Source organism: Pinus tabuliformis, chromosome 8, assembly GCF_031772625.1.
Source record: "Pinus tabuliformis cultivar Carrire ecotype Pingquan chromosome 8, CPIR1, whole genome shotgun sequence".
Classification (NCBI taxonomy): domain Eukaryota; kingdom Viridiplantae; phylum Streptophyta; class Pinopsida; order Pinales; family Pinaceae; genus Pinus; species Pinus tabuliformis.
In genome coordinates this window covers 944,734,131-944,806,219 of record NC_142294.1, presented here as the reverse complement: position 1 = coordinate 944,806,219, position 72,089 = coordinate 944,734,131, and positions in this window count along the sequence as shown.

Genomic DNA, 72,089 nt, shown 5'->3' with positions numbered 1-72,089 from the left:
TGGATCCCTCTCATTGAGAGTTGTAGGATTGATCTAAAGATCATCCGATTCCAATAAGTATTTATGAAGCTATGAATTTATTTATGTTATGGACAAATTGTTAAGTCAGCCCACAACTTATGTAGGCTCAAAAGCCCAACATTCATGTCTATTCAACCTCTATCTTTTAGTATAAATAGAAGCGACATCTTGTGTCCTCTTGTCTTGGCTTGTCTTCTACGATTTACATTTATGTTCTATCTGTTGTTTACTTTATGCTAATGTGATTGCTAATGTGGAAAAGAAATTGAAAAAAAAATCTCTAGCATAGAACATACCTAAAATTAATAACTATCCTGCATATTAAACCTCTGCAATATTGTCTCAACATACTTCCTCTGCATTAACCAGAGCTTCCTCTTTGCATGGTCTCTTTTAGTTTCCATGCCCAAAATATAGTTTGCAGCACCAAGATCTTTCATGTTGAATTTGGAGGACAATTAGGTCTTCAAATCCTGGATAATTTCTTTGTCATTTCCAACCAGCAACATATCATCCACATACAAGACCAGATAAATAAAATAGTCACCAATTAATTTAAAATACACACAGTGATCTTCTTTGCTTCTAGTGAAGCCAAATCCCCGTATAAATGTATCAAATTTCTGATACCACATCCTTGGGGATTGTTTTAACCCATATAGAGACTTCTTTAACTTGCATACCATTTCTTTCTTACCCTTCACTGCAAAACCTTCAGGTTGCTTCATGTAGATATCGTCTTCTAGATCCCCATAAAGAAATGTTGTCTTCACATCCATCTGTTCTACCTCAAAATCAAAAGCAGCAACAACAAATAAAAGTAATCTAATAGAAGCTACCTTGGTAACAGGAGAAAAAATATCACAAAAATCAATTCCCGGCACCTAGGAATAACCTTTTTCTACCAATCGATATTTTTATTTCTCCATCTTTCCTTCTGCATTTGTCTTCTTTTTGAACACCCATTTGCTGCCAATGGGTTTCCTTCCAGCTCAAAACTCCACCAAATCCCAAGCCTCATTTTTGTGTAGAGAAGCCATTTCATCAACCATGGCCTCTTTCCAAAGTTTTCCATCCTCTGAATCTACTGCTTCCTTCACAGTTCTGGGATCATCATCAGTAATAGATAAAGAAAAATCTGAATAGAAAGAAGATTGACTATACCTTTCCGACTACCTTCTTTCTCAAACTGATCTTCTCACACCCGGAGTTTTTGGCTCTTCATCTTTTGATTCCTCCTCTGCTGTAGAGTCTGATTCTTCTTCCTTAAGCACAAACTCTATCTTCTCAAGCTCTTTTGGTTGGAATTTGTGTTTAATAACATCTTTAACCTCTCTGGAAACCACATCCTAGCTATACACAACCTTCCTTGTTACTGGGTTCCAAAGCTTATAACCCTTTAAGTCATCCTTATACCCAATAAAGATGCACTTTTTAGATTTACTATCCAACTTGGTTCTTTTCTCCTTTGGAACATGTACATATGCATCACATCGAAATACCTTCAGATGTGAAAGAGAGGGTTTCTTACCAGTCCATACCTCTTGTGGAGTCTTATCCTCCAATGCTGATGAAGGTGATCTGTTGACCAGGTAACATGTTGTCTCTACCGCCTTTGCCTAGAATTCTTGTCCTAACCTGGCACCACTGAGCATGCTTCTTTCCATTTCCATCATTGTCTTGTTCATTCTTTCTGCAACTCCATTTTTCACAGGTGTGTATGGAGTAGTCTTTTGCCGTGCTACACCACACTTCTTACAGAATTCTTCAAATTCCTTGCTACAAAACTCTCCATCTTTATCTGTCCTCAACACCTTTATCTTCTTCTATGTTTGGTTTTCCACTAGAGCATTAAATTATTTAAACCTTTCAAAGACTTCAGATTTCTTCTTAAGGAAATATATCCATGTATTCCTTGAGAAGTCATCTATAAATGATACATAGTACACAGACTTACCCAGTGATATAACCTTCACAGGTCCAAACACATCACTGTGCACAAGTTCTAATATATGTTTTGCCCTCTTACCACCAGAGGGGAAACTCACCTGATTCTACTTCCCATATACACAATTTTCATAGAAATCAAAATCTAGAAAGCTATTGCTCATACCTTATACTATCCCTTTACCATGAAGTATTCAAAGGCCCTTCTCTCCAATATGTCCAAGCCTTTGATGCCACAACATGGTCTTCTCTCTATAGACCACTAGATTTTCTACTCCACTTTTAGTAACCACAGAACTGTTGCACCCATAAATAACAGTGCTACCTTGCAACCTGTACAAAGTTCCAATCTGAACTCCCCACATCAATACCAGTGCTCCCCAAACCATTTTTAAGGAATCCTTCTCAAACACTGTTTTTACACCTACATCATCCAACTTGTTTATGAAAATCAGATTTCTCGCCAATGCAGGAATATGCAGAACACCCGAAGTGTTCTAACCCTTCCACCTTGCAACTTCAACTTTACTTTTCTGCGACCAATGATTCTAGCCTTCTTGACATCCCCCGAGAAGACATCACCACCATAATATTTCTCATACTCGCAAAACCACTCTCTATAGGGAGTGAAGTGAAAGGATGCACCTGAGTCAATCAACCATGCCTCATGATATACTTGTGTACTTGAAGAAGCCAAGTACACATCCCCACCTTCATCTGAGGTGGTTTTCGCCTTTGTAGAAGGAGCATCATCAGATCCCTTTCCTTTGTCAAGAGCTTTAGATTTACAATCCCTTTTGTAGTGCCCTTCCTTTCCTCATTTCCAGCACACCACCTTTATAGGTTTTCCTGGAGATTTAGATCTCCCACTCGATGAATTATTTTTATTTCTATTCTGGGACCATCCTCGTATAGACAAGGCATCACCATTCTAGCTCTCCATATTTTTCCATCTCATCTCCTCTATCAGCATGGATGAGACTATTTCATCAAACTGCAAGGTAGTTGTATTGCTACCTATTGCAATAACCAGACTATCCCATGAATCTGGTAGAGAACACAACAAACTGATGCACTTATCCTCATCTGAAATTTTAATATCAACAATAAATAACTAACTTACCATAGTATTAAATGTGTTCAGATGTTTTGTCAGCAAGTCTCCATCTTTCATCCTTAGGTTATACAACCTTTTCCGTAGGAACAGTTTATTCACCAGAGACTTAGATTGGTACAAAGTCCCTAACTTGTCCCACAAAGCCTTCACCGTAGCTTCCCCTGATACATTCAATAATACTGAATTTGAGACACACAATCATATTGTGCTCTTTGCCTTCCAATCCAACTTCTTCCATTCTTCATCAGACACTCTCGTTGGTTTAGTACCCGGATCTACCACGATCCACTGATCTTTATCCACCAACAGATCCTCCATCTTGAGTTTCCACAACTCAAAACTATGACCATTAAATTTCTTGATCTCTATCTTTCCACTACTCGCCATCTTCTTTCACCACCAGAATTGGTCTCACAGATCTCCCACTGAACAAGGTCTACCACAAGCTCGAGTGAAACCCCTCAGCAACAAAGGCATCCCCTTAAAGCCAAAATAACTCTGATACCAAATGTATGTTTTAACCCCATAAAAAAATTACCTGCATACGAATTCTAAAACATAGAAAATAAACAATGCGAGAGCATAACACATAAAACACATATACACAGAGATTTTCCCCTCGATCCCAAAACCAGGACTACCAGCTTGATTCTTCATTATGTTCCTTTCAATGTTACAATACATATTTATACATGTCGAAGCATCCAATACCATGGACCAAAAACCATCGCGTCTAAAACCATGTGCGAAAATCATGCACAAAACCATAGATAGGTCCGCCCAACCTAATATTGGGTCCAGAAACAAAATTTTCCAGGGAGCTGCCCCGGACCCCATAGAGGGGGGTTACCTACACCCCTCAAACCCCCTGTGATGCCCCACTATGCAATCGCCACAAAAAAAGGGGGCACTCCGCCTCCCCTCTAACCCCTCGGTTAACTATGTGGGCTAGTTGTGGAAAGAATATAACACAACCCAACAAGTGGATGAAGTATTGGCAGAGGTCCTTAAATCCCCAAGAACGTTGAGACCGAAGCCAACTCCAACCAAGGAAACCATGAAGGACAAGAAGGGAAAGCAGCATGCCATAACAATGCGTGCCAAACCAAGGCAAAAATCACCAAAGCCTACTGCACAAGAGAAAAGCAAGGCTATAAACCTAGAAGCCGAGGAGGAAGATATCAAAGACATCCCGATGGACGATGATGATCTAGTAATGGAAGTAGAGGAGGTTAAAATATAGGGTGCAGACCCTATCACACTGTTTTTGGAGTATGTCCCTCCACACAAGCCTAAGTCCAAGGTCCCAAAGGACATTGATGAGAGTAAGAATCCCCTAAAAACCCCTCTGCTACCGGATGAAATTGCTTTCGACGATCCACGTTTGCCTCAGGTGCCGATGCTGAATCTTGAAGACTGGGACTTGAAAGACCATGAAAATTTCCTGCACCTAGCGACCGAGCAGTTGATGCGTCACATTATAGACACAAATACGAGAATGACTGCATTGGAGCCACGAAGGTGGCCCAAAGGAGTAAAGAAGGCAGGATTTCTCAACCTACTCTGGGTGTTGCACTATAACCGCACCTCGGTGACAATTTTGGTCATCAAGTAGCTATTGTTCTTGGTGCATGATGGTTGTTTGTAGCTGGAGGAGTCGATACCCATCAAAAATATGTTAATTCACTAAATAAGGCGCTTTCCATATACATCTGAGAACCTGTTATCACTCAGATTGTTCTCCAAAAGGTGTAAGAAAAGGGAATACAACCGAGGTAACCATAGACCAATATTTTAGATGCAGGTTCTAGCCAATCTGCATCTAGAGAGGGCTCTCTCTTTTTTATTTAGCTTTGTTTTAACGTATATTAGGCTAGTTATGAAGTACAGGGGTTTGTTTGATTTTTGGATGGTGACATTCAATAGAATAGGGTGTAAATATGAGAAGTTCAGTCCATTGGGCTAATGGAGTCTATGAAGATGAATTGCTGGATACAGTCTCTTTGACAGAGGGAGGTACTACAGAGTAAGGTAATCAACCATGAAACAAATTCTAAGATGGAATCAGGTGAGATGGGGTCAGGGGGTGAAGGGCAACTAAGAATCCTTTATCATGCTAAGAGGGAAAGTGGATGAATATTACCAGGGAGCAGTTAAGAATTCCTTAGCTATATTCAAGGTGTAAGAATCAAGGGAAACATGAGTAGTTAAGAATTCCTGCTTATGCTAATTCTGAATAAAACATAAAAAATAACAGATATTGAATACAGAGTACAGTTAAGCATGTTCCGGGTTATTCTTTTTCCCTGTTATTCAGATCATGAACATAGATGATATATAAAAACACAGAAACTGTAAAACGTGAGTTAAAAAAGACTTATTGATCCATGAAATAATTCAAGAATTCTGCAACATAGTCTTCTGCAATTAATTCCACAACTAGAGAGTTCAGCAACAATGCATTCCATCAACCTTTTATTCAGAAGAGTTTTCAGAGTTACAGCGCAGTTCCAGAAATGTATCACCAACCCCTAATACTTTTCTTAGGGAGGTATTTGTACAAAAATGTTTACAAAATATCTCAATGAGATAATATCTAGCAATAACTTCTTCTACCTACTCTACAAGAGAAGTAAATGATCTTGAAAACTGGAAGAAATGAATGCAGAAGTAAATGCTGTTGTGCTGGCCCCTGAATTAATAAGGTGCATTGACTGTTCGCTTGGTGAGTCGGCTCATGGATGCTTCACTACTATTCTGCACTGCTAGCTTTGCCTTTTTCGGGTGCTTTTAATTTTGCTTTAATAGACCGCTGCCCAGCGCGATTCTCATCTGCTCCTTTCTTCACTTTATGATATGCGTTACGTTCTGGAAAAACAAACAAAAGTTTGAAACTTGTTTACAATATTTCCAACATGCTTTTCCACCACTGCTCTTCTAGAAATTGATGTCTTTGCAGTTTTATCAAAGTCTCATCAGCTTCTGTATACTTGTAGAAGTTAGGCTGGACTATAAAAAGATGTTGTACTTCATGTTCAATATAAAACAAATTTTCCAAGTTGTTGTAAAGAGATTGGCCAGATGGAAGGGACTTTTCTGCTGGAGTACTTGATGATGTTGCATTTTCTTGATTAGCAGCATATTTATTCAATCTGATCTGGTACTCAGCTTGTCTCAACGGGCATTGATTACTTCCCACTAGGCTGGGCAAGCCCCTTTCCTGCAAAACTCCAAATTTTTCTACAAAAGAATTTACCTCTACTTGCATGTCTTGGCTCTTTCTCTCTAAATTTTGCATCAGGGTTCTCATGGTCAGGACTCTTTTGATTGTTAGGATGGTGCCTGTCCTATCTCTAATGTCCAATGCTGCTAGTTCTTCCTTGGTTTTAGTGTTAAAAAAATGGATTAGTCTGTTGGCCTGTTCGGGTTTATGTCCCAATAAACTTCTGGCCCTTTGAATTTCCACCTGGGTTACTGCTAGCAAATCAATCTACTCATATATAATTTGAATGGATCTCCATATATTACTAATGGATTCAATGATATTAGCCCACAAAATGCTTCTGATTTCTTCCAGAGGCTTATCTAAAGAGAGGTATTTTTCCAACGCCCTTACTTTATTCTCTAATGCCTTCACCTCTCTTGTTTTTTCTACCACAGTCATCTTAGATTTGTCATAGCTTATTTCTAACTTTGCCAATTTATCTTTGGCTTATTTCAATTCTGATACTTGGAGTTTTAAATCCTCCATAGCCTTTATCAATTCTTCAGTGGTCATAGTAGTGCTGCTCTCTGGTGCTGTTGTTGCTGAAGTACCTGTTGTTGATGCTGGGCCAGTGGGAGGGACTGCTGTTGTAACTGTGGTAGGAGAAGTTGTAACTGTTGGAGCTGCTTGAGATGGCTGGGAGATCGACACTCCCTGATTTTCTTGTAATGCCTTCTCCAATTCCTGCTCTGTCTCATTTAATCTTTGATTCATTTTCATTAGCCAATCCATCATATCTTCTTCTGCTTTTTCTTGCACAAGCTCTGTAGCTTGTGGATGCATTGTAATTGGCAGCTTTAGTTGTTTCTTGAGGGCAGCTATGTCATCCTCCTTTTTCTTAATTAATGCCTTTATTCCCTTGGCATCCTTGTGATCATGTCCCAACTCAATGATAATTTCTTCCAAGGACTTTATCATATTTTCCTTGGCTAAAGAAGATGCCTTTTCCAAATCTACTTGGGTAGATGTGTTGTTCAATGAATTCTGAAATTGTTGAGCTAATATTGCCTTGTCTACCAATGTGGAGTAGACCATTTCTCCAATTTTCTTGTGCAACTCAATCTGGTCCATAGGATGAATGTATTTGGCAAGAGCCTCTAGATTTGTTCTAATATAATCAGCTACTGACTATGGTTGTTGCACTTTAGGCTTGAAGTGGCTCAAGATCATCTTTCCTTCCTTAATGTCATCTACAAACATTAACCTTTGCTGTTTGGCAGGGGTCATCTTAAGAAATTGATCATAAAGTTGTAGTCTTATTGGCTCATTCTGGGTTTTGATGTCCGTGAATGTTCTCTTAATATCAGAACCTTGCTTTCTTTGTGGCATTGAGGAGGAAACTTCCACACTATGTTGTTTCTCCAATTGCTGCCTATGAGAACTGGTGGATGCTTCCACCACTGGAGATGTTTGTGGGCTGGTTGCCCTCTCACTTCTTGGACTTTCTATGATCTCCTCTATAATTTCCTCTTCAGGTAGAGGATCCACCCTTTTCCTTTTTGCCCCTGGTTGCTCTGCTGGCCCACTTACAGGTGTGGCCTCTTCTCGGTCCCTTTTTCTGCCTTTCTCCTGATTTAGAGGAGTATGCAATGCTGGTAGCTCTGGTGCTTTGGTCTGGGTAGGAGAAATTTTCCCTTGGCCTTGCTGTTTTGATGATGCTGGTTGATCTGTGATTATGTGATGTTCTGAATCCATCACTTCTTTGCCCTTAGATGTCCCTGCAGCTAGTGTAGTACTTCCTTGGGTAGGTTTCTGTGAAGTTGCAACAATTGATGTGCCCTCTCTGGTTTGCTGAGACAATTTGAAAGAGACCTGTCCAAAAGAGTCCAGGTCAAGAGTCTTTTCAAGATTTTTCATTGCTTGTTCCATTCTTTCTTCCTCAGTGAGTTCTTCTATCAATGTGCCCTCTACCCACTCATCTTGGTTAGCATACTGCTCTATTTCGGGGATCCTACAATGATTATAGGTTGATAGCCTATTTTTTACCTTTCTATCACAGATGAATCCATTTGGGTCATAGGGTACCCACCAAAAGCTCCTTTTTAATTTGAATTTTTGACCCAATATCTTTTCAGCATCTTGCCATCCTTCCTTTTTGTTAATGATGAGAGGGCCTAATTGGTTTCTTAATTTCAGCTGAGCCTTTTTCATGGCAGCATAAAAATAAGTCAAATATGAGCTAATAAATTGCCTGAAGTATTCAAGAGCAAAGTGTCTCATAGGCACATATTTTGGCAGTTTATAGGGGCACAACTCACAGCCATATATCCCGATCTCAGTGTGATTCTGGTAAAAGTACCAGTCACCTATTTTGTAGCATTTGAAGAGCTGTAAAATTTTCCGCATGTCACCAGAGAGTCTGGGAGGAGGAGTTCTCATCAGCAGAGAGGAGACTGTATGTATAAAAAGATCAATGAATTAACAGTAAGTGTAGGGAGAGCTATGGACTTGATGGAAGACTGAGGTCCAAAATATGACAGATCTCCTTTCTCCTTTAATATCCAACTTTCTGATAGGAAACTGAAAACTATCTGTTTGATAGTATAATAACAGATGATAGATATAAGAGGTATACTTGAAGACTCCTTCTCTGTCCAACTTTATGAATTGGTCATGGATCTTGTTGCTAATGAAGGTAGCAAAGTCAAATTTGATAGTAGGAGGATGTCTTGGCACAAACATGGTCATCAGAGCTAGAATGGTCTCATAAAAATACTCACTTGTTTTAAATCCCAAGACATAGGATATCATATCAATAATGAATCTTCCAACTTCAATGAATAGACATGATGAAAAGGAGGTGACTCTCTGGGCTGGCAATCTGGTCTCCTAATCAACTTGGCAAGCCGGCCTATTTCGGCAGTGGATAATTTAGAGCCTTGATCCAACAAATCTCCCATAGAAAGAGGATTCAGAGGCTGAGTAGGTTTGAAGTGCAACATCTCATCGATTGAGTCAGGAGTTATGTGAAAAAGGATAGTTCCAATTGGAGACATTGCTCTTTGAGTAGGTTCATAATTGGCACAGCACAGGCGAATGACATCTGGGAACACATTTACTGAGGGGAGATAGTATCTCGGCAGATTGGATTCCCATATCCCATAGAGATCAGTTTTGTTTAGGTGACTATTTCTTATTTCACAGTATGCTTGGAGGTGGTTTTTGTCACCAATTAAGTTCTGTATTTGAAAATCCCTATCAGCTAAGGGCAACCATTCCAAGTCCTTTTGAGGTGCATTAAGGGGAGCAATGTTCAGGGCCACTAGAGCTTCCATTGCTCAATTTCTTGTGATTTTCAACTTGGAATTTGGATTTTTTGCAACAAAATAAGTAAAATAACAGCTTCTGGGGGATTTCTCAAAGAATTGCAGGCCGAAGTCTATTGGAATTTAGCTCTTAGGGAAAAATGTGTAGAGGAAAACGAGGTCTGCAGGGTTTTTTGGTAAAAAATGGGCAAAAACAGTGGTTCTGGTGCGTATGTTTGAAGATGGTATGGTGAAATGTATTCGAATTTACCTTATTTGGACAATTTTACAGTGGAAAGCTTAAAAACACGGGGTTTGGGAACGAAATTCAGGTAAATACCTGTTTTGACAGTGAACTGTGTGATTTGCAGGTCGCGGGACAAGCTGGAAGGCTGAACCGTTGACACAATTTAGCTGGGTGGCAGACTGTGTGGTCGAACAACTGATTTGGATGAAAATCGTGAGCACCGGTCTCATGAAAGCAACCAATGGAAATGAATGAAAATGACACATTCATGGGTTTTTGACGAAAAATTGACTTTGGTGGGCTTTTGGCGCTTTTTAGTTGGATGACGTCAGCATGACAAGGTATTTTGTCATGTAGTGGGGTGACGTGGTGCTGACGTGGTCGTGATGTCAGTGGATGACGCAAGGATGATGTCAGCAGGGAGGGAGCATGGGCGGTAAGCGGTTTGGCCCCCGCACTGCTTTTGGGCAATGGTGGTATGAGAGCGGAGGGTAGCGAGCACCGTGGGAGATTGCCACCTGTCCCAGGGTACGGCAGCAAAACCACCATTCCCCGGGCGCTAATCATCGGACAAAGGAGGGCTCGCGATATTCATGTGGACCATTGGATGGTGAGGGCCAGATCCAACGGTTGGCGGTGACTGGGATATGGTGGAGGCAACGGCGCGGGACCCGCGCCATAAAACAATGAATTTATATGTTTTGCGGTGTATTTTCTTGGGTAGTCGGGCAGGTTTGGTTATTCATTTAGCCAATGTTAAATAAATTCCATGGTTTGTGTATGCGGAGGGTTGTTAATGGCCCCGAATGAACCGTTAACTCCCATAAAACATTAATATGTGGCTATATTTAGCCGGGGGTCGGGATAGTTACATTCTTTTGGGGTCTTTCATGTATTTTATATAGTACAGGCATGAGGAAAATATGAGGGTTTATATAATAAATTTAATATGTTGAAATGGGTTTATGAGAGGTACGCACCAAGTTTACATGGTCGTATCAACTTAGGCTTTGGGGAAATGAAAGGGATCAAAGCAATGAACTTGGAGAACTTAGCATAATGGAAGAAAAGCATTTTTACACAAGAAATGTGGCTTTATTGTCCTAAGTAAAAATAGAGTTTTACTTAATCTTTTTTATGAAATGAAGTGATCTAGGAGCACTGAGCAGATCCCAATGTCCTTGTGGGGAGGTTAGTAAATGTCTCTTGGAGAAATATGGAAGGAAATTAGTCATGCTTCATTTGACCTTGTAGCCACACCTTGCCATGGCACTTATGATATCCATGAGATGAATCACCTTAAAAGAGAAAATTGCTCATAAACATGTTTCTGTAACATCAAAACTGCCTACCCAGCTTAATACACCTAACATTTTTTCTTCCTTTTCCTTGCGTGCATTTGAACTAGCAAACCCTTACTCTCTTCTTTTCTTTAACTACCATCCTATCTAAGTCTACCCTTATCTCTTCCAGGGGCTCAGATTTAGCTGTTGAGCTCCTTTGCTTCTCTACCTAACTACTCATCTGCCAAGCTTAAACTGTTTGGATAGATTTCATTCTCTACTTCTAAAACAAGAAATTTAAACATGGACTGGCCAAGATTAAGTTGTTTGGCCATCCATCAAGTGTGGCAAGAACCAACTGATTGCACATATTGAACCTCTTTGCAAAAAATAGGATAGTAGTGGCATTTTGGACTAGCACACTTTCTTGGTCTTTTCTTCATTTGGGGTTCATTTTCTTTGTTTTTGACCAATTCATTCTTTTTTCCCTTTGATTTTTCTTTTAGGGCATACCCTCTTCTCATTTTTTATTTTTTTGTTTTTTTCAAAATATGGAACCTTTGCAGCATGGAAAGGATGAACATATTTGGCATTTCAACAGTCAATCATGAAATATGACACCTATTGGTATAGGGGCATAACAGAATCCAATGATGATCTTCGGTGACAAGGGTGGCAAGCAAGCTCTCGCAGAGTCAATGAAGCAGAAATTCAAGATGGTGAAGAAGTCGCATGAGTACGCTATCTTCAGCATCTGTGACCCCACTATGAAGGTATCAACATAGATCCTTGTAGGAAAGGTCATGCAAAATCCTGCGCCAATGAGGTGCCGACGCCTATTTCTGCGCTCGAATAGTAGTGCGCCAAAGGAGTCTAGTTTAACTGGTCAGACTACCTTCACGAAGAGTTCTTGGCGAACTTCCGTGAAGCACAAGAGACAAGAAAGACATTTCACTACACGTGTCTCTTTTTGTTGATTGTGTTGGTAGTGTGCGAGCTACCAGAGGATAGCCAGTTCCCTTCGGTTGCGCAAGACCACCCTGAAGTAGTGAAGTACGCTTTACTGTGGGCAACCAAGAACACACAACGAGTTCAGGACACCAAGATCTTCTGGATATTGATGGAGATGAATATTAGGATGGGCATCAATCGCAAGTTGTGATTGTCACCCACAGTGTATGCTAACCTGTAGAGCTATGCAGAGTTCAAGGCGATATCCATTGAGTATCTATCAGGGCATGGAAGGACCCTATGTAGAAGTGGTATGACTTGTCGTATCTAGCCACAGATGACGCCATCAATGCAGTGCTCAATCAATGGCTGGTGGAGTGACGCACTACCATTGACTTTGCGGTGGGTGGCAGCAAGTTCGTTACATAGAGGAAGGAGCAGGCGAAGCTAAAGATGGTGCAGTTGGTCGAGAAGAGGAAAATGAAGGCCACTAAAAAGGGCCATGAAGAGCAGGCAGGAAAGGAGGTAGGAAAACAAACAGGTGCCAAAGAGCGTGGCTCTAATAAAGGTGCGTGGTCACCTTCGCTTGAGACAGAATAGGAAGAAATAGAACAACACGATGCAGACTCACAAGAGATGTCTGACCGCATTAAGCACCCAAGAGAGTTCGAGAAGGGAGGGTCTAGAAAGAAATCCAAGACGACCAGGACCTTGCTGGACCTTATCACCTTAACAGAGGGTGACTTACATGATATCGGTGACACAGTTAGATATGTCACTGTGGAGGCCATGCATCAATTTGAACAAAAGCAGCAAATCATGCTATGGGATATCTAGACCGAGTTGTAGGAGCTACATACCCACATGTCGCAGGTTGGTACAATGTCTACCAGCTTGGCCATTGGCACTTTAGAGGCTGACTGTATGTTGCGCAAGAAGGTTTCCAGTGTGATAGTGTTGCTGGATGGAGCACTGACCATGGATAATGAGGTTGACAGGCCCACTATTAGCACCTTGAAGGAAGTTAGGCTGAACCTGGTAGTGCTTTCACGTGAAGCACTCCAGCTCTTGCGGGATGGAGTAATTACATAAATGAGGGCTCAATAGCACTACGCCCTCCAGGTGATCAGAAAATAGTGGATCAACAATGAACAGATGACCCTACAGAGAAATGCTACCATCACCACTGAGACCGAGGCGACCAACCAGAGCAAGAAGATCATGTAGATCGTTGAGGAAGCATGCAAAATGGTCCCAGAGTTGGCCATTGTAGAGGAAGAGCCAGTCGAGGTATGCATCCATAAGTTGGCCATAGGGTGCATGACACTTGGACTGAGATGGCGTGGGTTCAGCTAGAGTTGAACCTACAAATTACCGAGTTACAGTTGAGGGTCCAGCCCTCGACACTGCTAGAATTAAACGAACAGCGGGTGACTACTATTATAGAGGTAGTCACGGTGGTGCAAAAGGTAGTAGTAAATTGCACGTGATTGTTCGAACAATCATTTGAGGTCCTGACAAGCTTGCAAGAGGACGCAAATGTAGAGAGGCTGGAGATAGAAGCGCATGAGCTACAACAGTGCTATGATGAATTTAAGGGAACAGCACAAACCATCATACTAACACATAGGCTATCCAAGTTGCAGGAGACCAAGCAACTGAAGGAACATGTGGATGTAGCGCTGCACAAGGAAGCAGTGCTAAAGGCGTGACTAAAGCCCTAGCTAGAGGAAGCTTACATAGTCACAGGAAATATTGAAGGCAAGCTTGCGACGTTGAAAGCAACACAAAAAAAGCTTCAGGATAACAACACAGGAGCAGTGACCGAGAATATAGTGGAAGATACGAAGCAAGTGGCAGCTCAGTTCACGGCCCAGGTAGCGGTCATACGGGTTGAGTGGGATGTGCTTTGTGCAAAGATCTCTGCACCTGCCGAGTGACTCGAGGGCGAGTCACGATGTTTGTGTTGGGGGCCTATTGGGAGCGCGATCCCCTAAGGGAAGTTTTGGGGCTAAAAGCCCATGTTTGAGTTAAATTTTGTAATAAAATGGTAAAGTCTCCGCATTTTTTGGTCACGAAGCGTGAAGGTATTATGTGTCATAAAGGGTAGTCTGCCCTTATTTTGGTAAAGTAAAGTCAGCTGTAGGAGATCTACCCATGGTCCGTGGACCATGGGATTGTGTAAAAAAAGCTATGCTCTAAGTAGTCTTAAAAGATATAGAATGATGAAGAATGTATGAGAGTCATAGCTCTGAAGTAAGAAGTCTATGTCTTGGGTCATAGCATAGGTAGAGGTTCTGCAACTGAGTGCTTACAAGCCTAGGGTAGAAGTTCGCAGCTGAGTGCACATACCCCTGTAGTTGTGTGTACAGGGTGGACAGAGTTTGTAAACACTTGGATGATATTAATAAATAAATATATTCTACAATTTCTGTGTCTTTGTTCTGTTATTTCATCTTGATATGTTATCTATGAATTTCCTTTATTATGCTTATAAGATGCGCGAATGAATACAAATACATTGGATAACTGAACGTGATCAAGGATCTATGTTTACATGGTGTTAAATTTAATTATTTGATAAGATAAGAAAATCAGTTAGACTAATTGGGGAATCTGCACAACACGCTTCCATAGTAGCCCAAAAGTACCTGAGCAGTCGGCTAGAGCTGCACAAAGGTCGATAATACCCTTTCACGAAGGTATTAAAGGAGAGAATAGAGGCTTGTCTTGCAAGCCCTAGAGTGAAGTGACCGGCGCAAAGACTGGGATAAAGAGAATCAAACAACATCACGACCATCTCAGGGTGCGGAAACATGGTTCCAACATCCCCCCATACTGCTTCTAGTGAGACTTCGGTCCGCGTTCCATGGGCTGATGTCAAAAGGGCCAGTAGTGTAGGGATTTGTTTAGCTAATTGACATTGAACCTGGGTCAGGCCACCTCAAACCAACAAATCCCCTACTTCCTTGCACAATTCATGAGAGAATTAGCCCATATTTAATTGGGAAATTCTCTCTCCATAAATGCGTAATCTATCATAGGCCCTCAACTGTTGGCATGCACCATCTGTAAAACTCAAAAAATTATACAACTAATAGTACATTGTACCTAAACTCTAATCTCAATGGGTTTTCCTCTGAACTAAGATGCATGAGTTATTTATGAGTGAATATTCAGTTAAGTGGTGGAGTAGTGAAGTTTCATTGGTGCCTATCCCCACCACTAGACCTCCTACTAGTTCCTCTAATAGTTGGAACTAGTTTAACTTACTATAACTCACTTAGATTGAGCTAATTAATTACAACTCAAAAGAACTCAACCTAGGCCCCTAAAATTTAGGGATCACTTTAAATGACTCTAGATAGACTTTCAGCTCGAATTTCCTATGAGAATAGAATTTTGATTTAATTCCTAATTTAATTCAAGGACAAATTAAATTATGATTTCTTGTTGCTATTTTTAACATTGCATTCCTATAACCTATTGGCCAAATAAGTAAACTACATGCCACTTTGAGATTGAATTAGATGATGCACAAAATTTTTCTATAATGCCTTAATGAAATGATTTTGCTATGTTTTGCACATTAATAATCTATTTGTTTGAAGTTTATTCCATGATTGGTTTGAAGACAATTTTTTAATTTTGTTTCATTTATATTTTATTATTGAATCAATAGTTTCTTCTTGTGTTTCTATTAAATTATATTAACTACAATTGAAAGAAAGTCAAAGTGATGAAATGGAAACCCCATAACCTATTAACCCAAGTTCAAAACCTACTTTTGACTTATATTGCATCTCCCCCATTGCTCTTCACTTTCCTCCCATAAGTAACCATTATAATAATTTGCAATGTTTCCTTATAGGGTTGTGGATTATAATGATGATAATGGTCTTGATTTCCTTTTGCTTGACACTTCACCTTCCTTGCACATGACATCAACTTCCCTAATGCAACACTCTTGATGCAATATTTCTACATTTCTATGCCTCTTGTGCATTGCTCTATTATGCGCTCCTCTTCTAGGTACCTAGACCATATGTGACTAACATCTTGTTCACATAAAATAGATATAGATAATAATTCAACTTCGTCATGTCTTTTATATTTGGTCAACAAGTATATCATATTTATCAAATCTATACATTTCAACTTTGCTAATCCAATTCTACCTTAAAGAAAAAAAAATGTTCTTATTTAGATACAATTATTTAAGAGGTGATATTTTGATTTATTTTGATTTAGTTTCCAATTTTTTTATCATTATTGTGGATTCATTTATCTCATATTTTCTTGAAATCATTTTCCCTTGTGTAGCCCACATTTGTGATGTATAAGCTACAATGTGTTTCCATAACATAGGAATCTAAGTTGAATTGTGCTTTGTATGCTATAATAGTGGAACATTTTTATCAAATGAATTTATCCATATCCCTTAAGTAGTTGTCAATTCTCTTGCTACATTGTCTACATGATAAGGAAGAATTATCCTTAATTCCTTCACTTTTGTTTGTAATTTCCTTTGAATTTGTCTTCAACAAGCAAGATTTGGTTTGCCATCATACTACTCGAAGATATATGTTGCACATTTTTGCATTATTTTTACATAAGGAAGACCAACACAACCTAATCATAAATCTTCTTTATAGGATGTGCCAAGTGGGGACTGGTAATTTCTTTACATAGTTGTATGGTCTAGGCGTATACATATCCTTACTTCACCTTAAATAACTCTATAAACTCTATGGGGTCCTTACTTTTGTGCCCAAACAACTTTCTCGCCATCACTATATCTATTGCTGAGATGTTAGGTGGTCATCCAAAAAGACTTTATAAAGGAAAAGTCTAATTATTATATATTTTTGTCTTTTTTATTAGAATCCTATAATTTGGGTGAGATTGTAATTTCTTATTATTTAAAATGAATTTTTGAATTGATAAATAGATTGCACTTGCCCATGGAGCTTTGGATTGACACTGAATTGGTGTTGTATTAAGACACTCTATGCAAAAATGTCACTCGTTGCATTCACCCAAAAAAACAACACTCTAAAAAATCCATAAAGCATTAAGATTTCATAAATTACACAACTTACTAGAATTCAATAATACAAAATTGGGTGAGATTGAAGCAACATATTATTTTTTTAATTATTATTTAAAGCAATATTATTCCTATATTAAACAACAATGGAATCCCTATTGAAGAGTAGTAAGAAATATGGCAACATTTTCAATATATTGCATTTGAAGGATCTACAATTTGGAGTAGCATCCACAATGTTAATTAGAGCAACTCTCGCAATTAGAGAACACATTTCCCAGCATTCACAGTGCATTAATACTTGACCCTAATAATGGATAAGCTTTTATGGATTGAGTGCTATTATGAACTATCCTTGTTAGGCTTAAAACCCCTGCCATTAATGTCAAAGGGGGGGTAACACATGTATTTTTTCTAGAGGCAGAGGTATAAACAAAGGTATTCCCTGACAAGAAAGATAAGGAATTGTTGTGTTGCCATCAATGCCAAAGGGGAAGAATGTTGGTAATATTGACATTGATGTCATTGATCACATTGGTGATACTTTATGTTGAATGTGGAGTGCACATGAATGTTGAATGTTGAATTGATGATAATTTATGCTTGAATGAAAACGGTTGAAAGTGATGTGAAGTGCAAAGGCTATGATAATCAATGTGAAGGTTGAACATTGTCAAATGGAACATAAAATATTGATGGACAAGCTAAAAAATATATTTTTTATTTAAATAGAAAAATGTATGATACAAGATAATACACATCTGATTTCTCTCTTGTAATCATTATTGGTTGAGTTGTTTTATTCTAGCTCTATTTTATACTACAATGTTTTTCAGAATTGGAAGTGGAGACAAGCTTGTGAACAATTTTAGAAGACCAAGAGACAATGCCTCATTCCATATTCCTGCAAAGAATACAAGAAACCAATAAGGCTTGCTTATAAAATATACAATGTTGAATGGAAAGAGAAATTTTGAAGTGAAACAGTATGCATGAGAAAGTTTAGGAGTAGCATCAGAAGACGCATAAAGTTGAAAAGGAGAAGTAGTGAAGATTTGCAATAAACTTGACAACATAACTATATATCAGGTATCCAACATTTTTGACTTGATATTGTGATTGAGATATTGTTATCCTTTTTTATGTTATAGCTTGATAAAGAACAAGTTGTATCATTGAGGTAGGAGCCTCTTGTGGTTTGTAGCCAGCAGAAAATTTGTGGGAGTTGGAGCTTCCTTTGAGGTAGGAGCCTCTTGTAGGTTGGAGCCTTCAAAAATATGATGTAATAAAGAGTACCAACTTTCCTTCACATCACTTTCAGCCTAAAATTCATGGTTTTCTCCCTTTGGGGTTTCCACTTATATTTGGTGTCTTCACGTGTTGGTTCTTAAATGTTGTGCAAATGTCCTTGAATTCTTGATAAGTATATGTGAAAACTTCTTTCTATGACACCTGCAAAAGGTATCCAATATTAATAGAGCACATACATAAACCATTAGTTACATGAGAAGAAAATTAAGTTGAGCAAAAAGTAAATTTTTAAATTATGGATTCACCCCACTCTCAGTAGTTTCCAAACATAACTATCAGAAAGTGTCTGTCATTGCTTCGGCTACATAGTCTCCAAGAAGAAATACATATTTACAAGTGGTGATTACTGCTTTATTGCCAAGGAAACCTCTGGAAACCACATCAATGTTCTCTAGCAGGATATTCTAAACTTGTTTTCCCCTTCAATTCCATTCTTTTTCAATAAATATATGATAGAGGGCACAAATTTTGTGCATGGGTACCCATTCAGCCTTTGCCATGGAACACCCACTAGAGTTTCTCATGGCCTCTGGATAAATATCCTTAACTATGATGCCCCGACTTAGCTTGTTAAGCCTTAACTATTTTAATTTGAATCTTACCATTACACCTACTTGAAGAGGGCTTTACAGGTAACAAGTAACGTGCATAGTTATGAATTAAATTTTAAAAAATATATTATGCAATTTTAAAAAAATAATTAAAAAAAGTGTAACCCAGCCTACCTAAATTTAAACAAATTAATTTAACCCAAAAGAGACGAGCACATGGTTATGAAACAAAAGAATCCAAAGAGAGATTTACAGGTAAGAAACAAAAGAATCTGAAGAGAGATTCACAAGAAAAAAAAGAATCTGAAGCAAGATTTACACGTAACAAATAATGTGGATAGTTATGAATTATAATTTTAAAAAATTCTTACCCAATTTTAAACAAATTAATTTAAAAAAGATGTAACCCAACTTACCTAATTTTAAACAAATTAATTAAAGAAAACCCAAAAAATATGAGCACGGAGTTACAACGAAAAGATATTTTAATTTGAATCTTACCATTACACCTACTTGAAGAGAGATTTACAGGTAACAGGTAGCATGCATAGTTATGAATTAAATTTTAAAAAATTCTTATGCAATTTAAAAAAAAATAGTAATAATTAAGAAAAAAGTGTAACCCACCTTACCTAAATTTAAACAAATTAATTTAACCCAAAAAAGGCGAACACATGGTTATGAAAAAAAAGAATCCGAAGAGACATTTACACTTAACAAATAACATGGATAGTTATGAATTATAATTTTAAAAAAAATCTTAAAAGAAAATTACCTTGATCCCATCTGAGGAGGATAACTCAGGACCGAGGAGAAAGGAATGGAAGGGCTTAGAAATTTGTAAATGGGGGTCAAGGGAAGAAAACTTAAGAGAAACCTGACCCTAAAAAAGAAATTAACAGTCAAAAAACCCGAACCAACTGGAAATAAGGAGGTAGAGGGTACACAAACCCTGGCTAGAAACTAGAAGATAGAAGGCACAAACAAAGGAAAGAAAAAGGGTAATTTGGTAATTCAACTCTGTCAAAACCATAAAACTGATGAATGCATCGATTTTTTGATAGGTAATCCAATACACCAGAGTAAGAACTCTAACCAAGACAGAACACACCAGACGCAAGATAGCAGCACCCAGACAGGGAGAAAAATTGCCCCCAAAAAAGGAAACAATGGAACAAAAAAGGAGGAGGGAACAAGTGGATAACAAAAAAAAAGGGGCAGGAAACCTAATGGGGAACACATGAAGAAAATCGTCAACGCCTGCATGGAAGGAAATCTGCCAGAACTCAGAGCTCAGATTGCGAACTGGGAGAGAGATTTAAGAGACAATCTCAAATACTGAGATTGTAGAATTTTCTCTATAAATCAGCTAGCTCACTGATATCATTTAGAAATTTCACCTGCAGATCCAACTGATATATGCAATGTACTAAAGCATAATACTAGATCTACATCTACCACAAACTTAGCAGAAGCTTAATTGAACATGAGCAACATCAAGCATGAATAGATATAACTAAGAATGAGAAGTAATCAATCAACCATAACACAGAAGATATAACCTGGGGAAAGCACCAACTTGAAATCCCATCTCTGTATTATCAATCAAGTGGAAATCCTCAACAACATACAAAAATAATCAACTCAAAAGCTATCCTGCTCTCTCTGTACTCGGATGATGATGCTCATGGACTACCTAGGCCTATATATATAGGTTTCACAAGTCCTCCAAACTCCTATTTCCTTTTGCAATTTTGATTGGGGTCCAATGTCATAACATGTGTGAACTGACCACATCATACCTGCTGTAACCTTGGGTCCAACTATGCAATCCATAAGGAAAAGTATTCCTTCTGCATGCAAGGAATATTCACAAGGAATATCCTAGCAACTGATAGTACACTCTCTCCATCTGATCTCAACTAGGTCTCTGTTTGAACTAACATGCATGAGTTATCCATGGGTGAATCTTCAGTTATCTAAAAATACCAATTGTTACATGCATGCAAGCATTAACAAACTGAATCTTATTAATTTAACAACTTGTTAAATTAATCTAACTGGACTTGACTCATTTAACTGAGCCAACTAATTACAACTCATCCTCATCCTTTAACTGATGGTTAAATCCCTCAATCAAAGGACAAATTGTTGCATGTCCACACATAGACTTCAAGTTCATAATTCCTTAACTAATTAACTCAAATTGAATTAATTAATTGATTTACAAACTGTTGTTAATATCGAATTCGAATTTTAGTTCCTATTTCTAGTCTAGGGACTGGCTAAAATAGGAATCCGAACTGAACTACTAAAATAGAACTTCTATTTTTAGCACATCCATTTTTCATTCCATGTTGCCCAATCCAGCACTTGTATCCAAATTGCTATTTTTACCAGTGCTATTTTTAGCACTTCTATTTTTAGCAATTTCTTGTTGCCATTTTTCAACACTCCCTCTTAACAAGAAAGGCTTCCTCTCAAACCCAATCTTGTACCTTCAGAATTTCTACATGCAACGCATCTACCAAGTGTGGTTGCTCCAACACTCTCGGAACAAAAAAACTCCCAACTAACCTCTCTGTTGGGCTAGAAACATAATCTGATGTTGAATCTCTACCTATTGCTGACAATTTCTCCCTCTCTGAACTCTGCGCTACTGCAACATCTCCATGCATCTCACACCGTTGCACACCTCTCTGTGCTACCCTGCACTGTGTAACACATTTGTGCCTCTCGCATTGTTGTAGCCTGCTAGCTCTGCGCTGTCCTAGGATTCCCTGCACTGTAGCTCTCTCTACTGCTCCATCTGCATCTGTCTCTACCCAATCAGTCAGTTCTACTACTCCTCATTGAGGCTCCCATAGCAAAGTCAAATCAAAGAGGTTGGTTACCTCACAGAACCTGCCCCTCCGCCTTGGGACGATCACTCCACATTGCCCCACCTCCTACCTAGAGGTATGGCTGCATGTGATCCCTCAGCCCACCTGGCTCGAAGTTTCCCCCTACTAGAGGTCGTTGCATGAGTAGATGTCTCTACTCGATCTCCTCTTAGCTTCTCTAGTTGTGGCTACTCCACAACCTCCTAAAGCTGCTGCACCAATCATGGCTCCTCCATAATTGTCTAAGACTTCTTCTGGCGCTACATGTTGAGAGGTAATATACTCCCTCTCTCAACCACCAAGTCCCTGTCAGTGTCCTTGCTACTCAAGGCTTTGCATGCAGTTGAACCTTAAGAGCATACAGGTTCTTGACCCGTGAACCAATCTGCTTCACCTATCTAGTGATGATGTGTCTAAGGAAAACCTTTCCCTTACTGAAGACTACATCATAGTTTATGTCTTCCAGCATCGTGATCGACACCAAGCTTCTCTTCAGTCTTGGTACATACTTGACATCAGTCAAGGTAAGGTGAGCTCCATGCTCCCTCTAAAAAAAAATTGTGCCTACACTTGAGACACTATACTTTTCATCATTACCCATCGCTATGAGTATCTAGAGAATTTTCTTCTCCAAAGTACTGAACAAACGCTTGTTTCCAGTCATGTGGAAAGAAGCTCCTCTATCAAGAAACCAACCACTTCCCACCATGGATGAAACCATGCATGCGAAGAGTGTGAAATCCAACTCGAACTGTGAAGCAAGTGCCTCACCTTCAGATCCTTCCCCGGATCCCTTCTTGGATTTCAGTGGACAATTTGTAACAAAATGACCAACCTCATGACAACGAAAGCATCGCACTTTTGATTCGTCAAACTTCTTCCCACCATGGTAAGAACTGGACTCGGAAAGAGAAACATTCTCCTTCCCCTTCTTCAGCTTACTCACTAAGGCAAAACTTTCTTCATTGTCCATGGATGAAGAACCATATCTGGTGCTTCTTCTTATCTCCTCCTACATCAAATCCAACCAAAGTCTTTCCCAATCTAGTAGTTTCTCTCTTCCATTAACCGAGTCCTGGTAGCTATGCCAGCTCTTAGGAAGACTGAGGAGTGCAAGACTCACCATGTCATCATGAGAGGTCACGATCCCTACACTTCCAAACTCATCCCTGCATGAGGTGAGCTTGTTCAGATACATAGAGATTGTGTCCCCACTTTCACACTTGATCTTTCAAAGTTTGTCCTTCAGTGCCAGCTTCCTCTGATCACTGCTATTCTGCTAAAGATCTTTCAATGTTTTCCACATCGAAAATGAATTCTCCTTCCCATGGAGGCTCGATACAATGTGATCTTGAACTCCCCCAAGAGGATTCTCCTAGCTCTAACCACACACTTCTTCCATTCCGCCAGTTGAGTAGCATCATTTGGCTTCTGAACTTCCTAATCAATGAAGTCCTTTAGACCATTTTCTTCTAATACTCCCTCCATGCAACCCTTCCAGGCTATATAATTCGAATTGCCATCAAGGGCATATTCAAGTCTCAAACCATAGAATGCCATTGGTGAAATAGATGTGATAAGAACTCAATTCAATATTCAGAAACCACAAACTTCAACTTCTCCCTTCTTGTATACTGTTCTTCCTTGATCAACTGTGCTCTGATACCATGTAGAATTTTCTCTAAAAATCAGCTAGCTCATTGATATCATGTAGAAATTTCACCTGCAGATCCAACTGATATATGCAATGTACTAAAGCATAATACTAGATCTACATCTACCATAAACTTAGTGGAAGCTTAATTGAACATGAGAAACATCAAGCTTGAATGGATATAACTAAGAATGAGAAGTAATCAAGCATAACACAGAAGATATAACCTAGGGAAAGCACTAGCCTAAAACCCCATCTCTGTATTGTCAATCAAGTGGAAATCCTCAACAACATACAAAAAGAATCAGCTCAAAAGCTATCCTGCTCTCTCTGTACTCTGATGATGTAGCTCATGGACTACCTAGGCTTGTATACATAAGCTGCACAAGTCCTCCAAGCTCTTATTTCCTTACGCGGTTTTGATTAGGTTCCAATGTCATAACATGTGTGAATTGGCCACATCATACCTGTTGTAACCTCAGGTCCAACTACGTAATCCATAAGTAAAAGTATTCCTTCTGCATGCAAGGACTATTCACAAGGAATATCCTAGCAACTGATAGTACATTGTACCTCCATCTGATCTCAACTGGGTCTTTTTCTAAACTGACATGCATGAGTTATCCATGAGTGAATCTTCAGTTATCTAAAAATCCTAGTTGTTACATGCATGCAAGCATTAACAAACTAAATCTCATTAATTTAACAACTTGTTAAATTAATCTAACTGGACTTGACTTAGTTAACTGAGCCCACTAATTACAACTCATCCTCATCGTTTAACTGATGGTTAAATCCCTCAATCAAAGGAGAAACTGTTGCATGTCCACACATAGACTTGAAGTTCATAATTCCTTAACTAATTAACTCAAACTGAATTAATTAATTAATTTACAAACTGCTGTTAATATCAAATTCAAATTTTACTTCCTATTTCTAGCCTAGTGACTGACTAAAATAGGAATCCACACTGAACTGCTAAAAATAGAACTTCTATTTTTAGCACTTCCATTTTTCATTCCTTGTTGCCCAATTCAGCACTGGTACCCAAACTACTATTTTTAGCAGTGTTATTTTTAGCACTTCTATTTTTAGCAATTCCTTGTTTCCATTTTTCAACAGAGATATCCCCATGGATGAATGGGAACGCATGGTGCCAGACCTAGGGTCCACGTGAGGGAGGCACTCATTGTTCAAGCAAACCGTACAACAATACTGGATTATGAACAATGTGGTGGCTCAGGCCATGACCCTCCACCAAGAGTATGAGCATGCAACGAGAGAAGAAATAGAGGCACAAAATTAGAATAAAGAAAAGACCCAGTCCGTGTAGAACTATTACGGGAGATAGCAACAATCCAGATCCAGGCATACAGAAACAACTTAGCACTAGGTAGAATTGAACAGACTCTGACACACCTAAAATGGAGAATTGAGCAGTGAAGCGAGATACTAGTATCCAGTGCAAAGGCACCAGCACCAGTAATATCCTCTGATGAGGAGTGACACAGTGAGCTAGTTGGATTCAAAAATGGTTTTGACTATGGTTTTGACTATGAACAATATAATTATGTTTATTTTTATTTTGATAAGTAGAGACAGTAGAATAGACAGCCAATACAATGCTGCTAGATGGATAGCAATGAACTTATTTAAATTTTGGACAAGATTTAAAGCTGACAAGTGGATACCTGGTTTCCTTCGGGCAAGAAAACCACCTGTAGGAGCAAATGGTTGTGAAAAGTTCTTTTGAAAATAGAAATAAATAGAGATATGCCAAGTTCGCAAAAAAAGAATAATACAAAATTGGGTGAGATTGAAGCACCGTATTATTTTTCTTAATTATTACTTGAAGCAATATAATTCATATATTATTAAACAACAATGGCATCCCTATTGAAGAGTAGTGAGAAATATGGCAACATTTTTAATATATTGCATTTGAAGGGTCTATAATTTGGAGTAAAGTCCACAATGTTAATTGGAGCAACTTTTGCAATTAGAGAACACACTGTCCAACATTCACACTGCATTAATACTTGATAGTAATAATGGATAATATTTTATGGATTGAGTGTTATTATGAACTATCCTTGTTATTCTTAAAACCCCTGCCATTGATGTCAAAGGGGGAGGTAACACAGGTATTTTTTTCTGGAGGTAGAGGTATAAACAAAGGTATTCCCCGACAAAAAGATAAGGAATTGTTGTGTTGCCATCAATGCCAAAGGGGAAGAATGTTGGTAATATTGACATTGATGTCATTTATCATATTGGTGATACTTTATGTTGAATGTGAAGTGCACATGAACGTTTAATTTTGAATTGATGATAATTTATGCTTGAATGCTAACGGTTGAAAGTGATATGAATGGCAAAGGCTATGATAATCAATGTGAAGGTTGAAAATTGTTAAATGGAACATAAAATATTGAGGCACAAGCTGAAAAATATATGTTTTAAATAGAAAAATGTATGATACAAGATAATACACATCTGATTTGTCTCTTGTAATCATTACTAGTTGAGTTTTTTTATTCCAGATCTATTTTACACTACAATGTTTTTCAGAACTGAAAGTGGAGACAAGCTTATGAACAATTTTAGAAGACCAAGAGACAATGCCTCATTCCATATTCCTGCAAAGAATCTAAACAACCAATAAGGCTTGCTTATAAAATATATAGTGTTGAATGGAAAGAGAAATTTTGAAGTGAAGCAGTATGCATGAGAAAGTTGAGGAGCGGCATCAGAAGAGGCATACAGTTGAAAAGGAGAAGTATTGAAGATTTGCAATAGAATTGACAACATAATTATATATAAGTTATCCAACGTTTTTGACTTGATATTGTGATTGAGATATTTTTGTCCCTTTCTATGTTATAACTTGATAAAGAACAGGGTGTATCATGTTGAGGTAGGAGCCTCTTGTGGGTTGTAGCCTGTAGAAAATTTGTGGGAGTTGGAGCTTCCTTTGAAGTAGGGGCCTATTGTAGGTTGGAGCCTACAAAAATATGATGCAATAAAGAGTACCAACTTTCATTCACATCACTTTGAGCCTAAAATTCATGGTTTTCTCCCTTTGGGGTTTCCACTTATATCTGGTGTCTTCATGTGTTGGTTCTTAAATTTTGTGTGAATGTCCTTGAATTCTTGATAAGTATATGTGAAAACTTCTTTTCTCTGACATCTACAAAAAGGTATCCAATAATAATAGAGCACATACATAAATCATTAGTTGCATGAGAAGAAAATTAAGTTGAGCAAAAAGTAAAGTTTTAAATTACGGATTCACCCCCCTCTCAGTAATTTCCAAACATAACTATCAGAAAGTTTCTCTCGTTGCTTTGGCTACAATGTCTCCAAGAAGAAATACATATTTACAAGTGGTGATTATTGCTTTATTGCTAAGGAACCCTCTATAAACAACATCAATGTTCTCTAGCAGGACATTCTAAACTTGTTTTCCCCTTCAATTCCATTCTTTTTCAATAACTATATGATAGAGGGCACAAATTTTGTGCATGGGTATCCGTTGCGCGTTTGCCATGGAACACCCACTGGAGTTTCTCATGGCCTCTAGATAAATATCCTTAACTATGATGCCCCCACTTAGCTTGTTAAGCCTTAACTACTTTAATTTGAATTTTACCATTCCACCTATTTGAAGAGGCTTTACAGGTAACAAGTAACGTGCATATTTATGAATTAAATTTAAAAGAAATCATAAGCAATTCAAAAAATAAAAATAAAAAAAGTGTAACCCAACCTATCTAAATTTATACAAATTAATTTAACCCAAAAGATACAAACACATGGTTATGAAACAAAAGAATCCGAAGAGAGATTTACAGGAAAGAAACAGAAGAATCCGAAGCGAGATTTACACGTAACTAATAGCGTGGATAGTTATGAATTATAATTTTAAAAAATTCTTACCCAATTTTAAACAAATTAATTAAAAAAAATGTAACCCAACTTACCTAATTTTAAACAAATTAGCTAAAAAAAACCCAAAAAAGATGAGCACAGAGTTGCAACTAAAAGATATTTTAATTTGAATCTCACCATCACACTTACTTGAAAAGAGATTTACAACTAACAGCTGAGGTGCATAGTTATGAATTAAATTTTAAAAAATTCTTACACAATTTGAAAAAAAAAAAGTGTAACCCAACTTACCTAAATTTAAATAAATTAATTTAACCCAAAAGAGGCGAACACATGGTTATGAAAAAAAGGAATATTAATTTAACCTAAAAGAGGCAAACACATGGTTATGAGAAAAAGGAATATGAAGAGAGATTTACATGTAACAAATAACGTGGATAGTTATGAATTATAATTTAAAAAAATCTTACCGAATCTTAAACAAATTAATTAAAAAACAATTTATAACCGAACTGAACTGTTTTATGAAACTCTTCCCTTTACACGTAACAAATAACATGGATAGTTATGAATTATAATTTAAAAAAATCTTACCCAATTTTAAACAAATCAACTAGAAAACAATTTATAACCAAACTGAATTGCTTTATGAAACTCTTCCCTTTAAAATTCGAGCTGCCAAAATCAAATGAAAAAGATTTTCCGGAAATTGTGCAAAAAACTCTTCCCTTTCAAATTTGAGCAGCCAAAATCCAACGAAAAAGGTTTTCCGGAGATTGCGCAAAAGGGTGAATCCCCACGTAACAAAACAAAGCTCTCGCCTCCTCTTCCTTATTTTATATGTATATATATATATATATATATATATATATATATATATATATATATATATATATATATATATATATATATATATATATATATATATATATATACACACACACACGGATGCGGATCGAAAGGGACAAAACACTTCCAATTCTTCCTGACAGTGGAAGATTGGGTTGTTCTTTGGCTGTGTGGCTTTTGTTTTCTTTCATTTCTTGTTTCTATTTTGCGGCATCAATTGATGAATAATAATAAGATGGCAGGTTGTAGGGTCGTCGGGACCCCGATCCTGAAGGAGGAAGTGGACATAGTGATACCTACGATCTGAAACTTGGATTTCTTGGAAATGTGGAGGCCATTCTTTGAGCCGTATCACCTTATAATCGTGCAGGATGGGGATCCATTGAAGACCATCAGCGTGCCCAAGGGTTTCGACTACGAACTGTACAACAGAAACGATATCAATAGGATCCTAGGACCCAAGGCCTCCTGCATTTCCTTCAAAGACAGTGCCTATCGTTGCTTCGGCTAGATGGTCTCCAAGAAGAAATACATCTTTACAATTGATGATGACTGCTTTGTTTCCAAGGATCCCTCTGGAAACCACATCAATGCTCTCCACCACCACATACTCAATTTGCTTTCCCCCTCCACTCCATTCTTTTTCAATACACTGTATGATCCATACAGAGAGGGCGCAGATTTTGTGCATGGGTACCCCTTCAACCTTCGCCATGGAACACCCACTGTAGTCTCTCATGGCCTCTGGATGAACATCCCCGACTATGATGCCCCCACACAGCTTGTCAAGCCTTGGGAACGCAACACCAGGTATGTTGATGCAGTTTTAACAATTCCAAAGGGTACTCTATTCCCCATGTGTGGCATGAATTTGGCCTTCAATCAGGACTTGATTGGCCCTGCCATGTATTTTGGCTTGGTGGGCGATGGACAACCCATTGGTCGCTGTGACGATATGTGATAATAACACATAAAACACATATACACGGAGATTTTCCTCTAGATCCCAAAACTGGGACTACTAGCTTGATATTTCATTATGTTCCTTTCAATGTTACAATACATATTTGTACATGCCGAAGCATCCAATACCATGGACCGAAAACCATTGCATCCAAACCATCAACTAAAAACCATCACATCCAAAAACATGTGTGAAAAGCATGCACAAAACCATAGGTAGGTCCGCCCAACCCCTCAAACCCCTTGTGACCCCCTCACTAAGGGATTGGCACGACGAAAGGGGGGGCTCTACTCCCCCTCTAACCCCCCAGTTAACTACGTGGGCTAGTCGTGGAAAGAATATAACACAACCCAACATTCTCCCACTTGTTGTTTTCTTTCCATAAGGGGCCACAAGAGAGTTTAGTCATTTATCTAGCCCTGCAATGCTTATTGTTTCTCTACACCAAAAGAACTTCTCAGAGCTTACAGATTTTGTCAATGCATCTACAGTATTCTTCAGAGTGTCCACCTTTACTAGCAACACATTTTTGTCTTCTATCATATCCCTCACAAAAGTGATACTAAACATCAATGTGCTTTGCCTTTGAATGATATGCAGGGTTCTTTGCTAAGAAAATTGCACTTTGGCTATCACAGTCTATCCTTATATCTCCCTGTACTAACCCCATACTTGAACACAATCTCTACAACTAAACTGCTTCCTTGCTTGCATGATTGGCTACCATGTATTTTTCCTCTGTAGTTGATAGTGCCACTACAGATTGTTTCTTACTCATCCAACTAACTACACCTCCAAATAGGTTAAACACATACCCACTTGTAGATCTTCTCTAATCCAGATCTCTGGCCTAGTCTACATCAACAAAGCCACGAATATCCAACACTCTGTCCAATCCTAGTCTTCCTTGGTATAACAAACCATAATCACTAGTGCCATGCAAATGCCTAAAAACCCGCTTCATTGTTATCTAGTGCTCCTTCCCTGGTTTTGACATAAACCTACTCAATACTCCCATTGAATATGCAATGTTTGGTCTAGTACAGACCATTGCATACATCAGGCTACAGACTGCACTTGCATATGGAACACAGGACATGTCGTCTTCCACTTCTTGTGTCTTGGGACACTGTTTAGCAGATAACCTCACACTTATAGGAATAGGAACCTCCACCAGTTTACTATTGTTAAAATTGGAAACTAGGTCCAAACTCCATGTCGGTCATATTATTTATGGTAGTTGATATTTGCATTGGATCCCTCTCATTGAGAGGTGTAGGATTCATCTAAAGATCTTCCAATAAGTATTTATGAAGCTATGAATTTATTTATGTTATGGACAAATTGTTAAGTAAGCCCGCAACTTATGTAGGCTCAAAAGCCCAACAATCATGTCTATTCAACCTCTATGTTTTAGTATAAATAGAAGCCACATCTTGTGTCCTCTTGTCTTGGCTTGTCTTCTATGATTTACATTTATGTTCTATCTTCAGTTTACTTTGTTGGCATTATGTTTCTGGTATGGCTATATGTTACAGATGTTGTACTTGATGCCAACTCCTGTGGCAAGGCTCTCAATTTGTTGAAAATTCAGAAGTACGCAGGAAATCAGTTCAGAAGGTGCGTACCCGCAGGTACACCATGCAGGGACCGCGTCCAGATACGCAGGCCAGCCGTTCAGGAGGTGTGTACCCCCAGTGCACACATTTCAAGGCAAAGAAATTCACATGTGGGGTTTTCTTATGTTTTACTCTTGGTATTTAGCCGACGGTATTGGGTTATTATGGTGTCGGCTCGTGGTATTGTTCCATGATTTTAGGAGGAGCTTGCCTATATAAAGCAAAGGAGATCACTTGGCTAAGCATCTTTTGCAATTGAATATCTTTAGATCTGAAATATTGGGTTATGGTCTTAAAAGCTTGATCTATATGAAAGGGAAGTTGAAGACGAATCTGTGAAGGGTGATCTCTCGAGCGCATGATCAGATCTGAGCAACTGTGCCACTCTGGTGGACTGCCTATTCGGCCCTAATTAGAAGGACGCAGGTGTCTAACAGAAGAGCTGCGTGGGTACGCAGTACAGAAACAGGAGATCTGCGTCAGTACGCAGAGCAGAAACAGGAGATCTGCGTCGGTACGCAGAGCAGAAACAGGAGACCTGCATGGGTACGCAGAGCAGAAGAAGGAGAGCTGCATGGGTACGCAGAGCGACTAAGGTTCAGGTGCATACGCATAGTAAAAGTACGCGGCGCGATAGTATTTTTGGGTGCGTACCTGCAGTAACAGTACGCAGTGCGGTTGAAGGAACAGTGCGTGGGCACACAGCGCGGCAGAAGGATCTCTGCGGGTATACACAGGGAAGCAGAAGGTGAACTGCGTAGCGACGCAGGCCACAGAAGGGAAAACTGCGTCTCTATCTTAAAATGTTCTGTTGATTGAATTTTTCTGTTGATAAGGTGTTCTGGGTTAGTTCTGTTCTTGCTGATATGATAAATGTAGTGGACTGTAACTTTTATGTACTTGTTGCTTTATGAAAAGAAGTAGGGGGTTGTAGCTCCCTTCCAGGAGAGACTGGAAAACGAGAGAGAGAGTTGTAGCTCTCTGCAGGTTGTAGCCTGTGTACTGGTAAAGGACTGCACCAGTACAAAACCATTGTAAAAGGAGTTTCTAATTTGAAAGAAGATAGAGACATATTGCAGCAGGTGGTTTTCACCCACATTGGGTTTCCACCTTACATCTTGTGTTCTTTGGTGTGACTATCTGTTTTCTTTGTTCATGTTCATTATTTTATGGTACTGACATGCAAAAATAATTCAAAAGAACAAATAAGGAAGATTTATTAAAAGAATTTGATAATACTGATTCACCCCCCCTCTCAATATTATTTCCAACAATTGGTATCGGATCCGGTCCTTCAGAGAAGCTTGATCGCTTGAAGGTAGATCGTTCATCATGAGCAACTACGAGAGAGAAGCATAAATCAGGCCACCAGTTTTTGATGGGACAAACTTCAATTATTGGAAGGTAAGAGTTACTGCCTATCTTCAATCTCTTGGTACAGAAGTTTGGGACATCGTAGAGACAGGCTACGCTTTTCCTTCAGCTACTCCTACAGATGCAGCCGAGAAAAAGAAGTATGAAACAAATGCGAAAGCAGTCAGTACTCTATTAGGATGTATATCTCAATCATAATTCATGAAGGTAATGCACTATAAATCGCAAAGGAGATATGGGACAAAATTGTCACAAGCTATGAAGGAGATGAACAGGTAAAGCGTGCTAAACTTCAAACTCTCAGAATTCAGTATGAAACTCTCAAAATGTATAATGATGAAAGTGTGGCTAACTATTTTCTTCGGGTAGATGAGGTTGTTAATTGTATGAAAAATTTGGGTGAAGAAATAAAAGAGGCTATTGTAGTTGAAAAAGTCTTAAGATCATTGTCTCCCAAGTTTGAATCTAAAGTATCTGCAATAGAAGAAAAGGAAAATCTACGAATTCTTACTATGTCTCAGCTACATGGAATTCTAACTGCTTATGAAATGAGAAAGGGAGGTCCATCAGACAGAAGAGAAGCTGCTTTCAAGGCATCAGGCAAAGGAGATTATTATGAAGCAAGCCACGTCCCAGAAGAAGAGGAAGAAGAATCAAATTTTGTCAGAAATCTACAAAGAGGTTCTGGAAGGTTCAGAGGTAAGTTACCCTTTAAATGTTTTGCTTGTGGAAGAGTAGGTCATTATGCTGCAAAATGTCCTTATAAGGATAAAGGAAAGGAACCTGCTAGGTGGAACAAGAAACAGAACGCAAATAAGAAAAGCTACACTCATGAAGATAGTGATGGTCTATCAAACAGTGATGAAGATGGACAAGGTAATGAATATAAGTTGTTAATGGCATTTGAAGATGATGATTATATGGATGCTATAGATGTGGATAACCTTTATGATGAAATTACTAGACTCAAGAGATGTATAGAAGAAAAGAACATGATCATTGATACTCTACAATTTCAAATTGATGAAAAGGAAAAACATCTTGAAAAATTAGAAGGTGAAATTGTTGGTCTTAGAAAAGAGATTGAGAAAACAAAAGCTATTAATCTCAAGTTTGTCAAGGGATCTGAAACTTTGGATGAGATTATTAATGTGCAGCGGTCTCCACTAAACAAGACAGGTTTGGGCTATAATGGAGAAACTTCTCAAGCATCCACCTCAAAAAGTTATCTTGATGCAGCAAGAAGAAATGAGCAAGAGCACAATGAAGATCATCAGGTAAAGCAGGGACGAATTACAAACAGAAACTATCAGGGGCAATCCATCTTAAGGGTGAACAAAAGCTACAACCAGCCACAGGTAAAATCTTCTCAATTTGGTTCAAGAATATATGACAATAGAAATTACAATCAATTGGCTGGTAGATTCGATAACCACAGAAGTTTCTTCAATGGACAATGCTTTTCTTGCCATAACTTTGGTCACAAAGCAGCTCAATGTGTTGCATATAAAACAATCATGACTAGGGAAGCTCAAAAACAAAGAAGTATGACCGGGATTACAAAAAGGACCTATAACAACTTTTCGGTTCTTGAAAATGAAGTTGAATGTTCTATTTGCAATAACTTTGGTCATGAAGACTCTGAATGCAGGGGCAGGTTTCAGCAGAAAAAGGAACAAGCCTCAAGCACCAAACATGGAAAATAAAGGAACCACAAACAGAAAGATGTGGGATAGCATTTTATGCAGAGGGACAGGAAAATCTATGGTACATTGACAGTGGATGTTTGAAGCATATGACAGGTGATAAAGAAAAACTTGAGTCATATTCTGCTCTAGAAAAAGGAAAGAAAGTCTCTTTTGGAAATGATACTCCTGCAACTATAAAAGGAAAAGGCATTGCTCAGTTAAAAGAAAAGGTCAAGGCTGGAAATGTTTTGTATGTTGATGGATTGAAGCATAATCTTCTAAGTGTCAGCCAGATGTGTGATCAAAGAACCGAGGTTATATTCCGATCAAATGGATGTCTTGTTCGTGATCTTGATACAGGTAAAACAGTGATCAAAGGCAAAAGAACTCCAAATAATCTGTACATATTTGAAGAAGGACAACAACAATGCTATCTGAGCAAGGATGATGAGCACTGGTTATGGCACCAGAGGTTGGGACATCTAAGCTTTTCACAAATAAGGAAAGCATGCAAATATCAGGCAGTTCGCGATCTTCCAGATATCAAAATTCTTGACAATACCATATGCAAATCATGTCAGTTTGGAAAACAAACCAGAACTAACTTTCCAGAGAAAGAAGGATCAGCTAGCATGCCTCTTGAGCTAGTACATACAGATACATGCGGTCCTTTCAGGAAAAGAACACCTCGAGGAGAAGAATACTTGATATTATTCATTGACGATTTCTCCAGGTTTGTCTGGTTAGGACTTATGAAGCACAAAGATGAAGCATTCGAAAAATTCAAATCCTTCAAAGCCTTGGTTGAAAATGAATCAGGTCACAAAATTAAGTGCCTCAGATCCGACAGAGGTGGGGAATTTACTTCAAATGAATTTTTTGATTTCTGTGAAGAACATGGGATAAGAAGAGAATTCTCTACAGCAAGAACTCCTCAGCAAAATGGAGTTGTGGAAAGAATGAACAGAACAGTCCAACAAATGGCTCGTGCTATGCTTGATGAGTCAGGAACTCCCGCAACTTTCTGGGGTGAAGCTGCACATGCTGCAGTTGTTATTCTCAACAAAACAAATGTCCGGGTGAACAGCACTCAAACTCCTCATGAGCTCTGGAGTGGTAAGACTCCTTCAGTAAAGCACTTCAAAATCTTTGGGAGCAAATGCTATATCAAGAATACTGATGAGCAGCTTGGCAAACTTGAACCTAGAGCAGATGAAGGCATTCTTCTTGGTTACTCTCCACATAGCAAAGCATACAAATGCTACAATAAAAGACTTGGCAGAATTGTTGACAGCATTGATGTAGTGGTTGATGACAAGGGATACATTCCTAGGCAAGTACATCATGAAGACATCGAAGAAGATGAAGGCTATCCCCAACGACAGAATGATGAAGAAGAAGAACCTCAAGAAGAACCAGAGGAGAAAACAAGAATAGAAGAAAAGACTCCATCCAGATATGTTCAGAAGAATCATCCAGAATCTCAGATTATGGGGCAGAAAGAAGCAGGTGTACAAACAAGAAGAACAGTTGCAGAAGCTTCAAGCTATTTGGCATTACTCTCTTCTACTGAACCACAAAATGTGAAAGAGGCATGCGAAGATGAATGTTGGGTGAAAGCAATGGATGAAGAACTTGAGCAAATCGAAAAGAACAACACTTGGGAGCTGGTTCCTAGACCAAAAGATAAGAATGTTATCGGAACAAAATGGGTCTTCAAAAATAAATTGAATGAAAATGGAGAAGTAATTAGAAACAAAGCCAGACTTGTTTGTAAAGGGTATGCGCAACAAGAAGGAATAGACTTTGAAGAAACCTTTGCTACTGTTGCAAGACTTGAGGCCATCCGAATGTTCCTTGCTCTCTCAAGTTTTCAAAACTTCAAAGTATTTCAAATGGACGTGAAATCAGCCTTTCTGAATGGAGACTTGGAAGAAGAAGTGTACATTGAACAGCGAGATGGGTTCATTCTTGGAAATGATCCAAATCTTGTATGCAGATTGAAAAAGGCTCTCTATGGTCTCAAACAAGCTCCAAGGGCTTGGTACTACCGTTTGGACAAATATCTTCATCAACAAGGCTTTTCAAAAGGATCGGCAGATAGCAATCTTTATATGAAAGTTGAAAATGACAAATTGCTAATACTTGTTGTGTATGTAGATGACATTATTTTTGCGAGTAATGAAGAAGCTACGAGTCAAAACTTTGCCTCGGTCATGCAGAAAGAATTTGAAATGTCCTTGCTAGGAGAACTGACATATTTCCTTGGTTTGCAAATCCAACAAAAAGAAGGAGGAATCTTTTTATCTCAAACCAAGTATCTCAAACATATTTTGAAGAAATATGGTATGGAAGATGAAAAACCAGTATGTACACCCATGGTCACAGGATGTAGCCTTAGTGCAAATGGTGAATCTGCAGCAGTACATCAACCAACCTACAGATCTATGATTGGAAGTTTACTTTATTTGACAGGTACCCGACTGGACATCATGCATGCAGTTGGAATAGTTGGAAGATTTCAGGCAAATCCAAAGGAGACTCATCTTCAGGCAGTAAAGAGAATTTTCAAATATCTTCAAGGGACTCAAAATTATGGCTTATGGTATCCTAGAGATACAGATCTTACACTTCATGCTTATACAGATGCAGATTGGGCCGGAAGCGTGGATGACAGGAAAAGCACAAGTGGTGGTGCGTTCTTTATGGGTTCCAGACTGGTATCTTGGTTCAGCAAGAAACAGAGTTCAATTGCCTTGTCTACAGCTGAAGCGGAATATGTTGCTGCTGCATCTTGTTGCACCCAACTCCTTTGGATGATGCAGACTTTGCAGGATTTTCAAATCACTTGTACACCACCAATCCCCATCTTATGTGATAACACAAGTGCAATCAGCATCTCGAAGAATCCTGTTATGCATTCGAAAACCAAGCACATACCAATCAAGTACCATTTTCTCCGGGAACAAGTACTTGAACAGAAGGTCAAGTTGGAGTATGTTCCTTCTAAGGAACAAGTTGCTGATATTCTCACTAAACCATTGCCCAGGGACACTTTTGAATAGCTCAGGCAAAAGCTGGGGGTTGTTGATGCATCATCTTATTTTTGAACCTTTTCTGATTGATGGTACAGGTTCAGGGGGAGCATATAATGCATTGTTGGCATTATGGAGGATGGTCAGAAGGAGATCTTGGAAATAGCTGCAATATGTCTCTATCTCTTTCATGGAGGATTATGGTTCTTTGTTACAGATCTGGTTCATATTCAAGGGGAGCATGTTCTTAGGGGGAGCATACCCCTTTGCCCTTGATGTCAAAGGGGGAGAATGAAGCTGAAGATTGTGAGGTTGCCATCAAGTCCAAAGGGGGAGATTGTTGGCATTATGTTTCTAGTATGGCTATATGTTACAGATGTTGTACTTGATGGCAACTTCCGTGGCAAGGCTCTCAATTTGTTGAAAATTTAGAAGTACGCAGGAAATCAGTTCAGAAGGTGCGTACCCGTATGTACACCATGCAGGGACCGCGTCCAGATACGCAGGCCAGCTGTTCAGGAGGTGCGTACCCCCAGTGCACACATTTCAAGGCAAAGAAATTCACATGTGGGGTTTTCTTATGTTTTACTCTTGGTATTTAGCAGACGGTATTGGGTTATTATGGTGTCGGCTCGTGGTATTGTTCCATGATTTTAGGAGGAGCTTGCCTATATAAAGCAAAGGAGATCACTTGGCTAAGCATCTTTTGCAATTGAATATCTTTAGATCTGAAATATTGGGTTATGGTCTTAAAAGCTTGATATATATGAAAGGGAAGTTGAAGACAAATCTGTGAAGGGTGATCTCTCGAGCGCATGATCAGATCTGAGCAACTGTGCCACTCTGGTGGACTGCCTATTCGGCCCTAATTAGAAGGACGCAGGTGTCTAACAGAAGAGCTGCGTGGGTACGCAGTACAGAAACAGGAGATCTGCGTCGGTACGCAGAGCAGAAATAGGAGATCTGCGTCGGTACGCAGAGCAGAAACAGGAGACCTGCGTGGGTACGCAGAGCAGAAGAAGGAGAGCTGCGTGGGTACGCAGAGCGACTAAGGTTCAGGTGCGTACGCATAGTAAAAGTACGCGGCGCGATAGTATTTTTGGGTGCGTACCTGCAGTAACAGTATGCAGTGCGGTTGAAGGAACAGTGCGTGGGCACGCAGCGCGGTAGAAGGATCTCTGCGGGTATACGCAGGGAAGCAGAAGGTGAACTGCGTAGCGATGCAGGCCACAGAAGGGAAAACTGCGTCTCTGTCTTAAAATGTTCTGTTGATTGAATTTTTCTATTGATAAGGTGTTCTGGGTTAGTTCTATTATTGCTGATCTGATAAATGTAGTGGACTGTAACTTTTATGTACTTGTTGCTTTATGAAAAGAAGTAGGGGGTTGTAGCTCCCTTCCAGGAGAGACTGGAAAACGAGAGAGAGAGTTGTAGCTCTCTGCAGGTTGCAGCCTGTGTACTGGTAAAGGACTGCACCAATACAAAACCATTGTAAAAGGAGTTTCTAATTTGAAAGAAGATAGAGACATATTGCAGCAGGTGTTTTTCACCCACATTGGGTTTCCACCTTGCATCTTGTGTTCTTTGGTGTGACTATCTGTTTTCTTTGTTCATGTTCATTATTTTATGGTACTGACATGCAAAAATAATTCAAAAGAACAAATAAGGAAGATTTATTAAAAGAATTTGATAATACTGATTCACCCCCCCTCTCAGTATTATTTCCAACATACTTTATGATGATGTGATTGCTAATGTGGAAAAGAAATTGAAAAAAATTGCTCTAGCATAGAACATACCTAAAATTAATAACTATCCTGCATATTAAACCTCTGCAATATTGTCTCGATATACTTCCTCTGCATTAACCAGAGCTTCCTCTTTGCCTGGTCTCTTTGAGTTTCCATGCCCAAAATATAGTTTGCAGCACCAAGATCTTTCATGTTGAATTTGGAGTACAATTGGGTCTTCAAATCCTGGATAATTTCTTTGTCATTTCCAACCAGCAACATATCATCCACATACAAGACCAGATAAATAAAATAGTCACCAATTAATTTAAAATACACACAGTGATCTTCTTTTCTTCTAGTGAAGCCAAATCCTCGTATAAATGTATCAAATTTCTGATTCCACATCCTTGGTGTTTTTTTTAACCCATATAGAGACTTCTTTAACTTTCATACCATTTCTTTCTTACCCTTCACCGCAAAACCTTCAGGTTGCTTCATGTAGATATCGTCTTCTAGATCCCCATAAAGAAATGTTGTCTTCACATCCATCTGTTCTACCTCAAAATCAAAAGCAGCAAAAACAAATAAAAGTAATCTAATAGAAGCTACCTTGGTAATAGGAGAAAAAATATCACAAAAATCAATTCCCGTCACCTAGGAATAACCTTTTTATACCAATCGAGATTTTTATTTCTCCATCATTCCTTCTACATTTGTCTTCTTTTTTAACACCCATTTGCTGCAAATGGGTTTCCTTCCAGTTGGAAACTCCACCAAATCCCAAGCCTCATTTTTGTGTAGAGAAGCCATTTCATCAACCATGGCCTCTTTCCAAAGTTTTCCATCCTCTGAATCTACTGCTTCCTTCATAGTTCTGGGATCATCATCAATAACAAATAAAGCAAAATGTGAATAGAAAGAAGATTGACTATACCTTTCCAACTGCCTTCTTTCTCAAACTGATCTTCTCACACCCAGAGTTTGTGGCTCTTCATCTTTTGATTCCTCCTCTGCTGTAGAGTCTGATTCTTCTTCCTTAAGCTCAAACTCTATCTTCTCAAGCTCCTTTGGTTGGAATTTGTGTTTAATAACATCTTTAACCTCTCTGGAAACCACATCCTAGCTATACACAACCTTCCTTGTTACTGGATTCCAAAGCTTATAACCCTTTAAGTCATCCTTATACCCAATAAAGATGCACTTTTCAGATTTACTATCCAACTTGGTTCTTTTCTCCTTTGGAATATGTACATATGCATCACATCGAAATACCTTCAAATGTGAAAGAGAGGGTTTTTTACCAGTCCATACCTCTTGTGGAGTCTTATCCTCCGATGCTGATGAAGGTGATCTGTTGACCAGGTAACATGTTGTCTCTACCGCCTTTGCCCAGAATTCTTGTCCTAACCTGGCACCACTGAGCATGCTTCTTTCCCTTTCCATCAATGTCTTGTTCATTCTTTCTGCAACTCCATTTTTCACAGGTGTGTATGGAGTAGTCTTCTGTCGTGCTATACCACACTTCTTACAGAATTCTTCAAATTCCTTGCTACAAAACTCTCCACCGTTATCTATCCTCAACACCTTTATCTTCTTCTGTGTTTGGTTTTCCACTAGAGCATTAAATTCTTTAAACCTTTCAAAGACTTCAGATTTCTTCTTAAGGAAATATATCCATGTATTCCTTGAGAAGTCATCTATAAATGATACATAGTACAAAGACTTACCCAGTGATAGAACCTTCACAGGTCCAAACACATCACTGTGCACAAGTTCTAATATATGTTTTGCCCTCTTACCACCAAAGGGGAAACTCACCTGATTCTACTTCCCATATACACAATTTTCACAGAAATCAAAATCTAGAAAGCTATTGCTCATACCTTATACTATCCCTTTACCATGAAGTATTCAAAGGCCCTTCTCTCCAATATGTCCAAGCCTTTGATGCCACAACATGGTCTTCTCTCTATAGACCACTAGATTCTCTACTCCACTTTTAGGAACCACAGAACTGTTGCACCCATAAATAACAGTGCTACCTTGCAACCTGTACAGAGTTCCAATCTGAACTCCCCACATCAATACCAGTGCTCCTCGAACCATTTTTTCAGGTATCCTTCTCGAACACTGTTTTTACACCTGCATCATCCAACTTGTTTATGAAAATCAAATTTCTCGCCAATGCAGGAATATGCAGAACACCCAGAAGTGTTCTAACCCTTCCACCTTGCAACTTCAACTTTACTTTTCTGCGACCAATGATTCTAGCCTTCTTGACATCCCCCGAGAAGACATCACCACCATAATATTTCTCATACTTGCAAAACCATTCTCTATAGGGAGTGAAGTGAAAGGATGCACCTGAGTCAATCAACCATGCCTCATGATATACATGTGTACTTGAAGAAACCAAGTACACATCCCCACCTTCATCTGAGGTGGTTTTCGCCTTTGCAGAAGGAGCATCATCAGATCCCTTTCCTTTGTCAGGAGCTTTAGATTTACAATCCCCTTTGTAGTGCCCTTCCTTTCCGCATTTCCAGCACACCACCTTTACAGGTTTTCCTGGAGATTTAGATCTCCCTCTAGATTTAGATCTCCCACTCAATGAATTATTTTTATTTTTGTTCTGGGACCATCCTCGTATAGACAAGGCATCACCATTCTAGCTCTCCATATTTTTCCATCTCATCTCCTCTATCAGCAAGGATGAGACTATTTCATCAAACTGCAATGTAGTTATATTGCTACCTATTGCAATAACCAGACTATCCCATGAATCTAGTAGAGAACACAACAAACTGATGCACTTATCCTGATTTGAAATTTTAATATCAACAAATAATAACTGACTTACTATAGTATTAAATGTGTTCAGATGTTTTGTCAGCAAGTCTCCATCTTTCATCCTTAGGTTATACAACCGTTTCCGTAGGAACAGTTTATTCACCAGAGACTTAGATGGTACAAAGTCCCTAACTTGTCCCACAAAGCCTTCACCGTAGCTTCCCCTGATACATTCAATAATACTGAATTTGAGACACACAATCGTATTGTGCTCTTTGCCTTCCAATACAACTTCTTCCATTCTTCATCAGACACTCTCGTTGGTTTAGTACCCGGATCTACCACGATCCACTGATCTTTATCCACCAAAAGATCCTCCATCTTGAGTTTCCACAACTCAAAACTATGACCATTAAATTTCTTGATCTCTATCTTTCCACTACTCACCATCTTCTTTCACCACCAGAATCGATCTCACAGATCTCCCACTGAACAAGGTCTACCACAAGCCCGAGCGAAACCCCTCAGCAACAAAGGCGTCCCCTTAAAGCCAAAATAACTCTGATACCAAATGTATGTTTAAACCCCATAAAAAAATTACCTGCATATGAATTCTAAAACATAGAAAATAAACAATGCGAGAGAATAACACATAAAACACATATACAAAGATATTTTCCCCTCGATCCCAAAACTAGGACTACCAGCTTGATTTTTCATTATGTTCCTTTCAATGTTACAATACATATTTATACATGCCGAAGCATCCAATACCATGGATCAAAAACCATCGCGTCTAAAACCATGTGCGAAAATCATGCACAAAACCATAGATAGGTCCGCCCAACCTAATATTGGGTCTAGAAACAAAATTTTCCAGGGAGCTACCCCGGACCCCATAGAGGGGGGTTACCTACACCCCTCAAACCCCCTGTGACGCCCCACTATGTAATCACCACAACAAAAGGGGCCACTCCGCCTCCCCTCTAACCCCCCGGTTAACTACGTGGGCTAGTTGTGGAAAGAATATAACACAACCCAACAAGTGGATGAAGTATTGGCAGAGGTCCCTAAATCCCCAAGAACGTCGAGACCGAAGCCAACTCCAACCAAGGAAACCATGAAGGACAAGAAGGGAAAGCAGCATGCCATAACGGTGCATGCCTCACCAAGGAAAAAATCACCAAATCCTACTGCACAAGAGAAAAGCAAGGCTATAAACCTAGAAGCCGAGGAGGAAGATATCAAAGACATCCCGATGGACAATGAGGATCTAGTAATGGAAGTAGAGGAGGTTAAAATCTAGGGTACAGACCCTATCACAGTGTTTTTGGATTATGTCCCTCCACGCAAGCCTAAGTCCAAGGTCCCAAAGGACATTGATGAGAGTAAGACTCCCCTAAAAACCCCTCTGCTACCGGATGAAATTGCTTTCGACGATCCACGTTTGCCTCAGGTGCCGATACTAAAGCTTGAAGACTGGGACTTGAAAGACCATGAAAATTTCCCGCACCTAGTGATCGAGCAGTTGATGCGTCACATTATAGACACAAATACAAGAATGACTGCATTGGAGCCACGAAGGTGGCCCAAAGGAGTAGAGAAGGCAGGATTTCTCAACCTACTCTGGGTGTTGCACTATAACCACACCTCGGTGATAGTTTTGGTCATCAAGTAGCTATTGTGCTTGGTGCATGATGGTTGTTTGTAGCTGGAGGAGCCGATACCCATCACAAATATGTTAATTCACCAAATAAGGCGCTTTCCATATACATCTGAGAATTTTTTATCACTCAGGTTGTTCTCCAAAAGTTGTAAGAAAAGGGAATATAACCGAGGTAACCATAGACCAATCTTTTAGACGCAGGTTCTAGCCAATCTGCATCTAGAGAGGGCTCTCTCTTTTTTATTTAGCTTTGTTTTAAGGTATATTAGGCTAGTTATGAAGTACATGGGTTTGTTTGAGTTTTGGATGGTCACATTCAATAGAACAGGGGTGTAAATATGAGAAGTTCAGTCCATTGGGCTAATGGAGTCTAAGATGAATTGCTGGATACGGTCTCTTTGACAGAGGGAGGTACTACAGAGGAAGGTAATCAACCATGAAACAAATTCTAAGCTGGAATTAGGTGAGATGGGGTCAGGGGGTGAAGGGCAACTAAGAATCCTTCATCATGCTAAAAGAGGGAAAGTGGATGAATATTACCAGTGAGCAGTTAAGAATTCCTTAGCTATATTCAAGGTGTAAGAATCAAGGGAAACAGGAGTAGTTAAGAATTCCTACTTATGCTAATTCTGAAGAAAACATAAAAAATAACAGATATTGAATACAAAGTACAGTTAAGCAAGTTCTGGGTTATTCTTTTTCCCTGTTATTCAGATCATGAACATAGATGATATATAAAAACACAGAAACTGTAAAACGTGAGTTAAAAAGACTTATTGATCCATGAAATAATTCAAGAATTCTGCAACATAGTCTTCTGCCATTAATTCCACAACTAGAGAGTTCAGCAACAATGCATTCCATCAACCTTTTATTCATAAGAGTTTTTAGAGTTACAGCGCAGTTCCAGAGATGTATCACCAACCCCTAATACTTTGCTTAGGGAGGTATTTGTACAAAAATGTTTACAAAATATCTCAATGAGATAATATCTAGCAATAACTTCTTATACCTACTCTACAAGAGAAGTAAATGATCTTGAAAACTGGAAGAAATGAATGCAGAAGTAAATGCTGTTGTGTTGGCCCCTGAATTAATAAGGTGCGTTGACTGTTTGCTTGGTGAGTCGGCTGATGGATGCTTCATTGCTATTCCGCGCTGTTGGCTTTGCCTTTTTCGGGTGCTTTTAATTTTGCTTTAATAGACCGCTGCCCAGCGCGATTCTCATCTGCTCCTTTCTTCACTTTATGATATGCGTTACGTTCTGGAAAAACAAACAAAAGTTTGAAACTTGTTTACAATATTTCCAACATGCTTTGCCACCACTGCTCTTCTGGCAACTGACGTCTTTGCAGTTTTATCAAAGTCTCATCAGCTTCTGTATACTTGTAGAAGTTAGGCTGGACTGTAAAAATATGTTGTACTTCATGCTCAATATAAAACAGATTTTCCAAGTTGTTGTAAAGAGATTGGCCAAATGGAAGGGACTTTTCTGTTGGAGTACTTGATGATGTTTCATTTTGTTGATTAGCAGCATATTCATTCAATCTGATCTAGTACTCAGCTTGTCTCAGCAGGCATTGATTACTTCCCACCAGGCTGGACAAGCCCCTTTCCTGCAAAATTGCAAATTTTTCTACAAAAGAATTTACCTCCACTTGCATGTCTTGGCTCTTTCTCTCTAAATTTTGCATCAGGGTTCTCATGGTCAGGACTCTTTTGATTGTTAGGATGGTTCCTGTCCTATCTCTGATGTCCAATGCTGCTAGTTCTTCCTTGGTTTTAGTGTTAAAAAAATGGATTAGTCTGTTGGCCTGTTCGGGTTTATGTCCCAATAAACTTCCGGCCCTTTGAATTTCCACCTAGGCTGCTGCTATCAAATTAATCTGCTCATATATAATTTGAATGGATCTCCATATATTACTAATGGATTCACTGATATTAGCCCACAAAATGCTTATGATTTCTTCCAGAGGCTTATCTAAAGAGAGGTCTTTTTCCAATGCCTTTACTTTATTCTCTAATGCCTTCACCTCTCTTGTTTTTTCTACGACAGTCATCTTAGATTTGTCATAGCTTATTTCTAACTTTGCCAATTTATCTTTGGCTTATTTCAATTCTGATACTTGGAGTTTTAAATCCTCCATAACCTTTATCAATTCCTCAGTGGTCATAGTAGTGCTGCTCCCTGGTGCTGTTGTTGCTGAAGTACCTGCTGTTGATGCTGGGCCAGTGGGAGGGACTGTTGTTGTAACTGTGGTAGGAGAAGTTGTAACTGTTGGATCTGCTTGAGATGGCTGGGAGGTCGACACTCCCTGCTTTTCCTGTAATGCCTTCTCCAATTCCTGCTCTGTCTCATTTAATCTTTGATTCATTTTCATTAGCCAATCCATCATATCTTCTTCTGCTTTTTCTTGCACAAGCTTTGTAGTTTGTGGATGCATTGTAATTGGCAGCTTTAATTGTTTCTTGAGGGCAGCTATGTCATCCTCCTTTTTCTTAATTAATGCCTTTATTCCCTTGGCATCCTTGGGATCATGTCCCAACTCAATGATAATTTCTTCCAAGGACTTTATCCTATTGTCCTTGGCTAAAGAAGATGCCTTTTCCAAATCTACTTGGGTAGATGTGTTGTTCAATGAATTCTGCAATTGTTGAGCTAATATTGCCTTGTTTGCCTGTGGAGTAGACCATTTCTCAAATTTTCTTGTGCAACTCAATCTGGTCGATAGGATGAATGTCTTTGGCAGGAGCCTCTAGATTTGTTCTAATATAATCAGCTGCTGACTGTGGCTGTTACACTTTAGGCTTGAAGTGGCTCAAGATCATCTTTCCTTCCTTAATGTCATATTCAAACATTAACCTTTGCTGTTTGGCGGGGGTCATCTTGAGAAATTGATCATAAAGTTGTAGTCTTATTGGCTCATTCTAGGTTTTGATGTCTGTGAATGTTCTCTTAATATCAGAACCTTGCTTTCTTTGTGGCCTTGAGGAGGAAACTTCCACACTATGTTGTTTCTCCAATTGCTGCCTATGAGAACTGGTGGATGCTTCCACCACTAGAGATGTTTGTGGGCTGGTTGCCCTCTCACTTCTTAGACTTTCTATGATCTCCTCTATAATTTCCTCTTTAGGTAGAGGATCCACCCTTTGCCTTTTTGCCCCTGGTTGCTTTGCTGGCCCACTTACAGGTGTGGCCTCTTCTCGGTCCCTTTTTCTACCTTTCTCCTCATTTAGAGGAGTATGCAATGCTGGTACCTTTGGTGCTTTGGTCTGGGCAGGAGGAATTTTCCCTTGGCCTTGTTGTTTTGATGATGTTGGCTGATCTGTCATTATGTGATGTTTTGAATCCATCACTTCTTTGCCCTTAGATGTCCCTGCAGCTGGTGTAGTGCTTCCTTGGGTAGGATGCTATGAAGTTGCAGCAATTGATGTTCCCTCTCCGGTTTGCTGAGACAATTTGAAAGAGACCTGTCCAAAAGAGTCTAGGTCAAGAGTCTTTTCAAGATTTTTCATTGCTTGTTCCATTCTTTCTTCCTCAGTGAGTTCTTCTATCAATGTGCCCTCTACCCACTCATCTTGGTTAGCATACTGCTCTATTTCGGGGATCCTACAATAATTATAGGCTGATAGCCTATTTTTTACCTTTCTATCACAAATGAATCCATTTGGGTCATAGGGTACCCACCAAAAGCTCCTTTTTAATTTGAATTTTTGACCCAATATCTTTTCAGCATCTTGCCATCCTTCCTTTCTGTTAATGATGAGAGGGCCTAATTGGTTTCTTAATTTCAGCTGAGCCTTTTTCTTGGCAGCATAAAAATAAGTCAAATCTGAGCTAATAAATTGCCTGAAATATTCAAGAGCAAAGAGTCTCATAGGCACATATTTTGGAAGTTTATAGGGGCACAACTCACAGCCATATATCCTGATCTCAGTGTGATTCTAGTAAGAGTACCAGTCACCTATTTTGTAGCTTTTGGAGAGCTGTAAAATTTTCTGCATGTCACCAGAGAGTCTGGGAGGAGGAGTTCTCATCAGCAGAGAGGAGACTGGATGTATAAATAGATCAATGAATTCACAGTAAGTGTAGGGAGAGCTATGGACTTGATGGAAGACTGAGGTCCAAAATATGACAGATCTCCTTTCTCCTTTAGTATCCAACTTTCTGATAGGAAACTAAAAACTATTTGTTTGATTGTATAATAACAGATGATAGATATAAGAGGTATACTAGAAGACTCCTTCTCTGTCCAAATTTATGAATTGGTCATGGATCTTGTTGCTAATGAAGGCAGCAAAGTCAAATTTGACAGCAGGAGGATGTCTTGGCACAAACATGGTCATCAGAGCTAGAATGGTCTCATAAAAATACTCACTTGTTTTAAATCCTAAGACATAGGATATCATATCAATAATGAATCTTCCAACTTCATTGAACAGACGTGGTGAAAAGGAGGTGGCTCTCTGGGCTGGCAATCTGGTCTCATAAGCAACTTGGCAAGCCGGCCTATTTTGGCAATGGATAATTTAGAGCCTTGATCCAACAAATCTCCCATAGAAAGAGGATTCAGAGGCTGAGTAGGTTTGAAGTGCAACATCTCATCGATTGAGTCAGGAGTTATATGAAAAAGGACAGTTCCAGTTGGAGACATTGCTCTTTGAGTAGGTTCATAATTGGCACAGCACAGGCGAATGACATTTGGGAACACATTTACTGAGGGGAGATAGTATCTCGGCAGATTGGATTCCCATATCCCATAGAGATCAGTTTTGTTTAGGTGACTATTTCTTATTTCACAGTATGCTTGGAGGTGGTTTTTGTCACCAATTAAGTTATATATTTGAAAATCCCTATCAGCTAAGGGCAACCATTCCAAGTCCTTTTGAGGTGCATTAAGAGGAGCAATGTTCAGGGCCACTGGAGCTTCCATTGCTCAATTTCTTGTGATTTTCAACTTGGAATTTGGTTTTTTTGCAACAAAATAAGTAAAATAACAGCTTCTGGGGGATTTCTCAAAGAATTGCAGGACGAAGTCTGTTGGAATTTAGCTCTCACGGAAAAATGTGTAGAGGAAAATGAGGTTTGCAGGGTTTTTTGGTAAAAAAAATGGAAAAAAACAGTGGTTCTGGTGCGTATGTTTGAAGATGGTATGGTGAAATGTATTCGAATTTAGCTTATTTAGACCATTTTACAGTGGAAAGCTTAAAAACACGGGGTTTGGGAACGAAATTTGGGTAAATACCTATTTTGACAGTGAACTGTGTGATTTGCAAGTCGCGGGACAAGCTGGAAGGCTGAACCGTGGACACAATTTAGCTGGGTGGCAGACTATGTGGTCGAATAGCTGATTTGGATGAAAATCGCGGGCACTGGTCTCATGAAAGCAACCAATGGAAATGAATGAAAATGACACATTCATGGGTTTTTAACGAAAAATTGACTTTGGTGGGCTTTTGGCGCTTTTTAGTTGGATGACGTCAGCATGACGCGATATTTTGTCATGTAGTGGGGTGACATGGTGCTAACAGAGTGCTAACGTGGTCGTGATGTCAGCGGATGACGCAAGGATGATGTTAGCGGGGAGGGAGCATGGGCGGTAAGCGGTTTGGCCCCCGCACCACTTTTGGGCAATGGTGGTATCGGAGCGGAGGGCAGCGATCACCGTGGGAGATTGCCACCTGTCCTAGGGTACGGCGGCAAAACCACCATTCCCCAAGCGCTAATCATCGGACAAAGGAGGGCTCGCGATATTCATGTGGGCCGTTGGATGGCGAGGGCCAGATCCAACATTTCGCGGTGACTGGGATATGGTGGAGGCAATGGCGCGGGACCCACACCATAAAACAATGAATTTATATGTTTTGCGATGTATTTTCTTGGGTAGTCGGGCGGGTTTGGTTATTCATTTAACCAAATGTTAAATAAATTCCATGGTTTGTGTATGCGGAGGGTTGTTAATGGCCCCGAATGAACCATTAACTCCCATAAAACATTAATATATGGCTATATTTAGCTGAGGGTCGGGATATTTACATTCTTTTGGGGTTTTTCATGTATTTTATATAGTACGGGCATGGCGAAAATATGAGGGTTTATATAATAAATTTAATATGTTGAAATGGGTTTATGAGAGGTACGCACCAAGTTTACATGGTCAGATCAACTTAGGTTTTGGGGAAATGAAAGGGATCAAAGCTATGAACTTGGAGAACTTTGCATAATGGAAGAAAAGCATTTTTACACAAGAAATGTGGCTTTATTGTCCTACGTAAAAATAGAGTTTTACTTAATCTTTTTTATGAAATGAAGTGATCTAGGAGCACTGAGCAGATCCCAATGTCCTTGTGGGGAGGTTAGTAAATGTCTCTCGGAGAAATATGGAAGGAAATTAGTCATGATTCATTTGACCTTGTAGCCACACCTTGCCATGGCACTTATGATATCCATGAGATGAATCACCTGAAAATTGCTCATAAACCTGTTTCTGTAACATCAAAACTGCCTACCCAGCTTAATACACCTAACATTTTTTCTTCGTAACAGCTTAACTAGCAAACCCTTACTCTCTTCTTTTCTTTAACTGCCATCCTATCTAAGTCTACCCTTATCTCTTCCAGGGGCTCAGGTTTAGCTGTGGAGCTCCTTTGCTTCTCTACCTAACTACTCATCTGCCAAGCTTAAACTGTTTGGACAGATTTCATTCTCTACTTCTAAAACAGGAAATTTAAACATGGACTGGCCAAGATTAAGCTGTTTGGCCATCCATCAAGTGTGGCAAGAACCAACTGATTGCACATATTGAACCTCTTTGCAAAAAATAGGATAGTAGTGGAATTTTGTGTTGGAAATAATACTGAGAGGGGGGGTGAATCAGTATTATCTAATTCTTTGAATAAATCTTCTTTATTTGTTCTTTGAATTATTTTTGCATGTCAGTACCATAAAATGAGCATGAACAAAAGAAAATAGATAGTCACACCAAAGAACACAAGATGTAAGGTGGAAACCCAATGTGGGTGAAAACCACCTGCTGCAATATGTCTCTATCTTCTTTCAAATTAGAAACTCCATTTACAATGGTTTTGTACTGGTGCAGTCCTTTACCAGTACGCAGGCTGCAACCTGCAAAGAGCTACAACTCTCTCTCTCGTTTTCCAGTTTCTCCTGGAAGGGAGCTACAACCCCCTACTTATTTTCTTACAAGGACCACTTTTCATAAATTTTCAAATTGGATCCATAAGCATCAAATGATCATCAAGTATAAGAGAATCACCCAGTCAACTGTAGTAACCAGATCAACAATAATAGGACCAAACTCAGAACATAACAATGATAAACAAGGATCTTAAGAGAAGTAAGCACCCTGCTCAACTGCTCGCCTGCTTACGTAAGCACCCTGCTCAACTGCTTGCCTTCTTACAGTACTCACCCTGCTCAACTGCTTGCCTGCTTACAGTACGCACCCTGCTCAACTGCTCGCCTGCTTACATACGCACCCTGCTCAACTGCTAGCCTGCGTACCTCGCTCTGAGTCCATTGAACTGCCCGCGGACCTCCGCACCTGCAACCCTTCTGTGCCTGCGTATGTACGCACCTGAAACGCTTCGTTCCTGCGTATGTACGCACTTTTCTTTCATTATACCTGCGTACCTTCGGGCATAGATGATTTCAAGACTTCAGAAATAACCCAGACAGTCAGATCTACAGATCTGAACATGCGCCGAAGAGATCTCAATCCATCAGTAGATTCGCCTTATTTAGATCTAGACATACTCCCAAGAGAGATCATAATATGTCAGATCTAGCCCTCATAAGATATTCAACCCAAAACTTGCTCAAGCCAAATGATCTCCTTTGCTTTATATAGGAAAGCTCTTCCTTAAATCATGGATCAATACCACGAGCCGACACCATAATAACACAATACCGTTGGCTAAATACCAAGAGTAAAACATAAGAAAACCCCACATGTGAATTTCTTTGCCTTGAAATGTGTGCACTGGGGGTACGCACCTCCTGAATGGGATAACTGCGGGTATGTACGCACTTTGTGTAACACTGACCTGCGTGTACGCACCTTATGCAAGGTGTACCTGCGTACCCCTTATTTTCTTCAATATTTGATAGCTAATCATCAATCTCTGTTGCTGACTTGAAGTACTATGATCTATCACCTGAATGGGTTGCCATCAAGGACAACACTTTAGCCATAATGCCAACAATCTCCCCCTTTGGACTTGATGGCAACTTCAAAGCTTCAGCTTCATTCTCCCCCTTTGACATCAAGAGCAAAGGGTTATGCTCCCCCTAAGAACATGCTCCCCCTGAATATGAACCAGATTTGCAACGAAGAACCATAATCCACCATGAAAGAGATAGAGACATATTGCAGCTACTTCCAAGATCTCCTTCTGCACATCCTCCATAATGCCAACAATGCATTATATGCTCCCCCTGAACCTGTACCATCAATCAGAAGAGGTTCAGCAATAAGATGATGTATCAACAACCCCCAGCTTTTGCCTGAGGTATTCAAAAGTGTCCCTGGGCAATGGTTTGGTGAGAATATCAACAACTTGTTCCTTAGAAGGAACATACTCCAATTTGACCTTCTGTTCAAGCACTTGTTCCCAGAGAAAATGATACTTGATTGGTATGTGCTTGGTTTTTGAATGCATAACAGGATTCTTCGAGATGCTGATTGCACTTGTGTTATCACATAAGATGGGGATTGGTGGTGTACAAGTGATTTGAAAATCCTGCAAAGTCTGCATCATCCAAGGGAGTTGGGTGCAACAAGATGTAGTAGCAACATATTCCGCTTCAGCTGTAGACAAGGCAATCGAACTCTGTTTCTTGCTGAACCAAGATACCAGTCTGGAACCCATAAAGAATGCACCACCGCTTGTGCTTTTCCTGTCATCCACGCTTCCGGCCCAATCTGCATCTATATAAGCATGAAGTGTAAGATCTGTATCTCTAGGATACCATAAGCCATAATTTTGAGTCCCTTGAAGATATTTGAAAATTCTCTTCACTGCCTAAAGATGAGTCTCCTTCGGATTTGCCTGAAATCTTCCAACTATTCCAACTGCATGCATGATGTCTGGTCGGGTACCTGTCAAATAAAGTAAACTTCCAATCATAGATCTGTAGGTTGGTTGATGTACTGCTGCAGATTCATCATTTGCACTGAGGCTACATCCTGTGACCATGGGTGTACATACTGGTTTTGCATCTTCCATACCATATTTCTTCAAAATCTGTTTGAGATACTTGGTTTGAGATAAAAAGATTCCTCCTTCTTTTTGTTGGATTTGCAAACCAAGGAAATATATCAGTTCTCCTAGCAAGGACATTTCAAATTCTTTCTGCATGACCAAGGCAAAGTTTTGACTCATAGCTTCTTCATTGCTCCCAAAAATAATGTCATCTACATACACAACAAGTATTAGCAATTCGTCATTTTCAACTTTTATATAAAGATTGCTATCTGCCGATCCTTTTGAAAAGCCTTGTTGATGAAGATATTTGTCCAAACGGTAGTACCAAGCCCTTGGAGCTTGTTTGAGACCATAGAGAGCCTTTTTCAATCTGCATACAAGATTTGGATCATTTCCAAGAATGAACCCATCTGGCTATTCAATGTACACTTCTTCTTCCAAGTCTCCATTCAGAAAGGCTGATTTCACGTCCATTTGAAATACTTTGAAGTTTTGAAAACTTGAGAGAGCAAGGAACATTCGGATGGCCTCAAGTCTTGCAACAGGAGCAAAGGTTTCTTCAAAGTCTATTTCTTCTTGCTGCGCATACCCTTTACAAACAAGTCTGGCTTTGTTTCTAATTACTTCTCCATTTTCATTCAATTTGTTTTTGAAGACCCATTTTGTCCCGATAACATTCTTATCTTTTGGTCTAGGAACCAGCTCCCAAGTGTTGTTCTTTTCGATCTGCTCAAGTTCTTCATCCATTGCTTTCACCCAACATTCATCTTTGCATGCCTCTTTCACATTTTGTGGTTCAGTAGAGGAGAGTAATGCCAAATAGCTTGAAGCTTCTGCAACTGTTCTTCTTGTTTGTACACCTGCTTCTTTCTGCCCCATAATCTGAGATTCTGGATGGTTCTTCTGAACATATCTGGATGGAGTCTTTTCTTCTATTCTTGTTTTCTCCTCTGGTTCTTCTTGAGGTTCTTCTTGACGTTCTTCTTCTTCATCATTCTGTCGTTGGGGGTAGCCTTCATCTTCTTCGATGTCTTCATGATGTACTTGCCTAGGAATGTATCCCTTCTCATCAACCACTACATCAATGCTGTCAACAATTCTGCCAAGTCTTTTATTGTAGCATTTGTATGCTTTGCTATGTGGAGAGTAACCAAGAAGAATGCCTTCATCTGCTCTAGGTTCAAGTTTGCCAAGCTGCTCATCAGTATTCTTGATATAGCATTTGCTCCCAAAGATTTTGAAGTGCTTTACTGAAGGAGTCCTACCACTCCAGAGCTCATGAGGAGTTTGAGTGTTGTTCACCCGGACATTTGTTTTGTTGAGAATAACAACTGCAGCATGTGCAGCTTCACCCCAGAAAGTTGCGGGAGTTCCTGACTCATCAAGCATAGCACGAGCCATTTGTTGGACTGTTCTGTTCATTCTTTCCACAACTCCATTTTGCTGAGGAGTTCTTGCTGTAGAGAATTCTCTTCTTATCCCATGTTCTTCACAGAAATCGAAAAATTCATTTGAAGTAAATTCCCCACCTCTGTCGGATCTGAGGCACTTAATTTTGTCACCTGATTCATTTTCAACCAAGGCTTTGAAGGATTTGAATTTTTCGAATGCTTCATCTTTGTGCTTCATAAGTCCTAACCAAACAAACCTGGAGAAATCGTCAATGAATAATATCAGGTATTCTTCTCCTCGAGGTGTTCTTTTCCTGAAAGGACCGCATGTATCTGTATGTACTAGCTCAAGGGGCATGCTAGCTGATCCTTCTTTCTCTGGAAAGTTAGTTCTGGTTTGTTTTCCAAACTGACATGATTTGCATATGGTGTTGTCAGGAATTTTGATATCTGGAAGATCGCGAACTGCCTGATATTTGCATGCTTTCCTTATTTGTGAAAAGCTTAGATGTCCCAACCTCCGATGCCATAACCAGTGCTCATCATCCTTGCTCAAATAGCATTGTTGTTGTCCTTCTTCAAATATGTACAGATTATTTGGAGTTCTTTTGCCTTTGATCACTGTTTTACCTGTATCAATATCACGAACAAGACATCCATTTGATCTGAATATAACCTCGGTTCTTTGATCACACATCTGGCTGACACTTAGAAGATTATGCTTCAATCCATCAACATACAAAACATTTCCAGCCTTGACCTTTTCTTTTAACTGAGCAATGCCCTTTCCTTTTATAGTTGCAGGAGTATCATTTCCAAAAGAGACTTTCTTTCCCTTTTCTAGAGTAGAATAAGACTCAAGTTTTTCTTTATCACCTGTCATATGCTTTGAACATCCACTGTCAATGTACCATAGATTTTCCTGTCCCTCTGCATAAAATGCTATCCCACATCTTTCTGTTTGAGGTTCCTTTATTCTCCATGTTTTGGTGCTTGAGGCTTGTTCCTTTTTCTGCTGAAACCTGCTCCTGCATTCAGAGTCTTCATGACCAAAGTTATTGCAAATAGAACATTCAACTTCATTTTCAAGAACCGAAAAGTTGTTATAGGTCCTTTTTGTAATCCCGGTCATACTTCTTTGTTTTTGAGCTTCCCTAGTCATGATCGTTTTATATGCAACACATTGAGCTGCTTTGTGACCAAAGTTATGGCAAGAAAAGCATTTTCCATTGAAGAAACTTCTGCGGTTATCGAATCTACCAGCCAATTGATTGTAATTTCTATTGTCATCTATTCTTGAACCAAATTGAGAAGATTTTACCTGTGGCTGGTTGTAGCTTTTGTTCACCCTTAAGATGGATTGCCCCTGATAGTTTCTGTTTGTAATTCGTCCCTGCTTTACCTGATGATATTCATTGTGCTTTTGCTCATTTCTTCTTGCTGCATCAAGATAACTTTTTGAGGTGGATGCTTGAGAAGTTTCTCCATTATAGCCCAGACCTGTGTTGTTTAGTGGAGACCGCTGCACATTGATAATCTCATCCAAAGTTTCAGATCCTTTGACAAACTTGAGATTAATAGCTTTTGTTTTCTCAATCTCTTTTCTAAGACCAACAATTTCACCTTCTAATTTTTCAAGATGTTTTTCCTTTTCATCAATTTGAAATTGTAGAGTATCAATGTTCATGTTCTTTTCTTCTATACATCTCTTGAGTCTAGTAATTTCATCATAAAGGTTATCCACATCTATAGCATCCATATAATCATCATCTTCAAATGCCATTAACAACTTATATTCATTACCTTGTTGATCTTCATCACTGTTTGATAGACCATCACTATCTTCATGAGTGTAGTAGCTTTTCTTATTTGCTTTCTGTTTCTTGTTCCATCTAGCAGGTTCCTTTCCTTTATCCTTATAAGGACATTTTGCAGCATAATGACCTACTCTTCCACAAGCAAAGCATTTAAAAGGTAACTTCCTCTGAACCTTCCAGAACCCCTTTGAAGATTTCTGACAAAATTTGATTCTTCTTCCTCTTCTTCTGGGACGTGGCTCGCTTCATAATAATCTCCTTTGCCTGATGCCTTGAAAGCAGCTTCTCTTCTATCTAATGGACCTCCCTTTCTCATTTCATAAGCAGTTAGAATTCCATGTAGCTGAGACATAGTAAGAATTCGTAGATTTTCCTTTTCTTCTATTGCAGATACTTTAGATTCAAACTTGGGGGACAATGATCTTAGAACCTTTTCAACCACAATAGCCTCTTTTATTTCTTCACCCAAATTTTTCATACAGTTAACAACCTCATCTACCCGAAGAAAATAGTTAGCCACACTTTCATCATTATACATTTTGAGAGTCTCATACTGAATTCTGAGAGTTTGAAGTTTAGCACGCTTTACCTGTTCATCTCCTTCATAGCTCGTGACAATTTTGTCCCATATCTCTTTTGCGGATTTATAGTGCATTACCTTCATGAATTCTGATTGAGATATACATCCTAATAGAGTACTGACTGCTTTCGCATTTGTTTCATACTTCTTTTTCTCGGCTGCATCTGTAGGAGTAGCTGAAGGAAAAGCGTAGCCTGTCTCTACGATGTCCCAAACTTCTGTACCAAGAGATTGAATATAGGCAGTAACTCTTACCTTCCAATAATTGAAGTTTGTCCCATCAAAAACAGGTGGCCTGATTGATGCTTCTCTCTCGTAGTTGCTCATGATGAACGATCTACCTTCAAGCGATCAATCTTCTCTGAAGGACCTGCTCTGATACCAATTGTTGGAAATAATACTGAGAGGGGGGGTGAATCAGTATTATCTAATTCTTTTAATAAATCTTCTTTATTTGTTCTTTGAATTATTTTTGCATGTCAGTACCATAAAATGAGCATGAACAAAAGAAAATAGATAGTCACACCAAAGAACACAAGATGTAAGGTGGAAACCTGATGTGGGTGAAAACCACCTGCTGCAATATGTCTCTATCTTCTTTCAAATTAGAAACTCCTTTTACAATGGTTTTGTACTGGTGAAATCCTTTACCAGTACGCAGGCTGCAACCTGCAGAGAGCTACAACTCTCTCTCTCGTTTTCCAGTTTCTTCTGGAAGGGAGCTACAACCCCCTACTTATTTTCTTACAAGGACCACTTTTCATAAATTTTCAAATTGGATCCATAAGCATCAAATGATCATCAAGTATAAGAGAATCACCCAGTCAACTGTAGTAACCAGATCAACAATAATAGGACCAAACTCAGAACATAACAATGATAAACAAGGATCTTAAGAGAAGTAAGCACCCTGCTCAACTGCTCGCCTGCTTACGTAAGCACCCTGCTCAACTGCTTGCCTGCTTACAGTACTCACCCTGCTCAACTGCTTGCCTGCTTACAATACACACCCTGCTCAACTGCTCGCCTGCTTACGTACGCACCCTGCTCAACTGCTAGCCTGCGTACCTCGCTCTGAGTCCATTGAACTGCCTGCGGACCTCCGCACCTGCAACCCTTCTGTGCCTGCGTATGTACGCACCTGAAACGCTTCGTTCCTGCGTATGTACGCACTTTTCTTTCACTGTACCTGCGTACCTTCGGGCATAGATGATTTCAAGACTTCAGAAATAACCCAGACAGTCAGATCTACAGATCTGAACATGCGCCGAAGAGATCTCAATCCATCAGTAGATTCGCCTTATTTAGATCTAGACATACTCCCAAGAGAGATCATAATATGTCAGATCTAGCCCTCATAAGATATTCAACCCAAAACTTGCTCAAGCCAAATGATCTCCTTTGCTTTATATAGGAAAGCTCTTCCTTAAATCATGGATCAATACCACGAGCCGACACCATAATAACACAATACCGTCAGCTAAATACCAAGAGTAAAACATAAGAAAACCCCACATGTGAATTTCTTTGCCTTGAAATGTGTGCACTGGGGGTACGGACCTCCTGAACGGGATAACTGCGGGTATGTACGCACTTTATGTAACACTGACTTGCATGTACGCACCTTATGCAAGGTGTACCTGCGTACCCCTTATTTTCTTCAATATTTGATAGCTGATCATCAATCTCTGCTGCTGACTTGAAGTACTGTGATCTATCACCTGAATGGGTTGCCATCAAGGACAACACTTTAGCCATAATGCCAACATTTTGGACTAGCACACTTTCTTGGCCTTTTCTTCATTTGGGGTTCATTTTCTTTGTTTTTGACCAATTCATTCTTTTTGCCCTTTGATTTTTATTTTAGGGCATAACCTCTTCTCATTTTTTATTTTTTTGTTTTTTTCAAAATATGGAACCTTTGCAGCATGGAAAGGATGAACATATTTGGCATTTCAACAGTCAATCATGAAATATGACACCTATTGGTATAGGGGCATAACAGAATCCAATTATCATCTTCGGTGACAAGGGTGGCAAGCAGGCTCTCGCAGAGTCAATGAAGCAGAAATTCAAGCTAGTGAGGAAGTCGCACGAGTGCGCTATCTTCAGCATTTGTAACCTCGCTATGAAGGTATAAACATAGATCCTTGTAGGAAAGGTGATGCAAAAGTGTTGCGCCAATGAGGTGCCGACGCCTATTGCCGCGCTCGCACAGTAGTGCACCGAAGGAGTCTAGTTTAACTGGTCAGACTACCTTCACGGAGAGTTCCTGGCGGACTGCCGTGAAGCACAAGACACAAGAAAGACATTTCACTACACGTGGCTCTTTCAGTTGATTTGATGGTAGTGTGGGAGCTACCAGAGGACAGTCAGTTCCCTTCGGTTGCGCAAGACCACCCTGAAGCAGTGAAGTACGCTTTACTGTGGGCAACCAAGGACGCGCAACGATTTCAGGACACCAAGATCTTCTAGATCTTGATGGAGATGAATATCAGGATGGGCATCAATCGCAAGTTGTGATTGTCACCCACAGTGTATGCTAACCTGTAGAGCTATGCAGAGTTCAAGGCGATATCCATTGAGTATCTATCAGGGCATGGAAGGACCCTATGTAGAAGTGGTATGACTTGTCGTATCTAGCCACAGATGACGCCATCAATGCGGTGCTCAATCAATGGCAGGTGGAGTGACGCACTACCATGGACTTGGCGGTGGGTGGCAGTAAGTCCGCTACACAGAGGAAGGAGCAGGCGAAGCTGAAGATGGCGCAGCTGGTCGAGAAGAGGAAAATGAAGGCCACTGAAAAGGGCCAAGAAGAGCAGGCAGGAAAGGAGGTAGGAAAACAAATAGGTGCCAAAGAGCATGGCTCTAATAAAGGTGCATGGTCACCTTCGCTTGAGACAGAATAGGAAGAAATAGAACAGAACGGTGCGGACCCACAAGAGATGTCTGACCGCATTAAGCACCCAAGAGAGTTGGAGAAGGGAGGGTCTAAAAAGAAATCCAAGACGACCAAGACCTTGCTGGACCTTATCACCTTAACGGAGGGTGACTTACATGATATCGGTGACACAGTCAGAGATGTCACTGTGGAGGCCATGCATCAATTCGAACAAAAGCAACAAATCATGCTAGGGGCTATCTAGACCGACTTGCAGGAGCTACATACCCACATGTCGCAGGCTGGTACAATGTCTACTAGCTTGGCCATTGGCACTTCATGTTGGCATTTTGGCATAGGTATGGCACTATGGTACAGGTGTTGTCCTTGATGGCAACTCACTTTGGTGACAGATCTCAGTTCAGGTGTTCAGAATGAAGGAAATCTTGTATACGCAGGTACACCTTGCATAAGACGCATATACACGCGAGTTATACGTTCCAAAGCTGCGTATGCATATACACGCACTTTTATGCACATAAAAGCGCGTACATGGTGGGAAACTTATTTTTGGTCCGTGGTTGTTAGTCCTTGGAATTTGAACCTATGGTTGTGGACCATTGTATCTCGTCGGAAGTGTTGACCCCAGGTTTTTGGGCCCTTGGTATTGTTTATTATGGTTTTGGACCATGGTATTGTGCAAGGCCTATAACTATAAAAGAGGAAGGAGATCATGTGGCAAGGCACTATCTGAATTATTGAATATCTGATATTGTGCTAGATCTGGAATACGTGTGATCGGGTTATGGTGCAGATCTAGATCTGAAAAAGGAGGAACCTAAGCGCAAGAAGGATAAGGGCTATTGATGGATCAAAATCTCAAGGCTTGAACATTGGTATCTCTGTATAATTTTGATCTATTATATGTGGCGCTCTCTTGATCTATAAATCTGGGTTAACTAATGTCTGAATGCTTAAAAGAATAAATTATCCCTTATAGATCTGTACGCAGGTTCAGTGAATTGCAGGTGCGTATACATGCTTTTTCTGTGAATGAAAGAAGTGTATACACAGGTTGGTTGTGGTACAGAAGCATATACTCGCACGTTGCTGAATAGTGAAGTAGCGTATACATATTGATTTATGTTCTAGCTGCTTCTGTTTTATTTCTACAGTGTTCTGGGTTCAGAATTGGTGTTTGATTACAGTTACTGTGTTCTGGGTACAGTGGTCAGAGAAGTGCTTATTTTTTTCAGCTTTTGATTGGTGAAAAGGAGTTTGGGTTATGCAGAAATTCTTGATTGATGTGGATCCAGTCTGAAAATGAATGAAACGAGGTCCCTGAAAGCAAAGAGAAGGTTGTAGCCTTCTGCAGCGTACTAGTATCTCAAGCTAGTACAAGAACTAAGGGGGTTGGAGCTCCCTTCCATGAAAGCTGGAAAACGAGAGAGAGTTTTAGCTCTCTGCAGGTTGCAGCCTCCGTACTGGTAAAGTATGCTCCAGTACAAGACATTGTAAAGAGAAGTTTCTAATTAATAAGAAGATAGAGACGAATTGCAGCAAGAGATTTTCACCCACATTGGGTTTCCTCCTTATATCTTGTGTTCTTGTGTGTGACTGTCTTCTGCTCTGTTTCATTGTTTCTGTTACTGTTTATGTGCATCTGAATCACAGATTAATAACTGACATCTGAAAGATAATTCAAATTATAAGTCTGCTTGATATACGCGGGTTTCTTTATCTGTAGTTGCGTATATACGCGGTTTTTATTAACTGAAGTAGCGTATATGATCTGGAATTTAAAAAGGAAATATTTGGCTTGATAATACTGATTCACCCCCCCTCTCAGTATTATTTCCAACAATTGGTATCAAAGCAGGTCCTTCTGAAATAGCTTGATCGCTTGAAGGAAGATCTTTCATTATGAGCAACTACGAGAGGGAAGCATCAATCAGGCCACCGGTTTTTGATGGGATAAACTTCGTATATTGGAAGGTAAGAGTTACTGCCTATCTTCAATCTTTGGGTATAGAAGTATGGGATATCATAGATACAGGATATACTTTTCCTACAGCAACTGCTACAGATTCGGCTGAGAAGAAGAAATATGAAACAAATGCAAAGGCAGTTAATACTCTATTGGGATGTCTGTCGCAATCTGAATTTGTCAAAGTTGTGCAGTATAAATCCGCAAAAGAAATATGGGACAAGATTGTTCTGAGCTATGAAAGAGATGATCAGGTAAAAAGAGAAAAACTTCAAACCCTCAGGATTCAGTATGAAAATCTCAAGATGTATAATGGTGAAAGTGTGGCTAACTATTTTCTTCGTGTGGATGAGATTGTTAATTGCATCAAAAATTTGGGTGAAGAAATAAAAGAGGCTATTGTGGTTGAAAAAGTTCTAAGATCTTTGTCACCTAGGTTTGAATCTAAAGTTTCTGCTATAGAAGAAAAGGAGAATCTACAACATCTTAAAATGTCACAACTACATGGAATTCTAACTGCTTATGAAATGAGGAAAGGAGGTCCATCTGACAGGAGAGAAGCTGCCTTCAAGGCTTCAGGCAAAGGAGAGTACTATGAATCAGGACATGGGTCAGAAGAAGAAGAAGAATCAAATTTTGTCAAAAATCTTCAAAGGGGTGCTGGATGATTCCGAGGTAAGTTACCTTTCAAGTGCTTTGCTTGTGGAAGAGTAGTTCACTATGCTGCCAAGTGTCCTCATAAAGATAAGATTGATAAAGGAAAGGAACCTGTTAGATGGAACAAGAAACAAAATCCAAATAAGAAAAGCTATTACACTCATGAAGATAGTGATGGACTCTCAAATAGTGACGAAGATGAACGAGGTAATGAGTATAAACTTTTAATGGATTTTGAAGATGATGAGTACATGGATGCTATAGATGTAGAGGGTTTTTATAATGAAATGTCTGATCTCAAAGTTTGCTTAGAAGAGAAAAGTGCAATTATTGATTCTCTACAATGTCAACTGGCTGAAAGGGAAAAACATCTTGAAAAATTGGAATGTGAAATTTTTTGTCTTAGAAAGGAGATTGAGAAAACAAAAGCTATTAATCTTAAATTTGTTAAAGGATCTGAAACTCTGGATGAGATTATCAATGTGCAGCGTTCTCCACTAATCAAGACAGGTCTGGGATATAATGGAGAAACATCTCAAGCATCCACATCCAAAAGTTATCTTGATGCAGCAAGGAGGAGCGAGCAAAGGCCTAATAGAAATCATCAGGTAAATCAGGGACAGTTTACCTCAAGAACAAACAAAGACTATCAAGAAAATCGGGGGCAAGCTACCTTAAGGACAAATAGAAGCTACAATCAGCCACAGGTAAAATCTTCTCAATTTGCCTCAAGAATGGATGTCAGTAGAAACTACAATCGGTTGGATGATAGATTTGATAATCGCAGGAGTTTCTTCAATGGCCAATGTTTCTCTTGCCATAATTTTGGTCACAAAGCAGCTCAATGTGTTGCCTATAAAACAATCATGACTATAGAAGTCCAAAAACAAAGGAATATGACTGGGATCACGAAAAGGACCTATAACAACTTTTCGGCCCTTGAAAATGAAGTTGAATGTTCTATTTGTAATAACTTTGGTCATGAAGATTCTGAATGCAGGAGCAGGTTTTGGAAGACAACTCAGAAGGAACAAACCTCAAGTGCCAGAACATGGAGATTGAAGGAACCACAACCAGAAAGATGTGGGATAGCCTTTTATGCAGAAGGACAGGAAAATCTATGGTATATCGACAGCAGATGTTCGAAGCATATGACAGGGGATAAAGAAAAACTTGAATCATATATTGCATTAGAAAAGGGGAAGAAGGTTTCTTTTGGAAACAATTCCCCTGCAGCCATAGAAGGAAATGGTACTGCTCAATTGAAAGAAAAGGTCAAAGCTGGAAATGTGTTGTATGTTGATGGATTGAAGCATAATCTTCTGAGTGTCAGCCAGATGTGCGATCAAGGAACCGAGGTAATATTTAGATCAAATGGATGTCGTGTTCGCGATCTTGATACAGGTGAAACAGTGATCAAAGGTAGAAGAACTCCAAATAATCTATACATATTTGAAGAAGGACAACAACAATGCTATTTGAGCAAGGATGATGAACATTGGTTATGGCACCGGAGGTTGGGGCATCTAAGCTTTTCACAAATAAGGAAAGCATGCAAATACTAGGCAGTTCATGGTCTTCCAGATATCAAAATTCCAGACAGCACCATATGCAAATCATGTCAGTTTGGTAACCAAACCAGAACTAACTTTCCTGAGAAGGAAGGATCAGCTAGCAGGCCTCTTGAGCTAGTTCACACAGATGTATGTGGTCCATCTAGGAAAAGGTCACCTCGAGGAGAAGAATACTTTATATTATTCATTGATGACTTTTCCAGGATGGTTTGGATAGGACTGATGAAGCACAAAGATGAAGCGTTCGAAAAATTCAAATCTTTCAAAGCATTGGTTGAAAATGAATCAGATCGCAAAATTAAATGCCTCAGGTCTGATAGAGGTGGGGAGTTTACCTCAAATGAGTTTTTCGATTTCTGTGAAGAACATGGAATAAGAAGGGAATTCTCTACAGCTAGGACTCCTCAACAAAATGGAGTAGTGGAAAGAATGAACAGAACGGTTCAACAAATGGCTCTTGCTATGCTTGATGAGTCTGGAACTCCCGCAACCTTCTAGGGTGAAGCGGCTTATGCTGCGGTGGTTATTCCCAACAAAACAAATGTCCGGGTAAATAGCACTCAAACTCCTCATGAGATTTAGTATGGTGAGACTCCCTCAGTAAAACATTTCAAAATTTTTGGAAGCAAATGCTACATTAAGAATAATGATGAACATCTTGGCAAGTTTGAACCTAGAGCTGATGAAGGCATTCTTCTTGGTTATTCTCCCCACAGCAAAGCATATATATGTTACAATAAACGACTTGGAAGAATTGTTGACAGCATTGATGTTGTGGTTGATGAAAAAGGAAACATTCCTAGGCAAGTAAATTATGAAAATATAGAAGAAGATGAAGACTACCCTCCAAATCAAACTGATGATGAAGAAGAACCTCAAGAGGCACCAGTGGAACAGATAAGGATAGAAGAAAAGACTCCATCCAGGTATGTGCAGAAGAATCATCCAGAATCTCAGATTTTGGGGCAGAAAGAAGCAGGTGTACAAACTAGAAGAACAATTGCAGAAGCCTCAAGCTATTTGGCATTGCTCTCCTCCACTGAACCACAAAATGTAAAAGAAGCGTGCAAATATGAATGCTGGGTCAAGGCAATGGATGAAGAACTCGAGCAGATTGAAAAGAACAACACTTGGGAGTTGGTCCCTAGACCAAAAGATAAGAATGTCATAGGAACAAAATGGATCTTCAAGAACAAGTTGAATGAAAATGGGGAAGTTATTAGAGACAAGGCCAGGCTTGTTTGCAAAGGGTATGCTCAACAGGAAGGAATAGACTTTGAAGAAGCTTTTGCTCCCGTAGCTAGACTTGAGGCCATCAGAATGTTCCTTGCCCTCTCTAGCTTTCAAAAATTCAAAGTATTTCAAATGGACGTGAAGTCAGCCTTTATGAATGGAGACTTAGAAGAAGAAGTGTACATTGAACAACCAGATGGCTTTATCCTTGGAAATGATCCAAATCTTGTATGCAGACTTAAAAAGGCTCTCTATGGGCTTAAACAAACTCCAAGGGCTTGGTACTATCGGTTGGACAAATGCGTTCATCAACAAGGTTTTTCAAAAGGATCAGCAGATAGCAATCTCTATATAAAAATTGAAAATAACAAATTGCTAATACTTCTTGTGTATGTAGATGATATTATCTTTGGAAGCAATGAAGAAGCTATGAGTCAAAGCTTTGCCTTGGTGATGCGGAAAGAATTCGAAATGTCTTTGCTTAGAGAACTGACATACTTTCTTGGATTGCAAATCCAACAAAATGAAGGCGGTATCTTCTTGTCTCAAACCAAGTACCTCAAGCAGATTCTAAAGAAGTATGGCATGGAAGATTCGAAACCTGTATGTACCTCCATGATTACAGGATGTAGCCTCAGTGCAAATGATGAATCAGCAGCAGTGCATCAACCAACCTATAGATCCATGATTGGGAGTTTGCTTTATTTGACAGGTACCCGACCAGATATTATGCATGCAGTGGGAATAGTTGGAAGGTTTCAAGCCAACCCAAAGGAAACTCATCTTCAGGCAGTCAAGAGAATCTTCAAGTACCTTCAAGGAACTCAAAACTATGGCTTATGGTATCCTAGAGATACAGATCTCACTCTTCATGCTTACACAGATGCAGATTGGGCCGGAAGCGTGGATGACAGGAAGAGCACAAGTGGCGGTGCATTCTTTATGGGTTCCAGATTAGTATCTTGGTTTAGCAAGAAACAGAGTTCGATTGCTTTATCTACAGCTGAAGCGGAATATGTGGCTGCTGCATCTTGTTGCACACAACTCCTTTGGATGATGCAAACCTTGCAGGATTTTCAAATCACTTGTACTCCACCTGTCTCTATCTTATGTGATAATACAAGTGCAATAAGCATTTCAAAGAACCCAGTCATGCATTCAAAGACTAAGCACATACCGATCAAGTATCACTTTCTCTGGGAACAAGTGTTGGAACAAAAGGTCAAATTGGAGTATGTTCCTTCTAAGGAACAAGTTGCTGATATACTCACCAAACCACTGCCCAGGGAAACTTTTGAATATCTCAGACAGAAGCTGGGAGTTGTTGATGCTTCATCCTGCTGTTGAAGCTTGTCTATTTCAAAGAAAATTGGTGTACGCGAGTTGGATAAGGGGTATCCGCGTACATATGCCGATTTATGCAGGTTCAGTCGCATATATGGAGTTCTGAAGAAAATAAGCAAGGGCAAACTCTGGTTGGAGAGAGTCTGAGATGGGTATGTCAGAGACCATCAAGCACAGGTTCAGGGGGAGCAGATAATCTTCTAATAATGCATTGTTGGCATTACCTTAGAAGCTCTTGGTTCTAGTACTCAAGCTGTTTTTGGCTCAGGTGGATCAGCTGCAGAAAGAAGATCAGAAGGAGAACATGATTGTGGATATATATACAGTGATTGTAAGATACCGCTGATAGTAGTTATTGGTGATTTGCATAGTCTTGATATTTCGTCTCTATGTCTTCCCCACTATGCCTGGGATGATTGATGTGTTTGGTTGTCATGTGTAAATTTTTGATGTATCCCCACTTGGTTGGGTGGATGATCCCCACTTGGTTGGGTAAATGGTTGTATGTATTGAGTCTTTTGGTGCTAGGAAGGTCTTTTATGATGTATAAGTCATGGTTCTTCTTGAAGAACGAGCATGTTCAGCACAGCAGAGCAGAGATATCACCATGTACTTAGGGGGAGCACAACCCTTTGCCCTTGATGAAAAAGGGGGAGAAGGATTTTGAAGATCTTGGGGTTGCCATCAAGTCCAAATGGGGAGATTATTGGCATTTTGGCACAGGTATGGCACTATGGTACAGGTGTTGTCCTTGATGGCAACTCACTTTGGTGACAGATCTCAGTTCAGGTGTTCAGAATGAAGGAAATCCTGTATACACACGTACACCTTGCATAAGACGCGTATACACGCGAGTTATACGTTCCGAAGTCGCGTATGCATATACATGCACTTTTATGCACATAAAAGCGCGTACATGGTGGGAAACTTATTTTTGGTCCGTGGTTGTTAGTCCTTGGAATTTGAACCTATGGTTGTGGACCATTGTATCTCGTCGGAAGTGTTGACCCCAGGTTTTTGGGCCCTTGGTATTGTTTATTATGGTTTTGGACCATGGTATTGTGCAAGGCCTATAACTATAAAAGAGGAAGGAGATCAAGTGGCAAGGCACTATCTGAATTATTGAATATCTGATATTGTGCTAGATCTGGAATACGTGTGATCAGGTTATGGTACAGATCTAGATCTGAAAAAGGAGGAACCTAAGCGTAAGAAGTATAAGGGCTATTGATGGATCGAAATCTCAAGGCTTGAACATTGGTATCTCTGTATAATTTTGATCTATTATATGTGGCACTCTCTTGATCTATAAATCTGGGTTAACTAATGTCTGAATGCTTAAAAGAATAAATTATCCCTTATAGATCTGTACGCAGGTTCAGTGAATTGCAGGTGTGTATACATGCTTTTTCTATGAATGAAAGAAGCGTATACGCAGGTTGGTTGTGGTACAAAAGCGTATACTCGCAGGTTGCTGAATAGTGAAGTAGCGTCTACATATTGATTTATGTTCTAGCTGCTTCTGTTTTATTGCTACAATGTTCTGGGTTCAGAATTGGTGTTTGATTACAGTTACTGTGTTCTGGGTACAGTGGTCAGAGAAGTGCTTATTTGTTTCAGCTTTTGATTGGTGAAAAGGAGTTTGGGTTATGCAGAAATTCTTGATTGATGTGGATCCAGTCTGAAAATTAATGAAACGAGGTCCCTGAAAGCAAAGAGAAGGTTTCAGCCTTCTGCAGGTAGGAGGCTGCGTACTAGTATCTCAAGCTAGTACAAGAACTAAGGGGGTTGGAGCTCCCTTCTAGGAAAGCTGGAAAACGAGAGAGAGTTGTAGCTCTCTGCAGGTTGTAGCCTGCATACTGGTAAAGTTTGCTCCAGTACAAGACATTGTAAAGAGAAGTTTCTAATTAATAAGAAGATAGAGACGGATTGCAGCAAGAGGTTTTCACCCACATTGGGTTTCCTCCTTATATCTTGTGTTCTTGTGTGTGACTGTCTTCTGCTCTGTTTCACTGTTTCCAGTAATGTTTATGTGCATCTGAATCACAGATTAATAACTGAAATCTGAAAGATAATTCAAATTATAAGTCTGCTTGATATACACGGGTTTCTTTATCTATAGTTGTGTATATACGCGGTTTTTATTAACTGAAATATTTGGCTTGATAATACTGATTCACCCCCCCTCTCAATATTATTTCCAACACTTCAGAGGCTGACTGTATGTTGCGTAAGAAGGTTTCCAGTGCGATAGTGCTGCTGGATGGAGCACTGACCATGGATAATGAGGCTGGCAGGCCCACTGTTAGCACCTTGAAGGAAGTTAGGCTGAACCTGGCAGTGCTTTCACGTGAAGCACTCCACCTCTTGCGGGATGGAGTAATTACAGAAATGAGGGCTCGATAGCACTACGCCCTCCAGGTGATCAGCGAATAGTGGATCAACAACGAACAAATGACCCTACAGAGAAATGCTGCCATCACCACTGAGACCAAGGCGACCAACCAGAGTAAGAAGATCATGTAGATCATTGAGGAAGCATGCAAAATGGTCCCAGAGTTGGCCATTGCAGAGGAAGAGCCAGTCGAGGTATGCATCCGTAAGTTGGCCATAGGGGTGCATGACACTTGGACTGAGATGTCGTGGGTTCAGCTAGAGTTGAACCTACAAATTACCGAGTTACAGTTGAGGGTCCATCCCTCCACACTGCTAGAATTAAAGGAACAACGGGTGACTACTATTATAGAGGCAGTCATGGCGGTGCAAAAGGTAGTAGTAAATTGCATGTGATTGTTCGAACAATCATTTGAGGTCCTAACAAGCTTGCAAGAGGACGCAAATGTAGAGAGGCTGGAGATAGAAGCGCACGAGCTACAACAGTGCTATGATGAATTTAAGGGAACAACACAAACCATCACGCTAACACATAGGTTATCCAAGTTGCAGGAGACCAAGCAGCTGAAGGAACATGTGGATGCAGCGCTGCACAAGGAAGTAGTGCTGAAGGCGTGACTAAAGCCCTAGCTAGAGGAAGCTTACATAGTCACAGGAAATATTGAAGGCAAGCGTGCGACTTTGCAAGCAACACAAAAAAAGCTTTAGGATAACAACACAGGAGTGGTGACCCAGAATATAGTGGAAGATACAAAGCAAGTGGAAGCTCAGTTCACGGCCGAGGTAGCGGTCATACGGGTTGAGTTGGATGTGCTTTGTGCAAAGATCTCTGCACCCGCCAAGTGACTCGAGGGCGAGTCACGATGTTTGTGTTGGGGGCTTGTTGGGAGCGCGATCCCCTAAGGGAAGTTTTGGGGCTAAAAGCCCATGTTTGAGTTAAATTTTGTAATAGAATGGTAAAGTCTCCACATTTTGTGGTCACGAAGCGTGAAGGTATTATGTGTCATAAAGGGTAGTCTGCCCTTATTTTGGTAAAGTAAAGTCAGCTGTAGGAGATCTACCCATGGTCCATGGACCATGGGATTGTGTAAAAAAAGCTAAGCTCTAAGTAGTCTTAAAAGATATAGAATGATGAAGAATGTAAGAGAGTCATAGCTCTGAAGTAAGAAGTCTATGTCTTGGGTCGTAGCATAGGTAGAGGCTCTGCAACTGAGTGCGTAGAGGCCTAGCGTAGAAGTTCGCAGCTGAGTGCGCGGACACCTGTAGTTGTGTGCGCAGGGTGGACAGAGTTTGTAAACACGTGGATGATATTAATAAATAAATATATTCTGCAATTTCTGTGTCTTTGTTCTGTTATTTCATCTTGATATGTTATCTATGAATTTCCTTTATTATGCTTATAAGATCCGCGAATGAATACAAATACATTGGATAACTAAACGTGATCAAGGATCTATGTTTACATGGTGTTAGACTAATTGGGGAATCTGCACGACACACTTCCATAGTAGCACGAAAGTACCTAAGCAATCGACTAGAGCTGCACAAAGGTCGATAATACCCTTTCACGAAGGTATTAAAGGAGAGAATAAAGGCTTGTCTTGCAAGCCCTAGAGCAAAGCGACCTGCGCAGAGACAGGGATAAAGAGAATCAAACGACATCATGACCATCTCAAGGTGCAGAAACTTGGTTCCAACATCCCCCCATACTGCTTCTAGTGAGACTTCGGTCCGCGTTCCATGGGCTGATGCCGAACGGGCCAGTAGTGTAGGGATTTTTTTAGCTAATTGACACTAAACTTGGGTCAAACCACCTTAAACCAACGAATCCCCTACTTCCTTGCACAATTCATGAGAGAATTAGCCCATATTTAATTGGGAAATTCTCTCTCCATAAATGCGTAATCTATCATAGGCCCTCAACTGTTGGCATGCACCATCTGTAAAACTCAAAAAATTATACAACTAATAGTACATTGTACCTAAACTCTAATCTCAATGGGTTTTCCTCTGAACTAAGATGCATGAGTTATTTATGAGTGAATATTCAGTTAAGTGCTGGAGTAGTGAAGTTTCATTGGTGCCTATCCCCACCACTAGACCTCCTACTAGTTCCTCCAATAGTTGGAACTAGTTTAACTTACTATAACTCACTTAGACTGAGCTAATTAATTACAACTCAAAAGAACTCAACCTAGGCCCCTAAAATTTAGGGATCACTTTAAATGACTCTAGATAGACTTTCAGCTCGAATTTCCTATGAGAATAGAATTTTGATTTAATTCCTAATTTAATTCAAGGACAAATTAAATTATGATTTCTTGTTGCTATTTTTAACACTGCATTCCTATAACCTATTGGCCAAATAAGTAAACTAAATGCCACTTTGAGATTGAATTAGATGATGCAAAAAAAATTTCTATAATGCCTTAATGAAATGATTTTGCTATGCTTTGCACATTAATAATCTATTTGTTTGAAGTTTATTCCATGATTGGTTTGAAGACAATTTTTTTATTTTGTTTCATTTATATTATATTATTGAATCAATAGTTTCTTCTTGTGTTTCTATTAAATTATATTAACTATAATTGAAAGAAATTCAAAGTGATGAAATGGAAACCCCATAACCTATTAGCCCATGTTCAAACCCTACTTTTGACTTATATTGCATCTCCCCCATTGCTCTTCACTTTCCTCCAAGAAGTAACCATTATAATAATTTGCAATGTTTCCTTATAGGGTTGTGGATTATAATGGTGATAATGGTCTTGATTTCCTTTTGCTTGACACTTCACCTTCCTTGCACATGAAATCAACTTCCCTAATGCAACACTCTTGATGCAATATTTCTACATTTCTATGCCTCTTGTGCATTGCTCTATTATTCGCTCCTCTTCTAGGTACCTATACCATATGTGAATAACATCTTGTGCACTTAAAATAGATATAGGTAATAATTCAACTTCGTCATGTCTTTTGTAGTTGGTCAACAAGTATATCATATTTATCAAATCTATACATTTCAACTTTGCGAATCCAATTCTACCTTAAAGAGAAAAAAATGTTCTTATTTAGATACAATTATTTAAGAGGTGATATTTTGATTTAGTTTCCAATTTTTTATCATTATTGCGGATTCATTTATCTCATATTTTCTTGAAATCATTTTCCCTTGTGTAGCCCACATTTGTGATGTATAAGCTACAATGTGTTGCCATAACATAGGAATATAAGTTGAATTGTGCTTTGTATGCCATAATAGTGGAACATTTTTATCAAATGAATTTATCCATATCTCTTAAGTAGTTGTCAATTCTCTTGCTACATTGTCTACATGATAAGGAAGAATTATCTCTAATTCCTTCACTTTTGTTTGTAATTTCCTTTGAATTTGTCTTCAACAAGCAAGATTTGGTTTGCCATCATACTACTCGAAGATATATGTTGCACATTTTTTCCATTATTTTTACATAAGGAAGACCAACACAACCTAATCATAAATCTTCTTTATAGGATGTGCCAAGTGGGGACTGGTAATTTCTTTACATAGTTGTATGGTCTAGGTGTATACATATCGTTACTTCACCTTAAATAACTCTATAAACTCTATGGGGTCCTTACTTTTGTGCCCAAACAACTTTCTCGCCATCACTATATCTATTGCTGAGATGTTAGGTGGTCATCCAAAAAGACTTTATAAAGGCAAAGTCTAATTATTATATATTTTTGTCTTTTTTATTGGAATCGTATAATTTGGGTGAGATTGTAATTTCTTATTATTTAAAATGAATTTTTGAATTGATAAATAGATTGCACTTGCCCATGGAGCTTTGGATTGACACTGAATGGGTGTTGTATTAAGAC